General features: G+C 48.7%; 1 protein-coding gene and 2 long non-coding RNA genes across 5 annotated transcripts; 1 reads left to right on the forward strand and 2 right to left on the reverse strand.

The window, feature by feature from the left end:
- Positions 1-17,482: 17,482 nt before the first annotated feature.
- LOC122367848 lies at positions 17,483-50,679 on the reverse strand. The gene is made up of 10 exons (XM_043341305.1): positions 50,435-50,679; positions 43,098-43,202; positions 42,182-42,299; positions 39,088-39,199; positions 34,198-34,402; positions 23,426-23,532; positions 22,591-22,704; positions 20,444-20,578; positions 18,719-18,937; positions 17,483-17,581 (listed from the first exon to the last, which is right to left on the reverse strand). Exons 2-10 carry the CDS (start codon positions 43,141-43,143, stop codon positions 17,483-17,485), a joined length of 1,155 nt encoding a protein of 384 aa, XP_043197240.1. The 5' UTR covers positions 43,144-43,202; positions 50,435-50,679.
- Positions 24,869-29,197, forward strand: LOC122367853. Of its 2 annotated transcripts, none has more exons than XR_006254128.1 (3): positions 24,869-25,302; positions 27,616-27,756; positions 28,284-29,197. It is a non-coding gene; the product is annotated as an uncharacterized LOC122367853 (long non-coding RNA). The 2 variants fall into 2 exon arrangements; XR_006254129.1 differs by lacking the exon at positions 24,869-25,302 and adding an exon at positions 26,920-27,008.
- Positions 29,448-31,438, reverse strand: LOC122367852. 2 transcript variants are annotated; one of them, XR_006254126.1, is made up of 3 exons: positions 31,401-31,438; positions 31,071-31,144; positions 29,448-30,507 (listed from the first exon to the last, which is right to left on the reverse strand). It is a non-coding gene; the product is annotated as an uncharacterized LOC122367852 (long non-coding RNA). The 2 variants fall into 2 exon arrangements; XR_006254127.1 differs by lacking the exon at positions 31,401-31,438 and adding an exon at positions 31,269-31,386.
- Positions 50,680-51,292: the final 613 nt, after the last annotated feature.

Consider the following 51,292-nt stretch of genomic DNA (forward strand, 5'->3'; position numbering starts at 1 on the left):
GACTGCTGTTGCAACGTGTTTGTTGCTCACTCATCCCTTGTTTTTCCATTTGGCATACCACCTGCTTTCTTAATGACTGAAGCCGGAGAAGGGCCGCTCTAATTGTTGGCGTCGCCTTTCTAGTACGTGATTACTGGAAGCTCAAACTGATCCGCATCTGCTACTGGGAGCATCCTGAATGGCCGTTAGTCTGGTCATAGACACTCGTCACAGTCGTTTCTGCCGCGCCGATCGCCTCCAATCTGTCGGCGGCGGCGTGTGTGCCTGCTCCATTTCTGCGCCCTTGGGGCGGAATGCTTCTCCGTTCTGCACGTAGCGTGGGAGAGTGAAGGGATGATTCAGGATAGGAACACCTGTCGCTGGGGACCCTCTGGGCCAGTGAAGTCCAGACTGGGTTCAACATTTTTATACATAGTCCGGTGGAAAAAATGTAATCTCATTACATTTTCAGGCTGACTTTTCCAAGATCGCGACCCCGCGATCGAGGTTGATAATTTTGGTTGAACGAGTGCCATCCCGTGGGCCCCCCTTTTGTAGCCATTTTACAGGTTGGTCAACGCGCGAGCATGCACAATTCTATTCTAAACATGGCAACACCTACTCCCCATACACCCTTACCCAACACCCTTACCCAGCGGCTGTCAGTTTCTCCTGCTGCCTGGTCCGTCGCTCCGGCTCCCTGTCGTCGGAGGGCGTCCGCGAAGACCTGCAGCACTCCGAGGCGTGGGCGTCGCCGAACGTCTGCTCCCTCGCCTTGCCCCTGGTCTCGTCCCCCGGATGGTGGCGCTGATAGATGACCGGTTTCGGTCCTGTCGTTCATCTGCTCACAGAAGGCATGCGAGTGTGTCGCATTTCTTCTTAAGATCTTGCAGTTCCTTCTCCTGGTCTTTCAGTTCCCCCATCTTCCGCTGCATTTCTCGAACCGTTATCTCCAGTCGGGAGATGCGGCTCTGGAGTGCAATGACGGAGGGGTCTGGTTTGTCCGGAGTGCGGGTGGCGGGTACCGGGTCCGAGGTGGTGAGCGAGGATGTGCGGGCGTAACTGGACCTTCGTTCTTGGCGCCTTCGTCGGCAGGCTAGGATGGTGAGGCCTATGGCGCCAAGGGTGGCAATCGCTCCCAGGATTAGGGCGGTGTGGTCGACGACGACTTCCACCCAGGTGGTCGACTCTTCCTTTGTTCCCCAGTCCTTCATTTTTTGCTGTAGCTCGGACAACGTCGGGCTTCTTTCCACAGTTGAAGTTTGTTTGATGATTTCCTGTAGGCTTGTCTTGTTCATTGTTTCTAGTGCTGGTAGTTCAGTATTGAAAGCCGTGAGGTTGAGCGAGATTTTGAATTGGATAACTTCATTCAGCGGGATTGTGTCAGGTCGACTGCCCTTCTGGTAGTAGTGGGCTGGTACTATGTAGCGATCCCCCATGGCCGCGCACCCTGCGGGCAAGGAGAACACGCCGGTGCCGTGGAGTCGGAACCCTTTTGGTGGTTGGGCTGTCCCCGTGCACTGGAGGGAGAATGTTTCCTCCGTGGGTAGCACGTACAGCCACTTGTGGTCGTCGATGGCGTAGATGGAGGGTTTTGGCTGCTGCACCACCCTCTCGCAAGCCGTGCTGGCTTTGTCCTGGTCGTCGCGGAAGGCGTGGTACAGACAGCCTTCTCTCGTCTCTTGGATGAGCGGTGTCAATTTTTTGCACATCGTTCGTATTCCATGTTGTTGACATTGCTGTAGATCCTCGCCCTTTAGTTCTATGTGCAGTCTCTGATCTCTGGATATGGCAAAGAAGTCGGCAGGCAGGTTTGTAGTTACAGCCAGGGATGAGTTCTGAAGATGCGTGGGTATTGGCGTCACTTGATAGAGGTCGAACTGACTGTACTGTCGGTGTCGAAGAGGAATTTGTATGTGCACTTCCAGACCGTCGGCGAGCGGGACTGCTGCGATTCCTAGGAGTTTGTAGATGTCTGCCGGGGTATCTGAAACCGGGGTGGCGGGAGTCCAGTTCTCCGGCAGTTTTCTGGTAATGGAGGTGATGAGTGTTTTTAGAGTAGTCGGGGACATGATGGCCGGCGTCACGTGACCTTGTTGTGCATGAGTCATCGCCTGGGTGAGTCGCCGGACTTCATGATGGAGCGTCATCACGGCTGCTCCGGCGGTACGGATGGCGGCTGCGATTATGTTGTTCAGGTCCAGCTCCCTGCGGATGTTTCTCATGGTCAGGTGGTCGGCTTGTCGTGTGGTCGTAAGAGTGACTTCCAGTTCTGCCGCCTTCTTTGCCAGAATGAGGATATGTCGCCGATTAGCTTCTTCTTTCTTGGTGAGCGATCCGATTAGTGTGGTCTGCAATTCTTCGATGTGATGGATTTTCCCAATTTCCGCTTCTACTCCCTTTAATTCTTTATGTAACCTTTTTACGTCTCCGTCAGTGGCCGTCCCAAAGAGCCATTTGAGTCCCTCTCCGAAGGCGTTGATTAGCCCCCGGGTCCGTCGACTCAGACGAAGCTCTGCCTGCAGATCGGTTAACTCTGTTTCAGTCGTGCGTACTTCGGCCTCCATCCATGTTTTTTCATGTTTCCACATCCGGATCATTTCATCTATGAACTCCTTCGTCCGTCTTTCTTCTGAGTCCCCGCTAGAATTTGTGGTCTGCTGGAGTCGTTCCAGTGCGTCCTCAATTTCTTGAAAGTTTGTCCGAATAGCGTCAATTTGTGCTTGAACGTCTTGCTGTTTGAAACGCCGCACCGCAGTCCAGGCTCCGGTTGCCAGGGTCAGTGAGCCCTGGGGTCTGAACAGGATGCCGTTTCGGAGTCCGGGTGTTATTTCGGCGTCTTCTGCTCCAGCTGATCCCAGCCACGAGCCCATCAGTACTAGTAGAAGAAGTGCTGCCGGTGCCACGTCTGGTTCTGCCATTCCGTCTGAAACAGCGGAGAGCTTGTGTCGGTTTAATTTGATCCTTTCTTTTGGGCTAAGCGTTCGGAGCGTCTGCGAATGGGAACGTCTAGCAGTGGCGTTTGGCGGGCCTCAGTTTTGCGCGGTCTACCCCGCCGTCGTTCAGGGGGTTTATCATGGTCGTTGGAGTGGGCCGAGTCGGACTCTGCTGCAGGTGGGATTGGCCCCTGGCTGGTCTCTCCCGACCCTGCACTAGGAAGTTCGGGTCCAGTGGCTATCGGCGACCTCCCGGTCTGTTCGCGGGGTGTATCCTCTTCTGGCATTCTCTCCGCCGCTCCAGTTTGCGCCGCATCCGAGCGTCCAGCTTTGGAGGGGAGTTCAGTAGCCCGTTGGTTTCCTGGCGATGTTGATGGGGTTAGCCATTGGTCTTCCTCCTCTTCGAGCCGATTCTCCTCCTGGTCGGTTGCGGTTTCATCAAGTGGTGGTGGTGTGCTGACTCTCCTGGCTGGTTCCGATCCTGCTGGCGCCGCCTCTCTCTGCTGGGTGGTCCGCGAAGAAGCCGGCCAGGTAATGGCGGGTAGCGGCTCGCTCGTCTCGGTTGAGTGGTGAAGGATTGGCTCGGATTCCTGCGGGGGCACTACCGGTCTCCTGGTGACTGAGGATCCGGGCGATGGAGTTGGTGCCTCAGAGTTGTCGTCCGTTTCGCTAGAGGCTTCAGAAAACCTCCTTTGGGCCTGCGCTTGTGCTCGATATTTCCTTTTTTCGTTTTGTAGCCATGTTTCCAGGTGGTCCTGAGGTGTATGCGCCTGTTCGGTGGGGTTCTTCAAGAACGCCGGTAGCGGGTCATTTGGCCACACAAACTCGGCTCGCTGTTCCTTTAGACGATTTACGTGTACCCTCAGAAGTCTCCCTCGGTGGTTCGGGTGTTCGACCATGTAGTTGAGTGGTCCCACCTTTTCGACGACGCGGTAGCCAGGTCTCCATGGAGCGTGCAGCTTCTTGGTTTGTCCCTCTCCTACTCTTTCGTCTAGGAGAAGGACCTCATCGCCCACTTCAAAGTGTCTGTCCTTGCTGTTTCTGTCATGGTTCTTCTTTTGCTGGTCGTGGGCCCTTTCGAGGTGCTCTTGCACCATCTTGAATGCTGTGTGTAGTTTGATGACAGTCGCTGATCTTGTGGCTTGTACCTCGGCGTGGGGGTCCGGGTAGTCCTCTCGTGGAGGACTGAGCCACACATTGAGGGGTTCACGACACGGCCGCCCGAACATGAGAAAAAATGGGGTTTCGTTGGTGCTGGCTTGCGTCGCTGCCCGATAGGCGTGCATGACGAAAGGGAGGTAGGTGTCCCAGTCGCGCTGGTGTGCGGCCACAAACCCCCGCAGCATCGACGCCAGCGTGCGATTGAATCGTTCGCACAGGCCGTCAAACTGCGGGTGGTACGGAGTGGTGAACAGGTGGGCCGTGCGGAGCAGCCGGCACATTTCCTCGATGAGTTTCGATCGAAAGTTCGGTCCGTTGTCGGTGATAAGTCTCGAAGGCAGTCCGTACTCTAAGAATTTTTCCATGAGGGCGTTGGCGGTGGTCTGAGCGGTTTGATCTTTGGTGGCGATCGCCAGGACGAAGCGCGTCAGGTAGTCCGTCACTACGATGATGTACTTTTTCCCCGATCTCGTTTGAGGAAGCGGTCCCATGACGTCCACAGCTACTGTATGCCAGGCACCCAGTGGCTTTGGCATGTCTCCTAGCGGAGCCTTCACCAGCCGGCCTCGATCCTTGAGCTGACAGGTGGGACAGCGTTTGATGAATTCTGAGCAGATCGTGTACATCTTTTTGAAAAAGAAGCTGCGTCGAAGATTTCCCAATGTCTTCCCTGTCTTCAAGTGACCTGCGTGTGCGTCCTGCACTGCGGCTTTCACTAAGCACTGAGGGAGAACGATCTGTCTGAGGTCCTCCCCTGCTCGCTCAGTGCTCACTCTTTCCAGAATGTCATCATCGCTGACCTTAAACTGGTGTCTCCTTGCCCACGTAGGCATTTCGAGTCCTTGCTCCAGCGCTCGCCTCAGTTCCTTGCAGTCCGGGTCCCTTTTCTGTAAACCGGCCAGCTGCCTCCGCCCATCTCCTGGGGAAACGGCTTTGTAGCTCCCTCCCTGGAGTTGAGGGGGCTGTTCCGAGCTGGCTTCGATGGTTGACACGTGAGTTAGATCTCTGTCGGGGTCCTTTTTGTTGCTGCTCTCCTCTCGACGGGCTTCCGGCTGGCTGTCATCCTCGTATATGCGCGACAAGAAGTCCGCATTCCGGTGCTGGTTTCCGGGCTTGTGAGTGATGTTGATGTCAAATTCTTGCAGGGCCATTCGCCATCTCTGAAGTCTCGGGTTCGGATTGCGTAGGTCTTGCAGCCACTTTAGAGCCCAGTGGTCGGTGACCACTTCTACCCGGCGGCCCAGGATGAAGTCCCTAAAGTGCTGCACTGCCCATACGAGGGCCACGCACTCCAGTTCGCACGCCGAGTAGTTCTCCTCCAGCTTGGTTGTTCGTCTCGAGGCATACGCGATGACCCTCTCCTTTGCTTCGCCGTCGAACTGCTGGCCCAGAACCGCCCCCAGTCCTGTGGAGCTTCCGTCCGTCATCAAGATGAAGGGCTTGGTGAAATCTGGTAGGGTCAACACCGGTTCTTGAGTGAGCGCCGTTTTGAGGTCTTCGAAGGCCTCCTCCTCTTTCTGACCCCAGTGGAACGTTGCACGCTTTTTGGTGAGCTCAGTGAGAGGTTGCGCTCTTCTGCTGAAGTCTGGCAGAAAGGTCCGATAGTACGACGCCATCCCGAGGAAGGACCGCACTTGCTTGGCGGTGTTGGGTGCCGGCAGGTCACGGATTTTGGTGATGTTGTCGGGGTCCGGCCTTATCTCCCCTGGAGATATGATGTGGCCCAGGTACTTCACCTCCTCTTTGGCCAGCACGCATTTGGAGGGTTTCAGTTTGATCCCTGCGTCCTTCAGTCTTGTAAAGATGAGTTTGAGATGTTCCAGGTGCTCCTCAAAGGTTTTCGAATAACAGATGATGTCATCGATGAAACAATGGGCAAACTTTCCAGTGTATCCGGAGAGGATGTGCGACATGAGACGCTGGTAGGTCGAAGGACTCGTTTTTAATCCAAAGGGCATGCGAATGTAATGGTACAAGCCCAGGAAACACCTGAATGCTGTCTTGTGACGGTCTTCTTCAGCGATGGTTACCTGCCAGTAGCCTTGTTGGCAGTCAAGGCAGCTGAAAATCTTCGCTTCCCCGAGGGTGTTGAAGATTTCGCTGCGCGTGAGTGGCATGGGGTAGTTATCTGCCTTCGTGATCTTGTTTAGGCCCCGGTAGTCCACACAGAATCGTGTCTCTCCAGATTTCTTCGGTACAAGGACCACTCCGGCCGCGTAGGGTGACACAGATGGCTCAATCACGCCTTTTTCCAGCATCTCACGCACCTCTTTTTCTATGATGTCCCGATCGACTTGAGCCACCTTGTAGGCTGGTCTCCGCACAGGCTCGTCGCTGGTTAGTTCAATCCGATGTTGGAGGAGGTCGCAGTTTCCCAGCTCCCCGTTCCAGGCGAAGCACTCGGAGTACTCCTCCACCAGTTCCAACAGCTGACTCTTCTCCTCCGGAGAAGCCGCTCCGATGTTGATTGGGTAACTGGTTGGCGGAGCCTCGCCGGTGCTGTTTGCGTCTTGGTCGGTGGTGTCCGTTCCTGAAACCGGCGCTCCTTCTTGTTGGTAGATCTGGTTTACCTTCCTTTCCTTCTGTTCCGCTGTTCCCTGTTCTGGCCGTCGGTCTGGGCTGCCTTCGGGCGGTGGTTGGTTGGGGTCGGTCACCGAGGTCGGCGCTTCTTCGTTGGCGTCGATCCGGTCCTCCTCGTCTTCCCTCCGTTCTGGTGTTTCTGTTTCTCGGTGTCGATCTGGATTGCCCTTGGGTGGTGGTTGGGCGGTGTTGGTTGCTGAAGCCGGCGCTCCTTCGTTTTGGTGGAGACGTTTTCCATCTTCTTCGATCTGTTCCCCTGTTTCTTGTTCTTGGTGTTGGTTTCCACTGCTGTCTGGTGGTGGTTGTATGGGGTCGGTCTCCGAGGCCGGTGACTCTTCGTTCGCGTCGATCTGGTTCTCCTCGTCTCCTCTCCGTTCTGTTGTTTCTGTTTCTCGGTGTCTGTCTGGACTGCCCTTCGGTGGTGTTTGGGCGGTGTTTGTTTGGTTCAGGCTGGGTCCGGTGCGGTTTGTGTTCCTCCCATCCTGGCAGTCATTGTCGGACACGACGGCGGTTGGTGGTTGATCTCCACTCGCCTCTCCCCGCTCTTCTGTCTGAGTCGGGCAGTGTAGCTTGTCCTTGCCCACTTGCATTGACGTTTCGACTGGGTGTAGTTTGGTTTCGTTGATCGCCGTCTGTTCCTTCCCTTCCTGCTTTTCGTCGAGCTGTTCCGGTCTCTCGCTACCTCTTCCAGTCGCCCGCGGGCATCCCTCTCTCTCCTCGCTCGATCTTGGGTGGTGTCCCGGGTGTTTTTCAGGCGGGTTCCTGCTCACACACCAGCCGGAGAGGCATTCGTCGACCACTTGATCGGCATTTTGCAGGGGTATTTGCTCGGATCCTGGCAGCTGGACGAACTGTCTTACTGCGTCGATGGCCACCCCGTGTCGTTGAATGTAGTCAAAACCAATGATAGCGTCTTGAAGGATGTCTCTGCATACGAGAGCCGGATGTTTTGTCGTGATTTTTCCAAATGTGAAGCTGAGGGTGACTTCGTACGCGACCGGTATTTGATGTCCTGAAGCAGATTTTAGGATGACGTTGGTGGTCTCGCCTGGGGGTCTTGTGATGCCGTGCTTGAACTCCAGAAGTTCTGCATTGACGATGGTGACCATGGAACCTGTGTCGAGGAGCACAAAGGCGTCTGTGCCTTCGATTTGAATCCGGCATGTACACGTCCTCAGTCGTCTTGCTCCGATGGCTTCGAGAGTATCCGGTGTCGGCCTAGCGCGTACCTGGCTGACTTCTGTTTGCTTTCTGGTCTCGATCTGATAGGACGTGGCGTAACCTCGAACATCACTATTTTGCGGAGTTCTGTAAGGGCGTCGCAGCATCAGTTGCGCCGGCTGCCGCTTCAGCGCAGCCGGCGGTACTCGTTTCCCGACTGCCTCTCTGGATTGTGGGGACAGAATCTCTTGATGTGTCCAGCCTCATTGCAGTAGAAGCAGATCACTCGTGAGTCATATTCTCGGGGCCGTGCTCCATTTCCAACCGCTTCGTCGTTCCTCTCACGGCGGGTCCACTGGCGGACGGGCGTCGCTCTGCGGGGTGCTCGGGGCAGCGGTAGTTGGTCGTCGTACTGCTGATAGCCTTCCGCCGTCCTGCCTCGTCCGTTCCAGCGAGATCGTGTCCCTCCTTGTTGGTATCCCCTCCGGCGCGGTCGTCTCTCGTATTCCTCTTCCTCCTCTTCGTCCTCCTCTTCGTCTTCATCCTCGGAGTCCCCGTCGATCGGTCGGCGCTGGTTGCGAGGTAGGGATTTCTGGCTTTGTTTCTTTGCTGTTTCTTTCTTCAGTCCTCCTCGAGCTGTTTTGGTAGTTTCTTCGTCGGTGTCCTCTTTCTTTTTCTTAGCGTCGTGAATTTCTAGGGCAGCCACTAGCTGTTCCATTAGCCCTTGACTCGTGAAGCTTGGGATATCGCGTTTGTAGCAGCTTAGAACTTCTTCCTCTCGATGACTCGCCTCCACAGCTTCTTCCTCGGCGGCTGCTTGGACTGCTTCATCAAACGTTTTGCATTTCTTTCTCCAGACCATTTGTCGCAAGCTACTTTTGAGTCCGCGAATGAAGTTAGATTTTCTCATGTAGTCCAAAAGTTTCTTGCGAGCTTCCCTTTTGGCGGCTGTTTCCTGTCTCAGTTGCTCATCTTGATTTTCTTCGCCATCTTCTCCTTCCATCTTGATCTCCTGCATCTCGGGTCCGAGCGCCAGAAGGGAAAGTTTCCTCACTGTCTGGGCCCACTCTTGGACAGTCTTGGTGCCCTGAGTTCCCGTGTTTAAAAGATATTGGTGCCACTGCTCTTTGCCGGATGTGATGAAACGTTCCTTTAATACTGTTTGTAGTTCTTTCCAGGTGTTAATTTTTCCTTCATCCCGCAGTTGTTCGGCATGTTCTCCGGCCTCTCCGCGAAGCCGGAACATTGCCGCCTTGAATGTCTGTTCTTCATTCCATCCCGCAAATTCGGCCGCTCTTGTTAGCATCTGGATCCATTCGTCTAGGTTTTGTTGTCCATCGTAGCTGTCGACAGATCCCAGCACGCGGTATCGCTCCATCTCTGTGGAAGAAACCTGAGCGTCACTGCGGCTGGCTGGCCTGATCCTCTCAGTAAGCTTGTGATTCTTCTTCTTTGGGTTCGTGAGCACGCGCCGTTCTGCCGGGTTTATGTGATGCCATCGACTTGACTTGGCCCCACGTTGGGCGTGCCAGTCTGTAGGGGGCCTCTCTCCTCATTCGCCCTGGGCTCTGTCTGGTTGGTGTGCCAGTGCGTGTAGGCTCTGTGCGGACTTATATCTCTGCCATCCGCCCTCGGTGAGGAGTGCATTTAGCGAGGCCATTTGAGGCAAGTCAGTCTTTGGCGAACACACAGGCACTGCATCATTGGGTTTCACCGCCACAAAAAAAAACACAGGGGGGCAGTTAAGCGTTTGTTCTGGATCCCTCGGGCATGGTCCATCCCTGAGGATAATAAAAGGGTGCTAGGTGGTCGAACTGATTAACCTAAGCGCAATTGCTCCCGCAGACACTCATCCAGTCTCACACACTTTCACTCATCTGACTCAAACTTGTCCGTATTGCCAAACTGCGACGTCTCGCTTCCCTCCCCCTTTTCCTATCCCTGCAGTCGATCCCACGTCCTAAATTACCTCGGCTCTGGAGTACCCTTGGAACCTTTGAACTTCCACTCTGCCTATCGGAGTTAATCGAAACACATCAATTAATTCTACACGTTCCGCCTAATGGGCCCTCTCTACTCATCGATGGTCTACATTTGGGATCGCAAAGCACGTCTTACTACGTATTATCTCGCGTCTTACTGCATCTCCCGACGACTTACGGCGTATAACTCGCGTCTTACAGCGTCCTTGCCCTATAACGACTAAGTGACGACTTACAGCGTATAATTCGCGTCTTACGGTATCGTCCCCCGATAACCGGCGTATAATCGCGACTTACGGTATATCTATCCGATCACCTGCGGTTATTCGCGTCTTACCGCGTCCTTGCCCTATGATGACGACGTGACGACTTACAGCGTATATTTCGCGCCTTATTACGGCTGGCACCGCTTTATTGCGTATTCGCGACTTACGGCGCGTACCGTCCTGGAACCGGGACTAGCGTCTTACGGCGTAACTTTCCGAGGCACCTCGTATTAAACTGCCGTCGCAGCCTACCTAAATAAACAAATGCACAATGTCCCCCAAATTACCCGACTCACCGCGATGTGGATCCGTTCATCGACTAACTGCGGTCACTGGGTTACCATTGTATCGCATATAACGTTCTCTGCCGCTCTGCCGATGGCATCCACCCTGCCAGTGATGGATACGTCCGAGCTTGACGCAGGCCCTTCCTAGATTTAAATTTTACCCGAACTCTACTGGAGTTATTCCCGAACCTATCGAGGTGTAAGTACCAGTGAGGGACCTATGTTCGCGACTTACGGTGTCTCCCCGATCACCTGCGTATCGCGTCTTACGGTGTCTCCCCGACCACCAGCGTATCGCGTCTTACGGCGTCTCCCCGACCGCCAGCGTATATCGCGCCTTACGGTGTCTCCCCGACCACCAGCGTATCGCGTCTTACCAGCGTATATCGCGTCTTACGGTGTCTCCCCGACTACCAGCGTATATCGCGTCTTACAGTGCCGCCCTCCGGTCACAAGCGTATGTTCGCGCTTTACTGCGTGCTCCTAGGTGTCTTAGTGTCCCGTTTCCGTTTGCTCCCATGTAACTAGACTTGGACGTTTTTCAGGTCCCTTCTCCCCAATGATGCGTCCTTACCGGCAGAACTTAACGCGCAGGGGCGTGGTCGCATGCTCCTTCCTCTCTTCCGCCCGGGCTAAACACGTCCTATTCTGTCGTACGTTCCATTCCGGTCAGGGGTCTCGTTTCTAATCCTAGGTTCCTGGTTATATGTGCGAGAATATCATGCCTACGCGGTGGGCGAATCGTGAATCCTCCAGCCTCCGAAACTTGTCTCCCGTTCCCGCCTGAGTGACTGTACGTACGTGTAGCTGCGTGTTCATCGTAAGGGTAAGAGAAAGAGAGAGAGAGAGAGAGAGAGAGAGAGAGAGAGAGAGAGAGAGAGAGAGAGAGAGAGAGAGAGAGAGAGAGAGAGAGAGAGAAGAGAGAGAGACACAGATAGAGAAAAGAGAGAGAAAAGGGAGAAAGAGAGAGGAAGCGAGAGATAACGAAGGAGGAAGAGAGAGAGATAACGAAGGGGAGAGAGAGAGAGAGAGAGAGAGAGGAGAGAGAGAGAAAGAGAGAGAGAGAGAGAGAGAGAGAGAGAGAGAGAGAGAGAGAGAGAGAGAGAGAGAGAGAGAGAGAGAGAGAGAGAGAGAGAGAGAGATGGAGAGTGTAGAGGATCAAATCAGAACACTATTGGCAGCGGAGGAATAATCAGCGTCAGCGGTGCTTTACCGTGCACGGTCCCTCCTGGTGAACGTCACGAGTAAAGGCCCTTTGTTACGAATGGAACGGCCTCCAGCCCGATAGATATCTATTATGTTGTTCACTACGAAACCATTTCCGTCACACTACGAAACCATAATTATCATGCCGATACCGAATGAAATGCCTAATCACGAAATTACCGAAGCCACACAAAACAAGGATCACCAACCATATGCCGAAATTGCTGCTAATTGACTTTAATGAGTTGCAATTACATCCCCAATATTCATCGTAGCAAAATCCTAACGATCGAGGGAACGCTGATTCAAAAGATAGAACCGTAGCGGGGCTTATAAAGTCCCTCCGCTAAAGGCTTTGGCCTGGAAAATAGTGATAATTGCAAGCGTTTGCACTTAACAATTGATAAGCACCTTTGCCTACTACGTTGATTTCAATTTCACTGGACTTCACTTTTACGGCAACTCCGGTACGCAAAGTTTAACAATAAACCTGAATACAAGAAAACTGGTTTTATGCAATCAATAGCACATTATCGAGTTTGCATATTTTTCCCAATTTACGTCTCGTTTTAATATCGACGATTTCCCCAAAAAAAAACTTAATTAATGACGCTCTAGCAATGTTACATAGCTGGTAGGTCTCGCCAGGAGATTAGCCCGCAAAACGATTCACGGCCGAGAACTGTCGAATGCCTTAAGGTGCCGGGTGATAAATCATGAAAAACTATCCTTGTTTACTGTGAAACTCAAATTTATGCACGGAGGTTTCGCGAAACCCAAATATAAGTTGATGGCCAGTCTTTCCCTTAGACTCGAGCTAATTCTCGTAATTGCAAACTCTAAGTGTTAGCGAAACCGGCTTCTGTTTCAATGACTTTCCATCATCACGTTACCCTGAGGCCATCGGTCATCTACACAAGCCAGGTTGACGGTGATCCGTTCTAAACAAGTGTTCTATTACTGAGATCCTTGTGGCCAAGAGCGGTCTAATTAGTTGTTGATCGGGTCGCGCTCAATTGAAGATATCACCAATTATTAGCTATGCAAAACCTGTCCGTATCTTTAATGTCCTAGATGGGAATTTATTGCCGGCTGCGAAATCAAGACTTAAATTCAGCATCCCCTTGTCTAAATGATTCTCTAAATGATACCTTCTGCCTATCATGGAGCGAAACCGGGAATAGAAGACTCTGTAAGTTATGTTACTTGACTATTAACCCTGTCGGCTTGTCTTAACGTCGATCAGGCATCTCACATACATATTCTCTACCTGTCAGTGTCTGAGCGTAATCGTGGTCGGCTCGGCCCCCTTGAAAGTGTCGTGTCTGTCCTGCAGACGGCACTACGGTCGCGTGTCACGCCGGTAACCGAGGAGGGCTCGGCTTATCGTTTCTGATTCACTCCCTAGATGGCATAAGCGTTCACTCGCATGACAGGGCGGCGGGCCGCCCAAGCGTCCCTCCCCCGGGTTAATTGCGCCGCTCGGCCCCACCGGCCGGGCTACCGGGCGGAGTCCCCGCCCCCTATTTGAGTCATCGACCCGTACGGACCAGGCGGAGCGGCAAGCATTCCTTGTGCTGAGATTATTATGGGCTGGAAAATGTGGACGGATGATAACCCGGTCAGTGCTGACCAGGCGACAATCGAACAGCTCCCGTGCGAGCGCTGCGTTGTCTAAGGCAGGATAATAACCCGGTCCGTTCTGACCGGACGACAATCAAACAGCTCCCGTTCGAGCGCTGCATTGTCTTAAGGCAGGATAATATCCCGGTCCGTTCTGACCGGGCGACAATCAAACAGCTCCCGTTCGAGCGCTGCAGTGTCTTAAGGCAGGAGAATAACCCGGTCCGTTCTGACCGGACGACAATCAAACAGCTCCCGTTCGAGCGCTGCATTGTCTTAAGGCAGGATCATAACCCGGTCCGTTCTGACCGGACGACAACAAACAGCTCCCGTTCGAGCGCTGCAGTGTCTTAAGGCAGGATAATAACCCGGTCCGTTCTGACCGGGCGACAATCGAACAGCTCCCGTTCGAGCGCTGCAGTGTCTTAAGGCAGGATAATAACCCGGTCCGTTCTGACCGGGCGACAATCAAACAGCTCCCGTTCGAGCGCTGCATTGTCTTAAGGCAGGATCATAACCCAGTCCGTTCTGACCGGACGACAATCAAACAGCTCCCGTTCGAGCGCTGCAGTGTCTTATGGCAGGATCATAACCCGGTCCGTTCTGACCGGACGACAACAAACAGCTCCCGTTCGAGCGCTACAGTGTCTTAAGGCAGGATAATAACCCGGTCCGTTCTGACCGGGCGACAAACAGCTCCCGTTCGAGCGCTGCAGTGTCTTAAGGCAGGATCATAACCCGGTCCGTTCTGACCGGGCGACAATCAAGCAGCTCCCGTTCGAGCGCTGCAGTGTCTTAAGGCAGGATCATAACCCGGTCCGTTCTGACCGGGCGACAATCAAACAGCTCCCGTTCGAGCGCTGCAGTGTCTTAAGGCAGGATAATAACTCGGCCGCGAGTTGGCCAGACGACGAGGATGTGGAATCAGTTCAGGTGCTTCGGGGTCAGCCTGGTCACTCCCGCGCTCTCCGAAATTAGTGTAGCTGGGCCCGTCCCTTACGCGGTACCGCCCAAATACTGAGCCAATCACTGACGGCCGTGCCGGCTGACTCCGCCCATGTTAAGCGAGAGTGGACCCTACCTATCCTTGTACATTCGGAAGAGAACGCGAACAGACATAGATTTTAATGTACTTACGATAACTTACAAAAAAAAAAAAACACGCTAAATCGAGGTAACTGTGACTCATCATTATCAAGTTTAAAAATAACACCGAGGCAAATATCTATTCCACTCTCATTATTACGAGTTAGAGCTTTAACGACGGTCACTAGTACAACAACGACTCGGCGTGATACTGCGTGCGTTTTCCCAGTGTTTGTGTTCCGCGAAGAAACGGCAGGCTCACGGGTGAGAGTAGTGTGAAGGGTGATGTTTCGCTTGGTTTTTCAAGTATCGACGGCCAAAACGCTCTCGCTGGGTCTGCTCGTTCACCATTCCCTCCCTAATATCCCCAACAGATATGAGTACTTTTCCAAGATATATTCAATCAAACAAGAAGATATGAAACTCGCAATACAAAAGCAAATGATTCAAAAAAAAGGAACGGAAAAAACTAAATCGACCGGTAACCTAACAAGCTATTCACACAGTTTTGGGGCGGAGCGAGCCCCCAAAGCGGCTACAAAATCTTTCCTGCACTCAAAACGCATTGACCCCTTGTATCGGATGAAACCGCTTAGGCTTAAATTCTAGCCCTCCCCAACTAACTGGAAAAACGGAGTAGGCACACTTCAGATGCCAGGTGCATAATTGATGCCCCCCCCCCCGAAAAAAGGGTAATCCTGAAGCGCAAATTCACTGCCCACATATCCTGCCGGGCCTGAGAAGCCGGGCGGGCTCACCTCGCTCGCGAAAAGAAAAGAAAACATTTGACCCAACGTATTTACAATCTCGGATCGACGTATAGTTCGTCGAACATCGCCATTATCGCGCCACGGTATGATCTAGACCGGGTGGGCGATGTTGACTAAATAAACGTACTCCCTCCCCCGACCGGTGAATGTCTACTAAGGGTTGGACCATACCCGGGGTGGCACCCGCACAAACGGAACAACCAGCAGATATCGTAATAGCAACTGGCGGCTAGGGGTGGATATGAGGCGTGGTTACATGGTGAAAGGGGATGCGTTCTGATGTGTCCGCTTCAAACTCACTTGCAACCGATGGTCGCCGATGAGGCTGCTGCGAGGCGTAGCGTTGACTGGATCACGGCTGCCGTGGTGACGCCCGGAGGAGCACTGTTTGCGAGTGACGTCCGGAGGAGCAGTGAGAGGAGTGACGTCCGGAGTAACAGTGAGAGCGAGCGCCGTCTCTCCTCCCCTTTTTTATGCTTTCCGTCCTTTCTCTCGACCTTTCACCTTTCACCGACGCCATTTTGCTGGTTTTTCGTGATTTCGAGGGGCCTTGTGCTCGAATATTCTGTTCTCGGCGAATTTCCTTCCCTTGGTTCTGTCTTTAGTTATACAATTTTCTTGTTTCATTTCACGAAAGTTGCAATTGCAAATCCTTTTCTGGAGGCGTTTGTTTGGTTTTGTAGGCGGATGACCTGACAGTATTGCTGTAGCTGTGGTCTTCCCCTTCTTTATCGGGTTTTTCTTGTGCTGTAATCCGTTAATTTTACTTCAGCTCGGGTTGATTTTAAATTTGTCTTCACTTCTCATCTTTGCTTGTTTTGGGCTTCTCTTCAGAAACCGCTCCAGATTCCTGATGAGAAAATTGCTGTTCTTTCGTGTCTCGGCATGGCGACATCCAATATTTGCCTCATCTTCAATTTGACGCATAGTCAAGCTCCCTGGATGTTCATCTCTCACAGATGTTTTATCTTTGCTGGTTTAACGGAAAACTGTTAGCGTGGCTATTCGTTCCGGCTTCTGAAGTGGATGATTTCGAGAAGTCCGGAATGCGGCCACTCGCTGGGTTTTACGTTCATCTTCTGGTAACTTGATCCATTCGGTAAACAGCAGGTCCTTCCAAATTTACAAGTGACATGTTGCAGCTCTGGGGTTGGGCGATTTTCTGCAGCGCAACGATTTCATCTCTAGTTGACACTTCATTGGAAGTATATGCCCATTTATCCGTGTTGATATAACGGGCCCTTCTGAATTTGTTTCAGCTGTGTAAAAAAGATATGTTCCACGTTCATCTTCTGGTGACCTGACCCGTTCTGGTAACTTGATCCATTCGGTAAACAGCAGGTCCTTCCAAATTTACAAGTGACATGTTGCAGCTCTGGGGTTGGGCGATTTTCTGCAGCGCAACGATTTCATCTCTAGTTGACACTTCATTGGAAGTATATGCCCATTTATCCGTGTTGATATAACGGGCCCTTCTGAATTTGTTTCAGCTGTGTAAAAAAGATATGTTCCACGTTCATCTTCTGGTGACCTGACCCGCTCTTTAAATTCGGCGGATCCTTCCAATGTGCAATTAACCGGTTCCCTTTTTGCGGGTTGAGTGAAATTCTGCAGCGTCTTGGTTTCATTTCCGGTTAACTTTTCTTCAGATTTGGTGAGCTTTTTGTGCGAGGACTCAATTGCAGCGAATTCCTTCTCTGTTGATTTAGCTGTTTTGAGCTACACGGGCGATTTCTCTTCTTTTAGTGGTTCTTGATTGTGAATTCGCTATTTTGCATGTAATTTACTAAGCCGCTCATCAACTCAGACAATTTGGTTCCGTTCATACTACCGCTCTTCCGCTGATGTTTTGCGTATTTTCTGTGTACTGCCGAGCCGGTATCATGAAACATCTTTTTTTTTTCAGTCTGTTTGCCGGCGGTCGTGCAGCCGGGTCAACTGTACATTGGGTCAACTGTACATTCATCTGTTCTTCCTTGCCGGTTGTCTTTCTTCCGTTGAGTTAATAAGCATCCTGAACCAGAGAATAGTATACCGTTCTCATTTAGCTTCGGAGCTTTGGTTTGCAGCACCGACAATTTCCCTGCATTGCTTTATGTCTTGCAATGATCCCTGTCTCCTCCTGATGGCTTTTTTCTATGCAAGGGTTGGATTTGATTGTGGGTTGTCGGGTATCTACGGATTCGCCTTCGAATGGTGGTTTCAGTCGTGCAATTGTCGTTGTTGATTTGGCCCGCTGACTGCTGTTGCAACGTGTTTGTTGCTCACTCATCCCTTGTTTTTCCATTTGGCATACCACCTGCTTTCTTAATGACTGAAGCCGGAGAAGGGCCGCTCTAATTGTTGGCGTCGCCTTTCTAGTACGTGATTACTGGAAGCTCAAACTGATCCGCATCTGCTACTGGGAGCATCCTGAATGGCCGTTAGTCTGGTCATAGACACTCGTCACAGTCGTTTCTGCCGCGCCGATCGCCTCCAATCTGTCGGCGGCGGCGTGTGTGCCTGCTCCATTTCTGCGCCCTTGGGGCGGAATGCTTCTCCGTTCTGCACGTAGCGTGGGAGAGTGAAGGGATGATTCAGGATAGGAACACCTGTCGCTGGGGACCCTCTGGGCCAGTGAAGTCCAGACTGGGTTCAACATTTTTATACATAGTCCGGTGGAAAAAATGTAATCTCATTACACTATCATGGAACATGTTGTTCGACGATGTACAGGGGTCAAGGTCAGGGTCAAGGTCAACCTAGGTCATCCAAGGTAATTGCGTTTTAGGCAAGCTGAATTTACTTTTTGTGAAGTTTTTTGCCTGCATTTTTGGTAAAAGTTTCTCAGATCATGATTTCATGTAATATGGACACAAAAACAATCGGTGCACACATCAGTACCTATACACACAGACACACACAGACATACAAACACATATAACTGACCTTGACCTAACTTGACCTGAAATGACCTCAGCAGCAAAAATCTGGTCGGGTAGTGTGACAAAGAGGTTCTAGCTGGCTTGGCACCAGAAAACGGCATCGTCATCGGTATATGATAAGCAGCGCACTTGATATCCAACGGTGACCCAAAACAGCAACATTTTTTAGTTTGACCTGACCGGGAAGGTCAATGACTGACCTGAGAAGGTAAAATCGGGTGTCATTGGATTCGTCTCTTCCCAAAGAATCTTTTTGGTCTTTACCGCTAAGCTCTATCTCCAACAGGAACGAAACGGCGCGGGGGGGGGGGTGGCAACCACCCCCCCCCCATGTGCGTTCTAGGATGGGAAAATGGCATGTGCGGGCAAGGGTTAAGCGTAATCAGGTAAAAGTGTGCAAGAAACACCCATAAACACGAAGGTCACCTTATTTACAATCAATGCAAATGCCGTAGCTGTGTTCTCATTGCTCGGATTTACACTGAACTGTGAATGCGAGGCAACTGTAAGCATCACTTTATTTCACAGGCGCTCATACTAAACTGAATAGATTGCTGTTCTACATTCCCACCTTAAATCATTAAAATAAACGAAACCAGCTGCTTCAAATTTGGCTGCTACGCCTCAGCAATATTGCCTACATATGTATGAGTGTCACAAAAGCTACGTTCGCAGTACCGTATCGTACCAGAAAACCGGTACCGTAAATACCTGTCATATACGCAGTACCGCCGCAGTACACACAGACGAGACCTACCAGCCAGGCCGAGTCAGGCCGTGTCTCCAGCACGTGAAGCTGCAGCCCGCGGCCGGCCGGCGCGGAGCGGCGCAGCGTGGGCTCTCTCCTGTCCACCGGGTCGGGGCATACGTCCACCTCTATCCACTCCGAGCCGGCGTCCACGGTCACTGCGCAGGCGCAGAAGGAGTGTCCGACCCGGCCGCCGCATCGTGTGGCTACAGTGCTGACAGTCACCTGCTAAAACAGGGTCCACGGGATGGAACATGACCGCAGGAATTCCAGGGTTCCATCAGGATAATATCGTCAATCTGTCAAAGAACCCTGACGTGACGCGTCAGATAACGCCACGGTACACCAAATGACAGCGCGTGACGCCGGTCATGCTTATTTAATCACGAAACCGTCACGCTACGAGATGCAAGTGTGAGGTTTCACCATATTCTGAAACACGAGGGTTTTCATTCAGCTACTCAGCTATTCTGAAGCAAGTCGTTCATGTATATATGCTACCTACATATTTGCAAAATATGGGCATTCAAACCTATACATACTCTTTTTTATGTACCCTTTTGAATGACATACTTATTCATAATTCTCCTAGCATAATTACTTTCCGAGATATAACGATTCATTATCGTCTCGTTTTTTTTTTAACCCGCGCACCGACGGGGGTCTGCGCCAACTTCGCACCGACGGGGGGGGGGGGGGGGCGGATGACCGCCCCCCCTGAGATCTCGAGAACGAAGCAAGATAGCGACAAGTGGTAAACGGCATCGGATACGCACGGTCAAGATCTACAATTTTTACCAAGGTCATTTTCAGGTCAGGTCAAAGATGACGTCACAGGGGTCGAAAAAGTCAAAATGGCGGCGCTGGATATGGAGAGAGTTTTTCTCAAATAACTTTCGAATTAGTCAAGATAGGAACAAACTAAGGGCAGCATCGTGATCCTCTCGTCAATCCGCATCGAATGATATATGTTGACCTCGAAAGGTCAAGGTCAAAGGTTGACCTCAGGTCACGTGACCTCGAGGTCATCATGTATATCATTCGATGCGTCTTGACGAGCTGAACACAATGAGACCATCCACGCGTCTGTATCTTGTTCCTGTACGGAGTTATTGGCCAAAAACCTTTGGTGACCTTTGATGACGTCACATGACCTCACAGCTGCCCAACAGCAAAACAGACCTCAAGGTAGTGAAGGTTGATCGTATATGAAGTCATGTATGGTATATGGGGCCATTCCGACCCGTTTTAGTGGTAAAAACAGGGAGTTGATTTTTCCCCCATTGACTTATAATGGGGAGGTCGCGAAATTGACCTGACCTTAGGTCACCGATATCAAAATTCCGAGATATACAAATTGTAGCTACTAATGACCTAATAACATCCTGCGACTTTCAAAGGCCTCCGACATCTACTGTAGCTCTGGCACGGTGACAAAGTTGCAAAAAAGTGACTTGAGGCTGGGTCATTCAAAGTGACCTGGTGACCTGACCTTGAAAGGTAGGAGGTTCAAACTTGCACACCATGTGTAAAATTAATGAGGGAATAGTCATACCAAATTTCGCGGCGCTACGCGCCGCGGTTTTCCCGCTATTCGCGAAAAACCTCAGGGGGGGGGGCGGATATCCGCCCCCCCCCCGTCGGTGCGCGGGTTAACACCCTTACTCCACCTCCCAGCTGAATTATCCATTTATCCTTACATTCGATCAACATTCCCCCGCTCGAGTTACACACCGCTCGCCCCCCGTCGGTGCGGCCGGCCAGCAGAACGTGTTGCCCGGCGCGTCTCAGAGTCCGCAGTCGTGCGTCGGAGCCGACGACGTGTCTACCGTCGATCAGTTGGCAGATGAGCGGGGTCGACGGCCTCACCTGAGGATCAGTAACGAAGCTGGTTACGGTCCGAGAACGATCGGAGATGGGGCCAGTGTCTCACGTCTCGATTTCTTTGTTCGTCATTATCAGCAGCGGGCAGCAGATCCGGCTCGGTCTTTGAAGATGAATGGTCGACAAATCGAACCTGAGGATCGCTTTTTACCTGATAGCTGTATTATAACTAGAAGACAAACGGATGCCTTGGAACGGGATTTCTTTGAACAAGTCTACCAACATGAACTTATGACTGCCGGTGGCCATTGTATAGGTACCACGTCAAGGAACACTAAAAATACTCAAGCTCTGCATTTTATTTGGTATGCAATAAACCAAAACTGAAATAAGAAACAAAAGTAAACGAAAGAACAAAAGCCTACAAAGGTGTTAAAATAAACATCTTCATTGCGTTGGTTCATCATCATTTTCATTGTCACTGTCGTAAAAATCAGCCATATCAGCGATTCGTTTCACTTTAATAGTGCGAACAGTGTCACATCTCTCAGTCACCAGGAGTTTGGATTACCTCCAGCTTTCGAGCCACGCTGAGTGGAATCTCACAAAAGCCCAGGAGCCACCAATATTGCACCCGGTATGGTTTATTGGTCGCACCAGCGGCATTGCTGGCCTGTCGTGCGGGCGCTTTGTCACAATGTCTCGGCGGCGGCAGAACATCGTTTGTAACTCGGCACCGCCCAGCGCCGGGAAAGGCCCTCAGTGTGACGGCCAGTGTTCCCAGAAACCTCTGTCACCTCGTCTGACGGACAGACGCCATATTGTCGCTGATTGGGTACCCGATCCGGGCCGGATCTGCTGGCGGTCAGCGCTGAGAGAGGGCCGAGACGGCCGGCCGTGCTCCTCAAACCCGATCTCCGCCAAAGGGTCAGCGGACAGTGTTCGGCTCCAATCGTCCGCTGATGAGATTTTGATCGAAACGTCCGCAGCCGCGGCCGGAAATTAAACTGTGACTTTGTTCAGCACGTGCTGAAGGGAGCGGAGTGGGGCCAAGGATGGTTTCATTAATTATTTGCCATCCGCGGTCTTTGGACAAGGCGGAAATGTGAAAGACATATGGCTCTTCCTCAGACATTGAAACTGTCATTGAGGATTATAACATTCCATATTTTTTTTGTGACAAGGTTATTCCAAAGACGATAAAGAACTTTGTCTGGGATAGGTGATAGGTACCTATATAATAAATGTTGTGCATACGGAAAATAGACAGCATGAAATCTATCAGTGCCAGTGCAATGACAAATTAAATAATAAGTCGTAATAAGCATTGGTGCAACCATTCTGGTATAACACCAACCCACCACATACCCAACCGTGGCTGTGTAGCCCGGGCAATAACATACCGAGTGCCAATATACCGCACACGCTCGTAACGGGCTGCATCTCGGTAATGGTGCCGGGGAAGTAATGAACAGACCAGGCATAGCACATCCATCTTGTGCACCGCAAGGCGTGGCGTGGTCCTGCGATTACAAATCCTGGTGTTACTATGGTGTTGTTAGTGTTTCACATATTTTTGTTTTTTTCTTTGTGTAGAAGGGTACAAGTACCTATTATTAGGTATGGTTGTAAGACGCATGTGACAGCCAGAATCCGTTCGGTCTATATGAGAGCAATAGCCGACCACCGACTGTCACTGTCCCAGTATGGGGAGACACCGCGCGCTACCGGTGAATCCAGGGATTGTCCGTAAAGACGGGGTCCTGATCCACGGGATTTGCCTGTAGATGGTAACCGTGATAAACTCTCAGCGCCTGCCGCCCACAGGAGGTTCATACATCCATATTGTGCCAGTCAATGGTCCTACAAAGTGGCCCGGGTGAAGTTTACAGCGGCGTACTATTTGATGCTCTGAATTATTACTGCGACGTACTGACAAATGATTTACTGCATCAACAATGTTAAACGTACCCCCAGTGGCATGACAATGATTCGCCCTGAATCTTCCTATCAGGACCAGTGTAAGTGAAGTCTACAGCCACAAATATCACCCTTACCGTCAGTGCGATGACCGGTGGCTGGTACTCGGCCCATTCCGGCCCCAGATCTGCCCGGTTCTCCAGTATCACCCGCAGCTCGGCAGTGATCGGCCGCGGTGGACCATCGTGAGGCTGTCGAGAAGAGCGGCCTGTGAGGTCATTGGGTAGACGAACCCCCGAACGTACCCGACGGACGGATAGACCCGCTTCTCTGCTAGAGCTTGGACGGAACTCTTTTAACAAGAAGATTTCCCCTGTTTAGGACAGGTGGAAGTTGGAACTCTGTCTTGGACAAATAGACCATTTCTCGGACAAATCGACCCCATATCGGTAAGCTGGACAGTTACAGGTGCAGCACTAGGATACCTACATACTGGTGGCCATGGTTCGTGACGGTGGTCAATAAATTATGTCGAAATGGCGAGCACTAAATACAGCAACTCTAAGCTGAGTGACTTTCATAGCTCAATCGTGTCTGCTCGACGTGAATAATCGCCCTACTGGTGGTCCAAATTTCCACACAGGGAATTCATTAATGCACGATTGTTAACCATTTATTCAAATTCGATGCGCCGGCTGCGCTAAACGACGGCACGGTTGGTCAGGGTAACAGGTGAAGCCGATGACAGGCCCGTGGTACATCGCGTCAGACGCCTGCCAACCAGCCTGACATGTCATGCGCCTGTCAACTTGTCTGTCACATGAAACGCCAATCAAGTTGCCTATCATGTCGCCTCTCGTCAGTCATTAGTCACCACCATGCGACTGTCAACTCTTATCTTTTAAAAGACGCGCAGTGACATCTCTAACTCGAACTCATTAGTGCGTCCCATTTACAACCGTTATAACTTACCGCTCTGCTGATTGTTGCCGTGACGATCTCAGGCCAGCAAATGCCTCCCGGACAGTTGAAAGATACCACACACTTGTCGAGAAGTAATAACTGGGTTCCGGCTGTCCCTGTGAATGAGAAATGGAAATGGTTATATCTTGCTGCACATATTGCACCATTGCTCTAGCTTCAGACGCAGAAGCCAAAAGAATAGTCCTTCCCGGTATCTCTAATCCCTTAACCCTATTCCTGGCGGGCTCCGCCGGGACAAGAAACTGGCGGGGGGGGGGGCCGATTCGGCCCCCCCCCCCGAGATCTCGAGAACGAAGCAAGATAGCGACAAGCGGTAAACGGCATCGGATACGCACGGCCAAGATCTACAATTTTTACAAAGGTCATTTTCAGGTCAGGTCAAAGATGACGTCACAGGGGTCGAAAAAGTCAAAATGGCGGCACTAGATATGGAGAGAGTTTTTCTCGTATAACTTTCGAATTAGTCAAGATAGGAACAAACTAAGGGCATCATCGTGATCCTCTCGTCAATCCGCATCGAATGATATATATGTTGACCTCGAAAGGTCAAGGTCAAAGGTTGACCTCAGGTCACGTGACCTCGAGGTCATCATGTATATCATTCGATGCGTCTTGACGAGCTGAACACAATGAGACCATCCACGCGTCTGTATCTTGTTCCTGTACGGAGTTATTGGCCAAAAACCTTTGGTGACCTTTGATGACGTCACATGACCTCACAGCTGCCCAACAGCAAAACAGACCTCAAGGTAGTGAAGGTTGATCGTATATGAAGTCATGTATGGTATATGGGGCCATTCCGACCCGTTTTAGTGGTAAAAACAGGGAGTTGATTTTTCCCCCATTGACTTATAATGGGGAGGTCGCGAAATTGACCTGACCTTAGGTCACCGATATCAAAATTCTGAGATATACAAATTGCACATACTGGTACCCTAACTAAATCCTGAAGAGAAGAAATTGATCGGTCAAAAACTCTAGCTCTGGCGTGATTGCAAACTTTTCTGAGGTAGCGTCACCAAACCGCCTCTGGTGACCTGACCTGAGGTCAGATCAACTCAAAATTTTCAGACATGTTGCGTAGAAGCCTTTTAGGAAAAGTCAGAAAATTTGAGCTTCCTAGCTCAACGCGTTTGGGAGATATAACCAAAAAACCTCAGGGGGGGCTCCTGAGGCCCCCCCGCCAGGAATAGGGTTAACCCGCGCCCTGCGGCCGATTTCATAAAGGTTTGGTAGTAATTTACAACTAGGTGCATTTCTCACCCCTCAAAACTACAACCACACTGAGGGAGCGGTTTCATAAAGCTCGGAGGGCATAAATTTCGGCAGTTGTAGTTTTCTGCTTGCTTTGATTGCATTTTACTACCAACAGAACTTTAATAAATATTTCAATTCTGTGAATTATCAAAGTATTAATATAAAATGACTTAATTGTTTTAATTCATCAATAATAAAATTAAATATGATGTTTAAAACAATAACCAAAAGGTAATCAGACAAAAATTTATTTGCTATTCTCGCATTAGGAATTGTAAACAAAAACAATCGTCCAAGGCCATAGAGAAACTACTGCATTCATTTCGGCCGGCTGAATTAGGTTCAGGATATTGATATATAAATCCCTTTTGTACATTGATTGCTTGGGTGTTCATTTGTTTCTGATATATATGTTTCAGTGTTTGATTTATGTTTTATGTGTCCAAACGATGAGAGCGTCGCAGTGAAACAATACCTAAGCTGCCCAAGGTTTGGCCTTGGTTGAGTTTCAGTTTGGTTAGAAGGCAGAAGGCATAGCGCCTCAGGCCTCTGCCCTCTCCTTAGTTGCAAAAACGATTGCGACGACTGCTAGTGCTGACTACTGAAATGTGAGTATTACATCACTTGCCTCACACAGCTTTTGCTAATTGACGATGTGGGTATACACTATACTGGGTAATCCACAGCAACTGGTGTCAGTGTTCATCAGTAGGTGGAACTATGGTCATGAGTACCCAAATATAGGAACGTTCCCATTTTTGGGAACGGAGTTCCCAAATATGGGAACGGGCGTTCCCATTTATGGGAACGGAAGGTAATTTTTCGGCCGTTCGCCCACTAAAACTCATTAGTGCATCACGTCTCAAAAAAGTGCACGCTAATTTAAGTATCTACTAAGTCTCTATAAAATTATCTTTAATCTGACCGTTGCACAAGGAAATTGACCGTCGAATGATATTTTTAATGATTTTTTGAAATGACGGAATGGTGAAAACATGGGTTATACTACATTTAACTTGCAATTTTAAGGAAAATGAAGCGTTTTTTACATTTTGAGGTCAAGTATAATAATTTTCGCCTGGTTATGAAGTTTCATACTAGCGACACCAGATGCTGACATATGCAAGCGAACACGCGGACAGTCCGGGGGTAATATTGGTGACATTTGGTGTCGGGGCGCACGACCGCATGGAACGTCAGTGATTTTACCGAACTACTGTTGTAAACTCAGTTTCAGTGGTTTAAAATTATTCAGCTGTATTTTATCATCCCAGAAAGATATATTTTTTTTTGATGCTAGCTGTTTAGAGTTGTTTTATAAGGAGCGTCATGAGCGTGGTTTTTGTCTTCCGTGTTTCTAAGCGTGATCGTTTTGGGGGAATTTCTCTTATATAGGTCGCTCTGTGTGGCTTATTTATAGTTTTTATGCTGATTTCGATCATTCCTCGTGCCCATCCTACCAGGCCTTTTGCCACTTACACTCATCAAGAAAGGAAAAAACTAGATTTTCATTGGGACTAGGTGTTTTGAGGGTGTAACATATTCAGCGTTCCCATTTTTGGATACTTCCTTGTGCTCGTCAACTATCGGTGATAAACAGACAGATGCTTGACATGTCTCCACCCTCGGCGCGGACGGTGGATATAGGTATGGAAGACCTTGTTGAACATCGCTGAGCGTTGTGAATTACGTATCCTGCAGAGGGGGGCGTGCCCGCTGCGAGATCGACGGGAATAAAAGCGCATAAGACCGGGCGAAACATGCGACGGTCTTGCCGGAAAGGTCATCTGATGATTGTTGCGTTAACAATAATTTGCGGCGTTGGACGTGATGCTTGTTAATGAAAAGAGCCCCTGAAAGGCGTCGGTGAAATCGTTCCCAATTTTGGGTACGCCGTTCCCATAATAAGGAACGCTTGCAGCGCCAGTGTACGAGAGCGTTCCCAAATTTGGGCTCGCGGCCCGGATGATGGACTGCTTTAGAAATAGGGGAACGATTTGAAACTACGATGGGCCTTACAATATCAAACTCTTTCCCAACAATATTGAGACAAATATCAGGCGGTTCACGATCGTTTTATATTTTTTGGACGTCATTTAACGGTTCTTTTTCTTGTTTTAAATAATGCCTACATGGCGTTCCCATATTTGGGTTTATCGTTCCCAAACATGGGAACGAAAATGCGTTCCCGAAAATGGGTACGCTTGACCATAGTTCCGCCTACTGTCATGTGTTACTGTTACGACATAGTTGATGCAGCAATGCAAAGTATCTATGTACCATGAATTAACAACTCAATCAATCTTCTGCCAAGGTCAGGGTGGCAACATGAATGGTTTTGAGTATAAGGATGATGAAACTATTTCAGGCTATGTCAATACAAAAGTGGACTAAAAAGTGTTTGTCATTCTGATTCCATAAAAGCATTTACAATGACTCATTGGTAATTTGAATTGCTGTGTCTTTTACTCTTTTGTCAAAATCCCCATGAATATGTCTATTGACAAAGTACACTGTAGTCTGAACAGGTATTTTGCTTGTAGTAAGTACGGATACTGCTCAGGTGCTGTCACCCGTTTGTGCAAAAAGTCTCCAGACTTGTCAGTTCTTGAGATATTTACACAAAATTTACTTAAAAAGTCATCAAATAGTCTAACAGAACAAAACATGCCTTATCTAACCTGACCCAACTTTACCTTATGGCTTATAACCTACAACCTACCACCTACCAACCTACCACCCAGCAACCTACAAACCTACAACCTACTGCAACTTTTGGTGAAATTTGTATAAATATCTTCAGAACTGGCGAGTCTGGTGACTTCACAAACAGGTGGCAGCACCGGAGCCACTTGCTAAGCTATAAGATTGCCAACAGCCAAAGTAAGGTTGTTATTAATATCCTTAATCCTATTTTCCAGCTGCTGAAAGGAAGACTGGAGGGCCTTTAGCAGCAGCAGCAGTGGAGCTTGGAAGGCTGCCTTGAGGCTGCCTGGCTGGCCTCTACAACAGAGACGAAGTTTAGAAGTAATTTGTCAACAATGTTGTCCATGCTGCAAGAGGTGAGACCATGTACCTGTACTTTATTACCTAGGGTAGGTATGGTAGCCAGTTTCCCATAATTTGTTGATATGGGAGGGAACATGCAAACATTTAAATAAAATCTTTTTGCAGTAATCTCTGGCTTTTGAGAGCAAGTTTCCACTTCCAATTTTACCAAGGAAAACATTTGCATGTCTAGTCATTAGTTGTATGGCTGTATTACAGTGATGTATTGGGGAAGAAGTTAACAAAACTTGATAGCATTGTTAGTGCATTCAAAGATCTAGTACCGTTTGTCATTAGATTGTAGGTTGGTACATTTGTTGACATGAAGCTAACAAATTAAACAGGCTGGCATTTTAAGCAGACTGTAACAGTCTTACTGCCATAATTGATTACAGGCACCGGTTGTTTTCAGTCAAACTCAAGTTTTGAGGCAAACATTTCACATTTTTTTATTGTGTTTCAGTTGTGCTAATTGTGTTCCAGCTTATAAGGTCTTCAGAATGCAATTAAATGTAATGCATGTAATGCACGCATGTTGCAGGTGGCTGACGAGCACCAACCAGCGTGTGCAGCAGCCGTTCCGTTGTAAACGGTGCGCTGACCGCGGAGCCGGGGGTTGTCGACCGCCGGCTGGCACTCACCACCGTCCACCCCAAGCTGGCCATCATAGACTGGCTCGAGAACACCAGCACGCTGAACCAGTTCATCAGCTCGACGTGCCCCGACTTCGAGCAGCAGTGCGCCGAGACGCGCGAGCTGTTCACTGGGAGCAGATGAAGCGACATGGGACTCAGAGCGGCGCCACTGACGTGCAGCTGCAGCTGATCGGAATCGACAGGACACGTGTTCGCGGCTCGGCCACCACTCATCAGCCTGCTGCTCCTGCCGTTCCGTCTGACGGCGCCGATGACCGGGCTGGCGGCGTCTCTCGACGCGTCCGGCCACACCCGGCTGCAGGCGCTGCGCTCGTCGCTTTGGGTTGTAAATGCCGTCGAGCAGTGAGGGTTGCCTCGCTGAGTCGTGTGGGCGCTCCTCACTGTAGAGGTCGCTGTGAGCGCTGTGCTCCTCTTCGACCAGAGGATAGGTGGCGGTAGCGGTCGGTACGCAGCCAGCAGCGTACTGACACGTCATAGACCGATTGAAGGTCTTCAGTGCGTTATGAATATGGCGCGGGTAGCTCGATTCCGGCGGCGGCGTGACACAGTGACCCCGTGACCTCTAGCCGTGTCGGTCCGTGTGCGCGGCCCATTCGCCCCCGACTTGGGTTGTCGATGGCGGCTGCCGGCGCCCTTAAAATCGTACGTGTTTTAGACAAAAAGGGAAGACTTTAGTGATAGTGATGTTATAAGGTATAATTTATTTTTCTAATGATTTTATTGCGTGCTTTGGCTGAGTGTCTTGATTTAAGTTCGTTTGCTTTCAAATTTACGATAATACAACAGCACAGGGTCAAAAGGCGGTTAAGACGTAGAACAGTTGCTGTTACATTGGGCTTTGTACGCGAGCCGGCCGGCCGAGTGATTACTGCGCGCGCGCGCGCCGTATAAGAGATACTGATTCGGAGATACTGATTTCCAAGATCGTCGAGCGCCAAGTTCTGCGATGGCAATATCTCCTGAATATAGTGAACACTGAACACAGCGGCAGATGACAACGCCTTGACAATTGTTTTCGTCGTAATACGTGCTACTCAAAGAATGCCACGAAGGTGTGTCGTTGCTTTATTTGCTAGTCCGCACATCTGAGATCGTTTGAGACAAGTGTTTGAAGTTTAACCGGAATCGCTCTGATAGCTACGATGCAATTCCAACAGCTGTTATTCTACTAATGATAAGGTAATTATGCTATTGCTGGCCATGAATTATGAATAAATCACAAATTTTGTAAAAGCAAGGATTGTTTCCGACCGGACCAAAGCACACATTTTCAGAAATTTTGGCGGGTGGGGTAGGAAAGGGACGCAGCCGGCCGCTGACCGCACGTTCAGGTGCGTCGTGGTGTCGCTGATGAAGTACACCGTGCATATGTTTATCACCAAGAAATTCATGCATTGTGATGTAAAATAAACAATGAAACAATTCCAAACGTAACCACCCAGACAGACGCCGATCCGCCCCCAACATGGCAACACGCTAATAATTTCCTCGAAACTCGCTGAAGACGACTCGCCAACCATTCTGAGCAGTATATGCCCCGCTGCGGAGGCGAATCGTTCACTCGCCCAGTCGGGGACGCAGTCGGCCCCATCACACAGTGTCAGACACTGAAACGGTTTAATATAGGCGGTTTTGCACAGTCTGGTCCAACTATTATGGGACGCGCTTGCCGCGGGCGCCGCAGTGCTGGCACACGTGCAGCGGAGCCGCGTGTCCGTCCACGTACTCGCTGGCGCCGATCTGCTCGATCAGCGACAGTATCCGCTGGGCGGCCTGCTAGCTCGCCACCTCGGCCAGGGCGAGCGGACCGCTCAGCTCGGTCGGGGCGGCAGCTTCTCGTGCTCGGCAGAGTCCACAGCGCCGCCGCCCATGAACTGCTGCAGCCGTGCGCGCAGCTCCTTCTGCTCTCTAATGACGTCCTCATGGGCGGCCGCGGTCCCGGTGACTGGATGCGGCTGGAGAGGTTCAGAGATGCGAGCGGAGGCCACACCAGCGCTCCGGGTTCCAACACGGAACCGGCAGCGGACGGCACGGCCGTTGTGTGATGAGCCAGGACGGCTTCTCCTGATGTGCCCTCTGCATCAGCTGGCTGGTCACAGCTGGCGCGCTCTGTGGGACACGGACACCGTGTTACAGTTAGACGATCCACTAACGTGTTATCATGGGACAAAAAGGGAGGTGTAAGATGCAATGCTCTGTGGCGTGCTCTATTGGAAGAGCGGGAAAAGTGTAAGATGCTGCTATGGGACATGGAAGCAGGGTTAAGAGAAGAAAATCTGCCCGAGCTACCACATGCAGATTTTCTTCTCAAGATGCAGGGCTGGAAAATGATCAAAATCACTTCATGTCATATTAACAGTTGGCCGCATGTGAGACACCTGTTACAGTGACAGCGGAAGTTGGTGAGGCAAAAAGATGTCAAAACTACAATATCTGACTGTTACCTACATAGAAAAAAAGCTACACTATCCATTTTTTCAATACCTACAAAATAATGATAGGAATACAATGACACTTAGAAGCTGCTCATTGCAAATGACGTTGATTTGAAAAGCAACAATGACCTACCTACCTCCAACTTACTAACCTACTACAAACTATCAACCTACAACCCATTCAGACAAACCTTTTGTATACTAATACCAGAAGCATCTTTGGGTATAGTAACTCACCTTGGTTGGAAGACCTTCAATTGATGTAGGTATGCACTCGCAATACTGACAACTTTGACTTGAGACCAGTGAACCTGTTGACGATGACGGGCAAAATGATTAATATAGGTACATATGTAGTTGTAGCTGACAATTGACATATCAATATTACACATCACTTGTGGCAAAAAGCATTATCACACTCATTTTATATGTTACCATGTTGAAGAAAGAACACTCAAGTGGTTCCCTGCAAACTGTCAATCTCAAATCAAAATCTTATCAACTCCTACAACAGCAAATATTTGCCAACAATACATTTTTACGGTCTACAAACAAAGTATTACTTACTGCCTTGTGCCTTCAAAGCTCCTGATTCTTGGTCAAATCAAGGCCATCTATAGAAGGTACAGTCACTCCCCCGCCGACCAATCAGAGACAGATCCTGAGTGACGTCACCCCTGATGCTCGCAAGGGGTACTCCATTCCTTTGTAACGTAAAAATGAGTAACTTCATTTGAAGATTATTGATGGCACTCTACACATACCGCTCAGCCGTTGTCGTCAATGGAAAGCCCAACTAATTTTACAGCGACAAAAAAGAGCAGCAATATGCTAAGAAATGGCCGGTTTTGAAGATATAGACGATTTAAAAACCCTCTGCAGCAGCAGGAAAGCAGCATAAAAACGCTTCGAGCTTATATTTTTACTATGGATAATTCATTTTTCAGTAAGTTTTTAGATATGGTATAGATTAAAGTTACAACTTAATTGAAATATTTTCATTAATTGAAACTTTATTTCAAAATAATATTTTCAAAAATGGCAGCTGTTGGCCAGTAGCTTGGGAGCGATTGTGGCGCATCGCGCCATTAATTGTCCTGAGGCCCCCTTATGATGTCATCAAAAGTGGAGTGACATGGGCCTGGGTCAAATAGTTATTTCAAAATAAATAGGTAGAAAATTCGATTCACTTCCACACTTCAATGTTCAAGACAACTGTTGATGTCAAAGTTTGGTCAAATTTATGCAGCTCAGAGCAACGCAGAATTTTGTGGGATATCAAGAACATGAAAAATTACTTGAGTGTAAAATGCATCGTTTTATGAAACCGATCTGCTGCATTTCTCTCCAAGAACAGCTGTTGGGCATAAAAGTCGACGTAGTAGAATTTCGGTCGCAAAATACAACCCCGTTATCTTTATGAAACCGCTAGGGCATAAAATCCGGCAAAAACGGGTGGGAAATTGCGCCGGATGTATTTTACTACCTTTTATGAAATCGGCCGCTGGTGGGGTCTGTTTATAACGCGACCTGGTGGGGGGGGGGGCTATTTTTTGCCCCCCTCGTATCTCCGAAACTACTGGACGGATCCGAAAAATTCAAACGGCGTTCGAAAGGCCTGTCAAATTTGTCGAAGGAAACCAAATTTTATTGACCTCGGGGTCACCGATGACGTCACAGGTCAGGTCAAAGATGAAATGTTTCACCGTTCACGGGTCTTCTAGGGAATGCGCTATAACACCGAGGAAAACGCATTTTGTCGGGAATCAGCGATAGGGCGTCAGTTGCCTAGTAGATATGATGCTGTTAGAGGTCACTGGTCATACCAGGTCAGGTCACAGGTCAGGTCACCAAAGGTCACCAAGGGTCACCACATGAACCCAACTTTACTAAGGTTATGCGATGCATGTTTTATGGCCAGTTTTTCATTTCCAACTCAATAATGTTGGTTATAAGACCATCAGGTACGGTTTAGGTCACTTTCTGGTGGAGGTCAGGTCAAGGTCAGGTCAAAAAAGGTCAAATTTCAAAGTTGATATTTTTGCATAAAATGGGTATTGATTCGATGCAGCTCGTCACGGGGAGTCTAATGGTGGTCTTTGTTTTGCGCTACAAGGTCTAGAATTGCTGAAAATTGAGTTTGAAAATTTGACGTCATCAATTTTGAACAGTTTTTTCGCTATAACTTGGCCAAAAAAAGAGGTATCGATCTCAAATTTGGTATGTAGATAGAAGGCGGCAAGGACTATCACATATATTCCGGTTTTTTCGAAATTCAAAAAACTTTTTGGATTTTTTGGCTATTATATTCAAAAAATCTATTTTTTATTTTTGGGGGTCAAAATCAAAAAATTTCAAAAATCCGAGATAGCAGTTTTGTAGCCCTGTCCATTCTACAGCTTTTATGTCTGTATCATTTTTCTGTATTTGCAAAGTTATAGGCCTGACAGCTCTTCCCGCGAAACCCTTTTTTGGGTCGAAAACGGCAGAACATGACGTCACTCTGACGTCATTTCCGGCCAACCTATCATAGCCTTTGGAAAAATTTTTGGTCACAATGTGTAAAATTAATGTCCGGGAGGGTACTGAAAGTTTGGTGGCGATCGGCGCAGTGGTTCTGGAGATATATCGAAAAGTCTGGAGGGGGGCAAAAAATAGCCCCCCCCACCAGGTCGCGGGTTAACCGAAGGACTTGGAAAGGTACGATGGTTTGTGATTCTGTTGCCACGGTATTTACTCAATGTGACCCTTATACCGAGATGAACCTTCAAGCTCCATATGGAAAGCACATGTACTTGAAAAGGGTGAGCACAAAAGTGTGTCGCACTTGAAAATTAAATGGACCATATTTGCACCAGCAGTACACATAAAAATATGCTCATTATCCAGTCTTTAGCCGCCGATATTACCTTTTGAATTACGGCAGATGACTTTTGGACGAGATTCCGCTACATATATCTTTCACTGATCATCTCGGATATCAAATAGCAGCTATGAATGAGCGCGATCATCGTGAATGCGCCATTGCCCTCACGTCCCCACACTAATGACCCATTTTCTGTTCCAGACATCGAGGAGGCTCGCCCTGATTGCCAATCTCAGCAGAGTGCCGGCACTGAAAGACGCTGTCATAGTTCTCACTTCTCATCCCGTCAATGGCCATCGTTTGTTCCTCACGAGCTCCAGCGTTTTTATTGCTGATTATCTTTGAAGACTTTTTAAAGTATTCAGCAAAGTCCTGCTTTCTCTCAAGAAAACAGAGTGCCTGTATGCCTACAATAGATGTAACAATGGTTTGTGATGGCTTTCAATTCAGCACGGGCTAAAACCGACAGTTTATCTTACATCCAGTCCGTGACCTCACCTTGCAGTGGTTGGAGTCTCAGCAGCAGCCGACAGTTCCGCCTCGGTCGACAGGTCACGGGCGCGGAGACGGTCAGTGTGAGGTCGGTCCGGCCGTCCCGCGTCTGCCGACTGCTCCAGGTCACCCCCAGGCGAGTGGGGGGAGAGCGCAGGGGACGGGGAGGGGGGTGTCTGACGGCCAGCGCTGGACGGACCTCACAAATCACCTGCGAAACAAGCAAAACATATTACTTGCGGGAAAAGGTGGTTCTGCATCGCTTTTTAAATTATCTACTTTATAACAATCAAGGCAGTCGATGAATATTGCTCGGCACAAAAAAAAAATGATGATAAACATCAGCCAGCCCGATACCTATTTGCCAATGATATTCAAGTATCATTCAGTGCTATCGTTCGGCGCATAAACGATGTTAACTCATGTGGCTTAAGTTCCGCCTGCAACTGGGGACTGGTATGGCCGCTTCACCCTCCGACAGAAACCGCGTCAGCTCAGCGGCGGCTCTAGCGGATGGTCCATTTCCGTTTCCGGTCCGGGGAATCGCCAGCTCACCTGCGCCGGCTTCCAGACACTGTGCACTCCGATCCTGCGAGCTGGATCATTTATTTTTCCCTCAAATCTCCTCTCGCAGCTGCGCGGCCAATCACACCGCGGAAACTCAAAGCTGAGCTGTGCGACCATCCATAAATACTGGATCGGGGATCTGTTCGCGACATGTGCTGCCAGCTCGCTGAAGTTTACCGAGTGTTCGGCAAAGTTCGTGCTAGACGGGAATCTTTCAACAAATTTACATCTCGAAGAGACTGTTTTGCGATGAAAACAGGAGACTGTTGAAGTTTAGTGAGAGTATTTGCCATCGTTCACCAAGAGTTTAGATGTTCAGTTTTTTTGTCATGCTCTTCATCACACACTATTCAAAATTGCATGCTATGAACCTTAGGTATAAGACAATACTTGTATAGGATTCGTAGAGAATTAGACCAAAAACGTTGACCATCTTACTTAACCCTCGCCCGTAAACGGTGTTTTGCCACCTTCGCCCATGCAGGGGGGGGGGGGGTGGTGCGACCCCCCCTGGCGTTTGAAAACTAAGCGTCGTAGAGCTTAGCGGAAAAGACCAACGGATCGCTCTCAACGAGATCTCGCGATTGGTGGTATATTTTTTGGTCCTAGGTCAACATTTGACCTACTTATGACCGGTCAAAGGTCAAATTTTCGGAAAAATCTAACTTTTTCAGAGTTCCGCGCCGATTGCGGCAAAACGGTAAGGGATATCGACTTGAAACCTTCACTATCGTGATCCTTGATCAATTCTCTATCGTTTGGTGTGTATTTCGATGTCATAACTCTAAAAATGATGCGTTGGGAGCATCGGAAGTCTGCAAGGTCATTTGTGCATTGGGTCACGTCAGGCGTGTGACGTCACTGACCTGACCCTGACCCAAAATGAACTACAAGAAACAACTGACGATGCCTGAAATGGATAGCAAATTCGAATTCAGGGCATCAAAATACCCCGAAAAGGCATACAAGTGCAAGAAGTCATTACAGGTCAACCGAGGTCACTGACCTTACCTTGACCCTTAGTGACCTTCAAAATGTCAACGGACATTGTGCCAATGTCAAATCAGCCAGTTGTGATTCTAAAACAATCCATCAGTGCGTCAGGTCAGTCGGCATTTATACCAATGTGAAGCAATCTCCAATTTAGCGTAAATCTGGCCGGAGGTTGTTCCCTTTATGACCTCATAACTCCGTAACCTGACATGACCTTGACAAAAAAAATTACCAAAAGTTGCGCAAAGGATGCCCCAAGGGGTACTGAAAATTTGAGCAGGCTATCTGAAACGGTTCGGCGTGTAGCTAAGAAAAACCTCAGGGGGGGTTGCACCACCCCCCCCCCCTACATGGGCGAGGGTTAACCTTCAATTGGGCGTGCATTGCACTAAGGCAAGCTTTGTATAGTTCGTTTTTCTTAAGTTTGCCCCTCACTGTAAACGTCTTTTTGAACACAGCACGAGAATTACCAGCTGAATTACTGAGAAAACTGGTTAGCGCACATTGTATTGTAGATATGAATAATATTTTCAAAAATAAGTTTTGAACACCGACGATTTAACGTTATGTTGAGCGCCGTGCAATTTATTTATTAGTTCAGACATAATTCCTGAGAAGTAGTCTATCCCTGTGGGGCTGTAGGTATTGGCAAATACGAGCTAAGAGTCTGTGAAATAGCAAACAAATTTGATGAAATTGATCGTCTGTGAAATCTGGTCAAATCAATGTGCGCCAACCAGTTTTCTCAGTAATTCAGCTAGCAATTCTCGTGCTATGTTCAAAAAGACGTTTACAGTGAGGGGCAAACTTAAGAAAAACGAACTATAATACGAAGTGATCAAATGGATAAGGCATGGAGTTCTCTGTCATGGAGGAATGCCCCGCCATTGTTTTCTTCTTAATTAAAATAACAAGCAAGATCTTTCATAAAACACATCAATCGTGCTACTATCGTGCAAATATCGTGCCTGCTTTCAGTGCTTTCAAATCTTCAAGGCGCCATCACACTAATAATTTTACATTACCACCAGACAAAGTCGAAACCGTTTTGACAAATTTGACAAATTTTCTGGAACACATTGCACTGAATCCTTTTAGGAGCACTCGGACGCATTGTTCCTGTATGTTTGATGCAGTCTTGCAATGCAATCCAGCCATCCAAGAAACTTCGCGCGAGACGTTTTCTTGGATGGTTTTCTTGGATAGCTTGATTTCATCGAGGGCTTCTGTTTTAAAGAAAATTTGTAAGCTTTGCTGAACTGTTGAGCAATTAGAACTATGATTAGAACTGCCAGTATTTCAGTATTTAACGTGTAGTTAATGTTACTGTGCTTTATTTATGCATATTTCGACCTTTTTTAAGCAAATAACGAACGATATTAACGAACGATTCTTTCGGCGCGCAATTTACATGTTTTTCACACGCTGACATTGTTAAAGCGCATTCTGTCTACCTCTCAGCCCGAGACGTTATCCGCCAGCCTCACGCTTCGACGACATGTTCATCAGCGCGACACGCGACAGAACGAGCTGCTGAATGTGCCTACCATTAGATCAGAATCCGGTAGGAGACGCTTTTTATACTCAGCCGTGACCGCTTTTAATGACTTACCACAAACGATTCGCGACCTAGGCCTGAGCCCATTTAAAAGAGAGCTGCGGAGGTATTTGCTCCAGCAACAGACCGATGCCGGCTAGTGACGACCCGCTCGCGGGAAGTGTGATTGGGTGTGAGTTTGTGAGAATGAATTCGTGTACGATGTGTGTGACCAACTATCCTTATTTTTTAATTGTGACCCTGATCCTAGAATAGCCACGCTTGTGTGGAATGGGTCTATGATGTGAAATAAATAAATAAATAAATAGATATTAAGAAACATACAGGAAATAATATCTAGGACTCTACCGCGACGAAATATTTCTATCTCGAGTTTTCAAAGAATTTCATGCACTCGGCCAAGGCCTCGTGCATGAAATCCTTTGAAAACTCTCGATAGAAATATTTCGTTTTCGCGGTATCGTCCAAGAATGTATACCGGGTGGCCCAGAAAAAACGTTCCCAATTTTAAATTAATATTTCTCAGAAAGTGATAAAGATACAGCATTGAAACTTCTAATAGTTAATGCGGCATATATTTCCTGCAAATGGTATGATTTTTATGTTATTCGGTCAATTACTTTTTAAACGCTTCGTGTTTCTAGCAAGCCATGTAAAAATCACTTTTTTGCTCAGATGTTTACTAAAAATGTGAGTGAACGGGCCACTTCCATCTCGGCACCACGGCCTGCAGCCATGACTGCTACTGGCAAGTGGCAACTAGTCTCATTGATGGCTCAGGCCTCAGGGTCACACATTCCCTCTAGCTTTTTTTCCTTATTGGGTCGATTTACTGTTTGATCTTCTTGAAGGGAGGGCGATCAGCAGTAACCCATGCACCGTGCCACTCCTCTTCGAAACAGGACTTGTGTTGAAACGAATGACATCCATTAACACAATTTTGGCTTAGCATTTGAATATTTGGCACATAAGTGGGGCAAAAATATTTAAAATAACAACACACGTGCTGGTATCATTCACGTGTTCCATTTATTATTATTTTTTCTAACTATACGTCTAAACCAATCATTACTACCGTTCAACAACGGCAAAAAAAGCAAAAACGTCTTACTTAATTCAACATAAGATTGCTGGCTTGAAAATGATGGTACAGTGTTATAATTTGGTATACCAATGCGCAAAGAAGTGACGCAAACTTGATGAAAATTTTGGCTCGTTATTTGCACTCGAATTTGAGATATAGGTCTCCAAAGTTCGGAACGTTTTTTTTGGGCCACCCGGTATTATTGACTTCAATCACGAGCTACGACGCTGACTGATGTTGAAAATCGCAGAGACAGAGAGCGTGCATCTGCTCTGATGGAGCGAGCAAAGGCGGACGATCAGACGGAATGGTATGCGGAGTCAATCGAAGAAATTGAACGAAACTAAACGCTGGACTAAATAAATTGAAGATTGCTGGTGCCTTTCAATTAACTACGAATGGAATTTTTCAAAAAAGACAGCCAAAGAAAAATGGATGAGAGAGAGAGAAAGAGAGAGAGAGAGAGAGAAAGAGAGAGAGAGGGAGAGAGAGAGAGAGGAGAGAGAGAGAGAGAGAGAGAGAGAGAGAGAGAGAGAGAGAGAGAGAGAGAGAGAGAGAGAGAGAGAGAGAGAGAGAGAGAGAGAGAGAGAGAGAGAGAGAGAGAAATAGAGAAAGAATAACAAAGGTTAAAGAAACTCTCCTAAATTCACGTATCAAGCCCCGAACAGGTGAAAGTGCGAACGTTAGCTCTTACCTGATCTCCAACGCGGAAGTGTTGACCGAGAGGAACACGATGGAAATTATCTCTAGTGACGGCTGTTAGGATGTGCCGAGTCGAGTTGGCATCAAGGCGCACCCAGCTAAAGCTGTAGAAAGACAGGCAAGGTGATAATGTCATCTGTGGGTTCTAAAAAGCGATTGCGACGGCAGATACGTATCTGTAAAAGCTAAGAAATTCTCGGTGTTTCTGCAGGATTTTCAGATATTCACTGTGCGTGGATACTGTGCCGCATGGCTTCAGTGCACTGCGGGATAGCCGGCTCTTTGGATTGTAAAAGGAATGGTACGGTGTCTGTACTTTGCTATTTGATTTAAGGAACACACACTGTTGGTTGACATGTATAGCGTCGACCCTTGTGCGGGATGTGGGCGTCAAGCAGATAAGCACCAGCACAGATAATCATAGGTGCATTTCTTTTTCAAATGTACCTACCTACATTGTGCACTGTGCTGTCTGATGAAGTCTGCGTTAAATCATAAGACACAATTAGAAATAAAAAGACTTAATTTCCATTCTTTCGTCTGGCTAGCCATTTCCACCAAATGATGAGCCTTTTTAGCCCTCATATCTTCACCGCAAATTACACTGAAGATCCACCATGGCCATTATCAACGACAATCAAATGAATCAGCCAGAAAACATCGCCGGAACGGTTCATCGGCAGCTATTTCAGGAGGGCTATGATCCCTTCATCAGAGAAAGAGCAGTGCAGGCCCATCTGGTCGCTATCCCCGGCAGTTCTATATCATCCCAGCAGCCGCCGCCGCCGTCTGCGACGCCAGTTGTTTGCAGTGGGTCGTGGGCAGCGGCGAAGAGCCATGGTTGAGTATCGTGGGGGACAGCAGAGGACCATAGACTACGGCTGAGGGCTGTGAGTCTTGATTGAGTGCCGTGAGGGTAAGGACAGTGTGGCCAAAACTGAGGATTGTGGGGTCGTGACTGAGTACTTGGATGTGTGGATCACGACTAAGGGGCAGTGGGTCGGCTCGGCCCGTTCCGTCATCGCCAACGGTCCTATCCGCCAATGGTGGCACTGCCAGTCTACAGCGTCTAATGGACCCATTCTCTCTGAAGGGTGCACTCCGCTGCACACAAGCGAAGTCCTTTGAGGCAGTGCGGGCGTCCTGGGCACTCGACGGGCGTACCGAACACTCAAGGGCCCCCGGCGCCCGGGCGGCGGCGCCCGGGCCAGCCCGGTGGAACGCCCCTGGCCAGTGACCGAACGAATCTGCCCGACTGCTAGCGATGTCCTGTGAGTGTTGACGCCTCTCCAACGGCGAGTGGTCGCTACCGGGCGAGATAAAATCGTCAAAGCGTAGGTGTCGTCCCATAAACGGACCCATGATGGCATTGTGGGGGAGAGGCCTGTGGAACAGGATCCCTAGATCCGCTTCAGAGGTAAATTGGGTCAACGTGAAGCAGCCATAACCAACTCCAACATATAACGGCTGAGTATTTTGAGCCACAGAGGCAAGCGAGACACAAAGGTGGGTGTTATGGATTCAGAAGCAGAATGTTTGAAACTGTGCTGTTGATTTTATGTTTGTTGCAGTGCAAGCTGCGTGTATTGTTTAGGATGAAATGCATTGCACCTATAGTATTACTGAATATCGTTATTTTCCATGTGTTTCCCAGCCAGCCCGTCTTTCTGAGGCAACCCTTTCTGCCACAGCCTGCAATGTCAGATTCCTGGCCACATTTCCTCTCCTATGTCGCAGCCTCTCTCTCTCTCTCTCTCTCTCTCTCTCTCTCTCTCTCTCTCTCTCTCTCTCTCTCTCTCTCTCTCTCTCTCTCTCTCTCTCTCTCTCTCTCTCTCTCTCTCTCTCTCTCTCTCTCTCCCACACCGCGGACCGACAGGACGCATAGCGGACAAAGACTGATCGGTCGCCGCCGTCACTTTGACAAATGGACGCCGACAGTGACCTCACTGGCCAATAGGACTATTCCATTACCCAGCATAGGGCGCCGGTCGCCCGGAATGTCGAGTCAATCCTTTTCTCATGGACTACAGAGGCAGCGACGAGGGAATATGAGACGGAAGAGGTGATGGAAGGAGCCCGTGCTGCTGCATGGTTGAACTGAACTCAAGTGAATGGGGAAAGAAAACTGAGTACGTCGTGCAGTGATATTCAATCCAGCCCTGCTGCCAGGTCCAGTCTGCCAGTGCAGCGCAGCTGACAGCTCATATACATGGGGCCGAGGATGAGCGGAAAGTGGATTCACTTCGCTTTTCTCTGTTTGACGACCTTGAATAATGAATATGTAAGTAGCTAGCAATACACCTCTAGTTTGCAGTGCTAGGTGTGAAATTGCGGAAAATAGTTCACGACTATGATGAATCATTAAGCACTTACAGGGATTAAAAAGAACTTGGTATCGCCCAATAAACTGACTCGTATCCTCTAAGAATTCCCCTGACAAATAAATTCACTTCTTTGGTGGGTGGGCTTTCGGCTAGTGGGCGACACCGATCAATAATTTCCGTTCCGAGAGACGGCGCAGGTGGCTAGGGCGACCACCGAAAACAGGTCGGATAACTTCCCTATCTCGGCGCCGGCGACTCACGCGGCCAACTTCGAGCGACAAGTAGAACTTGTATGGTTAACTTTGATCTCCGACGACCAGAAACGGATGATCGGGCGACGCGGTACCTAAATTTAAATACACGCAGGGAAGCATTACACCTGTCTGAGAATTATTGATATTGTGTTATGATATTCATAAATCAGCGGTTTACAAATATGAATTTATATCTTAATAGTATACATATTCTTAAGTTTTCTCCTATCAATTATTTCGATTTAGGCTGGCAATATGAAGCAGCTGCTCTTGTCACCTCAAGCAATTTTCCGCTAACATTTAGCAGCGATTTCCCAGATGCTACGATGATTGAATTTTCAATACAGCCTCACCGAATGAGACAAAATTGGTGTAATAAAGTTATATCAAAGGAACGAAAGGCCAGCAGGCAGCAAGTCAGTTGTAAGTAATATGTCAGTTCTCTTCGATGTCACTCAGAAATGATTATTTCTACGGCTTAATCTTACACTCATACAAAGAAACATACCTGAGTAGGTCTCCGCCTTCGTAAGACGCGAGGCGGCAAAGCAGGTAGTTATTACCTCGCCACTTTTCTGGCTGCACTGAGAGATCCCGAGATGTAGTCGACCCAGCGGCACTCAGCACTGAAACCAATGAAATGTACTAATAATCAGCCGGGCGCACATACCGGTGAACATTTTAAACGTTGACATATTTAAACTATTGCATGTTGTCGCCTCTGCCACAAAGTATTTGCATTTAAAAGCGAACCATGTGAATAATTGTGTTGAATGTTGATGACTGGTTTACCATTACACACTTTCTTATAAACAAATAACCCACTTGAAATTTTTTAGTCAATAAATACCGCACCTAATTTTATCATCTGCCACAAGAAGAAAAGAGCGCAGATTTGTCACACGTCATCCCAATCAGTTTCAGCGAATAACTGACTTTATTTTCAGCATAGCAAGCCGTCTGACACCAGACAAAACATGAATCTACTTCACGATTCCGCATACATATCCCCTGGCTCTTCCGTCTGCCAGAGACTCCGTCTGTCTCCTCGACAATTGCTATTCATGGCCTCCAACCGGCGACACCTCCCCTGAGACAAGATCTCACTCTATCCGACCAATCTGTCTGGGCACCAATCTGACCGAGCTGGTGCCGGCGGTGCGCGGTCGCTGGAGGGATTGTTTGTCCGCCCTAGACATGATCCGGGCTCCCCGACCAATATGGTGACATGACCGGGGGAGACCCTGATTAATACAATGACCTGGCTTGAGATAACCAAATCGAAACGGTGACATGACCCTGGACTCCCTGGCCAATATGGCGACAGTCCCAGAACTCCCTCATGGCCAATGCGAAAAAGTGACCCGCGACTTCCGACCCATTACGTTAACACTGACCCGGGAGACACACGGACCAGTACTCACCGCAAATAATCAGCAGAAGTCGTAGCCCCACGCAGCGTCTGAACATGGTGGCAGGATGATGACCAGGGCTGGAACAGGCGCTAGAGCTGCAGCAACTCCAGCCAGCTGTCCAAAGATGGAGGGTCAAATTAGTTCCACGTGGCTGGGAGAGCGAACAGAGCGGTCTTGAAATATAGCCTACTTTAAGTTCGTTGTTTCGCTATCACCGATGTTTAATAAGGTCGTATCTGTTCTGTCTATTTCTTTTTCGATGTAATAAACAAAGAAATATGAAGCAGGCAGAGACAATGTATTACTATAACAAACCGGCGAATTGAATAGAAGGAGTTCAGTTTACTTCGGGAGGCAAAATTATGGAAATCAAGATTAGCTGGGAATGTGAAAGGATACATACAATGACGCATTCTGAATGAATGCGTCATGAATGCATTCTGTAAAGTACACGAATGAACACTCCAAAAGAATAAACCGTTGATTTCGCACACGAGCATCTAACATCCTCAATCTCAAACTCTGTTCCTCTGTGATCCAATGTGGCATAAATGCGATAAGATCCGACAATCTCTCCCGACGGGCCGGAGGAACGGTCTGGACGGCAAACAACCTAATTGGATGTATTGTATTAACATTGTATTGTATTAACATTAAATGTCCGTCCGTGTTCCCACAGTTTTTCAGGACATTTTAAACATGGCAGTGTACACGGCAGTAATGTAAACACAAATTTCCACACAGATGTACACGGCAAGGTGCCAACGTACGGTAACATACACTACATGGCGCACAGCAAGGCACAGAGTACACACTACACATTACACAGTAAACGCGATCCGTGATACTATCCCTGAGCAAGTGAGCTGGTATGGTTCACGCGTTTTTGCACCTAAGTTTTTTCCTGAATTCTTTTTCTGACGCTGTTTGTGTAGTTTCTATTGGAAGTCGATTCCATTCAGTTGCGGCTCTGTACGGGAAAGATCGTTGTGTAATAGACAGACGCACATTTGGAAGGTGGAGCCGATTGGTACATGCCAGGCGGGTCACTCGAGTGGTTATGTCTGATCTTTGGTGAAACATCCTTTTTAGAGCTTTGGGGGCGTCGCAGTTATTCAAAGCGCGAAATACTTTTAAACAATCACGCTCCTTAATGAGCTCTTCAATTGTTGGCCACTGAAGCGCACTTAGGGTGGGTGTAATGTGCTCATGGCGGCGTGTTCCGGTTACTACACGGGCTGCGAAGTTTATTACTTTCTGAACGCGAGATATTTGGTTTTTGCAGGCCCCACCCCAAACTGGCAAGCAGTACAATATCTGGGAAAAGACGTGTGCCTGGATAATCAGAATAAGAGCCTCGGCAGAAAAGTGACGCCGGAACCTGTTTAAGGACGATAGAATAGAGTAGCAGCGTCGTAAAACTTCTGTAACGTGTTTTTGCCAGGATAACGTTTGGTCTATTTTCACTCCCAATACTTTAATGTTGTCTGAAGGTTCAAGCGAACTTTCACAGAAGTCAAGTTTGAAATCAGAGACTCTCTGCAAAGCTGATGATGTGCCTATTAGAATGAAATCAGTTTTGGCTACCTTCATTTTGAATGAGTTGGTAGTGAACCATGTCTGCACTGAGGCCATGGAAGATTCCAAACGCCTTTTGAACTGGATGAGACTTTCGTTGTCTGTCGGCGAGCTGTCCAAAAGCTGAGTGTCATCTGCATAGCATATAACGCGGCCATGAGGTATACAATTTGGTAGGTCAGCAGTGACTAGACTGAAGAGAACAGGTCCCAGGATTGATCCTTGTGGGACACCGAATTTCACGGGAAGAACCTCAGAACCACCTCGAACCATTTGACCACGACCGCTCAGATAACTTTTGAACCAGTGTGATGGGACGCCGTGCCACGCTAGTTTCATCAAAAGAATTTCATGATTGACGCTGTCGAACGCTTTGCTCAGGTCTATTGCTGTTATTGAAGCAATGTGGCCCCTATCGATTTGATCAGTAGTCCAGGCAATGGTCTCGAGGATGGCGTCTTCCGTTGAATGGCCCTTGCGGTAAGCGTACTGGCTGTTACCTAGTAAGTCATTTTCTTTGAGATAGTGGGTTAATTGGTTGCACACGACACGCTCAGTGATTTTCGACATGACTGGCAGAAGTGAAATTGGACGATAGTTGCTAGCGCGACTGTGATCACCATTCTTATGTAAAGGAACTACACACGCTATTTTCCACTTTTCTGGAAATATGCCGCTTGATATTGAAGTGTTAATGATATGAAGGAGCAGCGGACCGATCACAGCAAAACAACGACGAATGGCCAGGATGGGGACGCCATCCAGTCCGACAGCTTTCGAATTGCTCATCAGACGCACCGCTGTTGACAGCTCAGGTAGAGTAGCGGGCTGAAGCTCAAAGCTTGTGGCACACACCACAGGGGGACGTATCTGGGGATCGACATACGTGTCATCCTGTCTGCGAGGTAAGAGTTCTGCTGCAATGTTAGAGCCTACATTCGCAAAATACGCATTAAACATGTCGGCCTGTTTTGAATCAAGGTTGTTATCTAGACAGTTGCCGCTCGTGTTTTTTACATACTGATTAAACTTCTTCCAAAAGCCACTGAAGTTCTTGCGCATTAATTCGTTACATAGAAAGTCTTTCCGTGCACGTGCTAATTTGCTTTTAACACTGTTGTGAAGTCTTCTGAAGGTCACGTGTCGGTCTGCGGTGCGGAGGTTCAGCCAGTCCTTTTTAGCTTGGTCTCGCTTCGTCATCAGGTCACGCAGTTCACTGGAGAGCCATGGACAGCCACGTTTTCTATTTGTGCGTACATTTTCCATGGGACAGTGCCGGTCTATGACCTCGTTCCAGACGCGCATGAATTTTTCAAGCTTGCTATTGACATCAGCGGTCTCTAACATCTCACTCCAGTCCGCTAGCAAAAGATCCAGACAAACTGCGTTCCAGTCCGTTTTGTGCCAACGCCTGGTATGAAGAGTCCTTGATTTTTTCCGCGGTTTGGGTATTTTCACGACACACGTCACCGGCTGATGATCACTGAGTGAGTCGTCTAATACGCTGACAGCTGCATGGAGATCTGGCAGACTGGTTATAATGTGGTCGAGAATTGACGGACGTGGAAACAGATGTGTTGGCTCTTTAACCAGTTGATTGAGGTTGAGCTCAGCCAGAAGCTGCTCATATCTTATTACCCCAGCGCCATCTCTGGTGGATAGATCGATGTTCATGTCCCCGAGCAGGACCACTGGCTGTCCTTTCGATAGTGCTTCTTGTAGTTGAGTTCTGAGGGAGTCCAGGAAGTCTGTAACGGAGCTGTCTGGAGGCCGGTAAATGACGCCAAGAACAAGAGACCGACCGTGACTGGTGACAGACAGCCAGAGTGCGTCGGTTACCGGATCGGTATTATGAATTTTCAAAAGCGAAATTTTTATTGAGTCACGGTAGATGATAGCAACTCCACCTCCTCGTATCACTGAGCTACCACGCCTTGGCTTGCTTCGGTCAGCCCGGAGGACGGCATAGCCGGGAAAGACTAGAAAGTCCGTTCTTATACTTTCCGTTAAAAATGTTTCTGACAGACATAAAATATCAATCTGTTTTGATTCCAGGAAAGCGTTGATTTGTTCCAATTTCGCAGTCATCGACCGTATGTTCAGATGAGTGATGATCATTTGAGGGCGGGCCGGGACCCCAGCCGTCCGCGTCTGCTCCGTTGACAGCCGTGTTGGACGGCGCAGAGTCCTGTTGTCAGCGGACGGCCGGAGTGGACGCTCTACACGGCGGGGTAGCTCCCCAGCGTCCGGAGCGGTCAGCTGGTCACCGCTCGCTCTCCCCTTGGCGCGGCGGACTCGCCACCCGCCACGGCATCCGCGGTGGGCGGGCCGGCGGGCCCCGTCGCCTCGGGAGCGCCCGGCATGTTGACTTTAGCCGGGCGACGTCCCCTGACCGTTGGGCCTCCCTCCGGCGGCTCCGGTTGTCATGGTTACCGGTAGGGGAGACGGATTTGAGCTGCTACTCCGCGCGGAAGTACGCGTCGGAAAGAAAGTAGTTCCCAAAAAATTGTGCAGAACTTCCCGTAGAAATGTAGAAAAGCAGTCCTGTTTCACATTTAAGGTTCGACAGTGATTTGCGGCACAGGAAGACACTTGGATTTAGTCTATTTCTTCAAGTTGGTTAACCGTTCTGTCAGGGTCTAGCTTGAAACGTCGCAATTCGATGATGCGTATTATTCCTGGAAACTTGCTTATTTCCGGTGCCAGGTAGAACTTACGGCTCTTCTGTTGGTGTCCGGCGATGCGTCTGATGATAACGAGCACGCACACACTGATTTCACGAGGTGTAATGCCTTTTTTCCGTTAACCCGCGCCCTGCTGGGGGGGGGGTGTTTGAACACCCCCCCCCTTGTGGTTTTTCGCGAATATCTCAAAAACGGCGGCGCGGAGCGCCGCCGTTTTTGGTACACCTTATCATACATCAATTCTACACATGTTGTGAAAATTTCAGACCAAGGTCATTCAAGGTCAGGTCACCAGGTCACTTGAAGTGACCTCACCTCATAAAAAGTTTCAAGGTCTGTCATAGCTACACCGAGTGACCGATCGCTTTGAAACTTTCAGCGATTGCTAAGAGCAACAGCATGTACAAAATGTATATCTCAGAATTTTTATATCGATGACCTAAGGTCAGGTCAATTTTGCGACCTCCCCATTATAAGTCAATGGGAGAAAATTGAAATGCGCCTCTTTTGGACGAAAGACATTATAAACACTCCCAAACACTGAATTACAAGTGGTTTAGACACACTGAACATGAAAATGGTGTCCGTGACCCCTGTTTATGCCCTGAGGTCATCTAAGGTCACGAATGGTATCTAACAGTTTTTCGCAAATAACTTTTGATAGAGGCATGCTAGAGCGATGAAAACGCCTTAGATGTGTTCAGATCGACGATACGGATCGACTGATATGCAACATGACCCTTTCCGGTCAGGTCATGACCTTGACCTGAGGTCAAATTTTCAGGTTGACCTTTCAAGGTCAAGTTATAGTTCATTCGATGCGTCTTGACGAGAGAAACACGATGCCGGTAAAAGTAAGCTCGTACAAGGCTTGGGTCAAAAGTTATTGCAGAAAAACTGTTTCCGAAAAAAATCGGCTATTTTTGCAGTTTTTGCCCCCTGCAGGCAAAACCGTTGACGTTAGGTCAAATCTGAGAGAATTACTCAGAAAGGGCGTTAATAGGGCTATCGAATGCGCTTTTCCGCGGCGCTGTAGCTCTATTGGTTCCCGAGTTATGCGTTGGCTTCTTGGAAATTGTCGACATTCGACCTGGAAATCGGCGAAATTTTGCCTTCAATGACCTCTGGTGACCTGACCTTTGACCTGACCAAAAAATTGACCGAAGTGATTTCGTCATTATTTTTGACGCTCTTTCGAACGCCGCCTTCCGCGTATCGCTACGTGGCCCAGGAGCCGAGTTAGAAGGGGGGGGTGTTCAAACACCCCCCCCCCCAGCAGGGCGTGGAAATCCAGGACCCCCAGCTGGGCGCGGGTTAAGAGAGAAGAAAAACAAGGGAGCGGCCGGGGGTCGCCTGTCTAGCGCGCGCGCTTTATATCAAACAAGAACTTTTTTCAGAGCGTAGCGGTAACCGTCTGTCGATTAAATTGAATTAGTGTTAGCTCTCCAGTTCACGGCACTTCAATGGAGATTACTTGATTGCTAGTTGGACTGGAATCAAAAGTTAACCTTTGGTCCATTACACTAAACTAAATTCTTCCAATGGGCGCATTTATTGATTCCCACTGCGTTGATACTGACATGCTGAATAACTAGCTGCACCGCTAGCCTTTTTCTTTCACAACGGAACAACGGGCACCTATTTTCTAACTTAGTTTTTAGTTTTAAAGCAAAGAAAAAAGTAATCGGCATTTCATTTGAAAGGTGGAGACCCTGCTACTAAACAACTTCTTAACCCGCGCACCGACGGGGGTCTGCGCCAACTTCGCACCGACGCGACGGGGGGGGGGGGGGGGGCGGATGACCGCCCCCCCCCCCTGAGATCTCGAGAACGAAGCAAGATAGCGACAAGCGGTAAACGGCATCGGATACGCACGGTCAAGATCTACAATTTTTACTAAGGTCATTTTCAGGTCAGGTAAAAGATGACGTCACAGGGGTCGAAAAAGTCAAAATGGCGGCGCTAGATATGGAGAGAGTTTTTCTCGAATAACTTTCGAATTAGTCAAGATAGGAACAAACTAAGGGCATCATCGTGATCCTCTCGTCAATCCGCATCGAATGATACATATGTTGACCTCGAAAGGTCAAGGTCAAAGGTTGACCTCAGGTCACGTGACCTCGAGGTCAACATGTATATCATTCGATGCGTCTTGACGAGCTGAACACAATGAGACCATCCACGCGGCTGTATCTTGTTCCTGTACGGAGTTATTGGCCAAAAACCTTTGGTGACCTTTGATGACGTCACATGACCTCACAGCTGCCCAACAGCAAAACAGACCTCAAGGTAGCAAAGGTTGATCGTATATGAAGTCATGTATGGTATATGGGGCCATTCCGACCCGTTTTAGTGGTAAAAACAGGGAGTTGATTTTTCCCCCATTGACTTATAATGGGGAGGTCGCGAAATTGACCTGACCTTAGGTCACCGACATCAAAATTCCGAGATATACAAATTGTAGCTACTAATGACCTAATAACATCCTGCGACTTTCAAAGGCCTCCGACATCTACTGTAGCTCTGGCACGGTGACAAAGTTGCAAAAAAGTGACTTGAGGTTGGGTCATTCAAAGTGAGCTGGTGACCTGACCTTGAAAGGTAGGAGGTTCAAACTTGCACACCATGTGTAAAATTGATGAGGGAATAGTCATACCAAATTTCGTGGCGCTACGCGCCGCGGTTTTCCCGCTATTCGCGGAAAACCTCAGGGGGGGGCGGATATCCGCCCCCCGTCGGTGCGCGGGTTAATTTCACAGGCACCAAACGGATCAAACGGACCAAATAGGTGTTCAATGTTCCGTCTTGAAAAGAACTAACCCTTGGTCTGACTTATGACAACCGCAAAAAAAAAACAGTGAACGGGAACCACTGTGTAAGAAAGAATTGAAAGCGGTGCATACTACAGTGTCTATCGTTAAATTGTTGCACACAGCACAACCTACTTTTCTTTCTCATCGATATTAACACCTCTTTTATTTCAAAGTTATAGCGGTCACGATCCTTTTGTATGCAAACGTAAATCGCAGCATAGACTGAAAGCAAAAACAAAACGGCATAGCAGATATACAAGTTAAATCATACCTGGTATCAGCTCTAAATCCTTTACGTGGGCATCTTCCTTTCATCTGAGTTGAGCAGCTCCAGGCCCTACTTCATCGGAACAAAAAGGTCCATTAGTCTTTTTCCTGGCAGCGCGAGTTTTCCAAGCCCGGTAATCATGTAGCCGTCAGACTGTCCACCGTCCAACGCCCACCGCCCACCGTCCACTGTCCGCCGTCCACCGTCCGCCGTCCACCGCTCGCCGTCCACCTCTCGCCGCTCCCCTCCGCCCCGCTCCGCGAGAAGCGACCGACTGACGGTGCTGGTCGTGCTCTCAGCTCGTGGTGCGACGGGACCCCACCGACGGTCTGCTGAAGGGTCGCAGAGCTGTCCATCCCGCAGGACGGGGGGGGGGGGCGATTGATCTGGAGGGGTGGGAGCAGCTGGAGAATAGGAGAGGAGAGTCGTCAGCACTGATGGCAAGTCGTGTTTTTATATCTTGTTTACGGCGCGAATTCCACGGAAAACTCAGCTGCTGCCGTTGCCATTCAATGGAAAACAATTCTTGAGACCAGTGTTTGTTAAAAGTAACTGGAGCGAAACTAACGCAATTTGTGCTGTTTGGCGTGCTAGTGGCGGAACCTCTCACGAAGATTGTGAAGTAATAAATTACGTCAATAATTTTGTAGGCGCTCTGCTCCATTGGTATGATGCATCACAACATGCATATGACAATATATGCCATTGGGATGCACTATCAAATCAGCAATTGTGTTACTGGGCACAGCAATTTCAGTCATTTCTGACACTCTAACCAATGCCTGCGTGCTTGTCAGGTGGACTGGCGTTTCGAACGTCCAAATAGCTTGAAAAATGCCAGAAAATTGTATTTGCTTGTGA

Source organism: Amphibalanus amphitrite, unplaced genomic scaffold (assembly GCF_019059575.1).
Source record: "Amphibalanus amphitrite isolate SeventyFive unplaced genomic scaffold, NRLGWU_Aamphi_draft 000900F_arrow, whole genome shotgun sequence".
Taxonomy (NCBI): domain Eukaryota; kingdom Metazoa; phylum Arthropoda; class Thecostraca; order Balanomorpha; family Balanidae; genus Amphibalanus; species Amphibalanus amphitrite.

What these genes read in the sequence shown, in the direction of transcription:
- LOC122367848 (XM_043341305.1), bottom strand. Translation starts at nt 43,143, where the DNA reads ATGTTCAGACGCTGCGTGGGGCTACGACTTCTGCTGATTATTTGCG. An exon ending in ACTTCTGCTGATTATTTGCG is followed by an intron (nt 42,300 to 43,097) that starts GTGAGTACTGGT and finishes CATTGGTTTCAG; the next exon opens with TGCTGAGTGCCGCTGGGTCG. An exon ending in GAGACTCCAACCACTGCAAG is followed by an intron (nt 23,533 to 34,197) that starts GTGAGGTCACGG and finishes TCTCATTCACAG; the next exon opens with GGACAGCCGGAACCCAGTTA.